The sequence below is a fragment of the Dreissena polymorpha genome, chromosome 9, assembly GCF_020536995.1.
Source record: "Dreissena polymorpha isolate Duluth1 chromosome 9, UMN_Dpol_1.0, whole genome shotgun sequence".
Lineage (NCBI taxonomy): Eukaryota > Metazoa > Mollusca > Bivalvia > Myida > Dreissenidae > Dreissena > Dreissena polymorpha.
The window spans coordinates 54046254-54118342 of NC_068363.1; the positions used below are offsets into that span (position 1 = coordinate 54046254).

General features: G+C 33.8%; 1 protein-coding gene and 1 long non-coding RNA gene across 5 annotated transcripts; one reads left to right on the forward strand and one right to left on the reverse strand.

Annotated features, from left to right (window-relative positions):
* The first annotated feature begins 10242 nt into the window (after positions 1-10242).
* Positions 10243-29927, forward strand: LOC127845833 (uncharacterized). 4 transcript variants are annotated; one of them, XM_052376992.1, is made up of 10 exons: positions 10243-10358; positions 12368-12424; positions 21241-21261; positions 21667-21747; positions 22689-22739; positions 24903-24950; positions 26735-26800; positions 27394-27465; positions 27850-27888; positions 29287-29927. In XM_052376992.1, exons 1-10 carry the CDS (start codon positions 10343-10345, stop codon positions 29295-29297), a joined length of 462 nt encoding a protein of 153 aa, XP_052232952.1. In that variant the 5' UTR covers positions 10243-10342; the 3' UTR covers positions 29298-29927. The 4 variants fall into 4 exon arrangements, with proteins under 4 accessions (XP_052232952.1, XP_052232951.1, XP_052232953.1 ...); XM_052376991.1 differs by having other exon boundaries at positions 10246-10358; positions 12344-12424; XM_052376993.1 differs by having other exon boundaries at positions 10246-10358; positions 12344-12424; positions 27394-27429.
* Positions 29928-31783: 1856 nt separating this feature from the next.
* Positions 31784-56972, reverse strand: LOC127845543 (uncharacterized). The gene is made up of 6 exons (XR_008033253.1): positions 56879-56972; positions 56212-56303; positions 40696-40933; positions 38654-38798; positions 36920-37078; positions 31784-35464 (listed from the first exon to the last, which is right to left on the reverse strand). It is a non-coding gene; the product is annotated as an uncharacterized LOC127845543 (long non-coding RNA).
* Between the last annotated feature and the right edge of the window lie 15117 nt (positions 56973-72089).

Here is a 72089-nt window from a genome sequence, read left to right on the forward strand (position 1 = left end):
TAGTTAAACAGTAAACAGTGGAATCTTTTCCAATATCTCTATCCGGAGTTAAATCAAATTATAATACCACCACGTGATAATATAATGACAAGGAATGTTTGAATTTAGACTATATTCTTTGTTAAACTTTAGGAAACTATTTCCCAAAATTAAATGCACTGATACAATCTATTATTGTAGAAATATTTTTCTGAATTCAATTTAATAAGTTGATAATGATTATTTGTTATTGCATTATAAATAAGTACTGCATTTGTGCCAATTACATATATTACAACATTTTTTGCCAATAATGCAAAGCTAATTGTTTTAATTGTTTTAATTAATGACTCATCCATAACAGATAATAGGGGAAAGATCACAGAGACTGGGCAAAAACGCGAAACTTTCTGGTTTTGTATGAAAACAAATGATGTTTTGTATAAAAACAAAACATAATCAAAATATATTTATTTTGTGGTTTTTCTAATTTGCTTATTTAGTGGAGAATCAATGTAGTACGACATTTGACGACCTATCGCGCAAGCAAGTTTATTGGAAGGCGTAGTGGTACGAAAACGTACAATGTATTAGTTTATTAATATACAAATAATAACGATCGCTATACACAACTTCACTAAATAGCAGTACAGAAGTGAATGTCAGCCGGAATAGCTCAGTTGGGAGAGCGTTAGACTGAAGTTGTTTACGCAACAGTCATCTACAGGCCCCCGGTTCAATCCCCGGTTCCGGCACAAACGGAACAGTTCGGCTGCTGACAATTGTTTCAGTCAGGTTAATAAATATAATAATGCTTTATTTTATGTAGACATTGTAATATCCATTTTACTACAATTGGACATTTTTATTAAAATTGATGGATGCAACGTGGTGACAACGTTAATTAAAATTTCTTACATCACTTAAATATCTTATAAAAAATACACGTGTTTTTATATTAACAAATACATGCAAACAACACATCTATTATCCATGTATTTTTATGGTTGTCTATCATAGGCCCTAAGTACTATTCCTACCACATATAGAGCGCGATGGGCGACACGTATTATTGATTTTAACAATGAGTTGCGATAAAGGAAGCAGTCGCTTATCAAGGAGGAGCTGTGTCCCAGCAATCCGTTTCCCTAGAGTCAAGCATTCCTCGGAGTTTTTTTTTAAGAACCACATATAGAGCGCGAAGCGCGTCACGTATATACTATCCAGGTGGTATGTGCCCTTTAGCATTATCCGACCATTACGTCCATACATAGTTATCTTCCTTAGAATTTGAGAAATTTTGAAATCCTTGTTCGAAGTCCAAAATTTTCATCCGATTGTTCCCAAACTTGCACAGGTTTTTTTTATCAATGAGGACACAACCAAACTCTATATGAGCAATATCGGACCATAAGTCCAGAATTATGTCTCTTTGAATTTAAAAATAAAAGTGAAAAACTGCTTAGTTAGGTAATTATGTCAAAATTGTTCATCAGATTCTTTCCAAACTTAGATGGTCTTCATATCAATTAGCATTTTTACCTCATTTGAAATGAGAAACATCGGGACAATAAGTCCAAAAAAAATTTCTATTAAATTTGACAAAATAAACAATTTCCACTTGTTTAAAAGATTTCACATCTTTCGTCTGAATCTTTCCAAACTTGTTAAGTGTTTTTATTTCAGTATTACCCGAACCCTATTGAAAATGATGAATATCGGAGCAATTAATCTATTATGATCTTCTACTGAATTTCAAAGTATTGTGAAATGAGGCTTCTTTATGCAATTTAAAGTTGTCATTCTTTTTTTTTTCAAACTTTTAAAGTGTTTTCATATCAATGAGTACTCAACCCCTATCGTAAATGAGCAATGTAAGAATGAGTTCAGAGTGATCTCCCCTTGAAGTTGAGAAAAATATGAAATTACGATTACAAGATGAAGCAGATTTTTTAAAACCTACACAGTTCTGTTCCGTTAATGAAAACTGCACACGGATGCCAGTTAAAAAGGAAACCAATGTAAATAAAATGAACTATAAAAAATATTTCGGGGTTACAGCACAAAATCATAGATAATGGTTATTTGGGGGTTAAAACACAACATCACAAATACTGGTGTTTTGGGGGTAATAACACAAAATCATAGATAATGGTTAAACCAGTATTTTTTTTCTATTTTGTTTAAAATAATCGGCCAATATATTAATATTTACAGTAGAAAAAAAATCGTTCCATGTAACTTCATTGAGTGCCTTTTACATTGAAATTCCCGACGCCCTTCGATGCTTTGCATCAATACTTATCTTGTATTATATTAATATACTGCTTTTAATTCTCTACTGTACAACACTACACTATAATGTATTTGTATAGCAACTACAACTTTAATAGTTCGCGGTCAGTCAATGTCAACACAACAGAAAATATTGGAAAATATCAACGACGGACATGCAATTGGAAATTTTCACAGGACAGTAGATGTTAAGACTTTCAAAGAAATATAATAAATGAGACCAAGGGAAATAAACCACTAGCCAACACAAAATAATCGACACAGGAATGCCCCCCCCCCCCTAAAAAAACAGGAATATGAAATCTGAAGTGAACTCTAATAAAAGCTGAAATAATAAATAACTGGGACTTCAAAATAGCAGCTCAATGCGTATTTAATAAATGTTAAGAGTAGAAATTATTATAAGAATTTACTGGAAAATAGAACGATTAGTAAAAAGAACCTTCACCTGAAAATTTGTATTAATGCAAACGTGAAACTATGTTAATTCTTGTTCTTACACACTTTACAATATCACACAGAAAAATAGCCAGATATTACAGAACGTCCCCCCCCCAAACTTTTCAGATGAAAGTTACACAAACTTAAAAAAGAAAACTGGTAACTGTAATATGGGTCAATCTGTTTTGAAAATTATTATACTCACAGTCAGTAGACAGGAACAATACACAATTGATTATTCTGCCACAAGAATGGTTTAAAACTGATATATAAAATCACTTAAAAGTATATATTTCTGATGTGTCAAAACCAGAAAAAAACTTTAAACTGTGATCCTGACTGAATCGTCTGAACTGAAGTGGTTGAAGTGATTGCATCCTGGTCTAATATTCGCTAGTACTTAAAAATGTCAACAGCTATTACACGAACACGACCCGCTCCTTTACACCGACTCTCTGCAGACTCGACGATTAGTCAACGAACCCGTTGTGCGCCATTTGTAATTCTATGGTTTCAAAGAACAGCGATAGTTCAGGTTTTTACGGGGGTTCTTTTATTTTGAGTTACAAGAGTATCGACTTCAAAACAATCTGTGTGATGGAAGCCTTAACAGCTATTGATTTAGGGAATCGAACACCTCTTCCTTCTCTCACTTACACATCTACATGTGCGGCTGCTTATAACAAGCGCATCTTATTTCAAACCAATGTCATTGTAGAAAGACTGAACAAAGACTGAAGACGTCTTTTCAACATTCAAAAGTTTTCTTGTGAGTGACCACCTGATCAAGTCATGTGACACAACGAAAATAAAATAAAGCACAAGAGAAAGGTAACACCTCACTATTAAAAAACGTAAAATATTGACGGGGCTACATATCGTACTTTTGACGGGGCTACATATCGTTCTTTCGTATTTTTTTCAAAAACATCGCCGTTCAAAAGAGAAAGTAGAAAAAAGTAGTCGATATGCGTGAGTGCGCATGTCAAATAGAAATCTGATCAAGACGGTCTTAACTGACGACGGCCTCCCTAAATAACGACCACAACAACTCGAAGTAACACAAAAAATTGGAACCAAAATGTTAGCAAAAAATCATTGAAGAGATCCATCCCATTGGACGATCACTATTCAACACCAAGCTCCCACATAAACATTAGAAGTATCATACTACCGATGCAACTACAACTCTGTATAGAAAGAGCCAGCCAATGCTAAATTAACCTTCAACACAATAAAAGAGAGCTACTGCTTACACATGTCCCCTTTATTAAACATACATAATTAGACAGACCACACAAATTAAGGTCAAGCGTTTATATCAATAATGTTGCGCGACAGAACATTATAAGTTAAATGATATCTTATTTATCTAAATACAATATTCAACCTGTTTTAAAGGGGCCTTTTTACGTTTTGGTAAATTGACAAAATGTAAAGTTGTTTCAGAACCGCAAATTTTCGATTTAGTTTTGATATTTGTTGGGAAACAGTAATACTGAACATTAACCATGCTCTAATATAGCAATTATATGAATCTTTTGACGATTTAAAAACCAGAAAATTATAAAGGGTTGCAACGCGAAACGATGGAATAATTTAGGGAGATCTGTTGTTGTTGTTATATTTTGTGAAACTGAAGATTACTTATATATAGCATAAAATTCCTTAGTACATTGTATGCGGAAGAATGGTAGAGGGGTCTAAGTGGTTTTTTACGCCAGGACCGCAGGGGTCAGTGGTTTTAGCCCTGTTGATTGTTACTTTTTTACTTTTTTTTTCTTTTTTTAAATTTTATTCTTGATTTTTTTAAAAAGCTTTTAGAGCAAATGTTTACATTTATCAATAGAAAGCATTTAATGACAAACTTCAAAACATGCCAAAATCTTTAAAAAGGCCCCTTTAAAGGGACTGTTAGCCACGAATTACGAACAAAAGAAAAGTTCTAAAATACCATATTTTTTTACAATTATTAGTTTATATTGATTAAAATATTGCGACTGGTGTATTATATCACTTGGAAAAAGTTCATATTTTCAGTATAATTGGTATTACAATTTCGCGATGTGAAATTGAAAGTACATCGCGAAAATAGGTGAAATAACGATATACACAATATAAATAACGCAATTAGATTGCTCATTTTATATTTTAGATATATACAATTCACTACGCATGCACAATTAGCATTCCTCGGTTTTACCACGTGACGATGATGATCAATCTACAAGCGTTATTTATAGTGACCTGGAAGTTACCTGGTAGAAATACCCAGTAAAATTTATTACAAAATATACTGAAAATATGAAAACTTTACAACTTTTTTCAAGTAATGTAATATATCAGTCATGATATTTTAATAAATGTAAACTAATAATTGTAAAAAAATCGGTATTTTACAACTTTTCTTTTCTTCGTCGTCGTGGTTGACAGTCCCTTTGGCCGCAGTTTAAATCAATGTTGAGACAGTGTCTTATGAATGTTGTTTATTTGAATTCACTATTGGATTTAAACTTGATACTGGTTTTAACCTTTTTTAGGGTTGACTACCTGACAGGAGTGCCTCAATCAGATTGGGGGAAAGTACAGAACAGAACACAACATGACGGTTTAAAGGACGATTATAATTATTTTAATTATTATTGTGATTCCAAACTCGCACATTGATATTTGTGTTTGCTGCATAAATTAGCGACTATGCGAGCATAAATTTGGACCGTCCAACCGCATTCGTTAGAAAATAACGATGCAGATATGGACCAGTCAGATGCCTGCAATGCATAAAACTTCAAGAGGCGTTAACAAACCTAAATGAATTCGTCCTCAATATGAAACGGTCTTGTAAATGGGAGCGACTGAAGGAACTTTCCAATATTTAAATGGACATCTCCGTCGGTCCTGTCATATTTTGCGGAGAATACCAACCTTGTATTATCGGAAATGAAGAATATAACATTTCAGTATTGTCCATCAAAAGCAAAAAAAACCTAAACTAAAATAATCAATAATTGTTTGATGATACCTGCGCCATTTGATGTTGAATCGTCTGACGCTTTTCGCGACGGCTGTTTAGACGCGGAACTGTTCATGATGCTGGAATTACCAGGTTTACTTTTAAGACTATTTACATCATCGTCAGACACCCGCGGTCTATTCATTACGTTACTCCAAATTCATAGATGAGCAGAGCATAATCAGCAGCCGTGGGTATCCGACGATGATTTACATCAGCTACGATTTTCATAAAAGGATTATTTTCCTCGCCAGGTTGGGCAACGTCGTCGAACTTATCTGAAGAAGAGCTTATAAGAGAGGCAAATTCTTCTTATAGTTTATTAAATAAATATGATTCGGTGTAAACCAATCACACCAAAATCAGAACCGAACTGACATAGTTTCACATTTTGCAAAAAAGATCATTTGGGCAAATAGTTACAATAAGTTTCATACATATTGAAACAGTGATTTCTACATAAAACTTGATCTAGTATGAACAGTTGTCAAAATCATCATCATCATCATCATCATCATCATCATCATCATCATCATCATCATCATCATCATCATCATCATCATCATCATCAACAACAACATCAGCAGCATCATCATCATAAACAACATCGTCAACAACAACAACAATATAAACAACAACAACATCATCATCATAATCATAAATATTATCATAATCATCATTATCTTAATCACAACAACACAAACGACAAAGTTAATAATAATCATCATTTGCACATTCGAAATCCGTGCCTTTACCATTTACTCAATTAGCAGCAACACCATCATAATGAACAATATTCGAAATAATACCCATCTTAACCAACATACATAGACAGGGTTTATTTATTTATTACCAAAGGCCCATCAAGGTGAAGGGAGAACATTTACTAACTATATACGTATGGAAATGGGGAAAGGCATACGGTATTAATCCGTGCGTATGGCAATCCCTAACACATAAGAATAGCAAAAATTGTTATTCTTAAATAAATAATAACAAGAACTTTATTTTAATTATTTCAAACATACATGAAATAGAAAGTACAACGTCCATCTAGCTGTTATTATTGCGACCCTCAATGCGATCAATATAACTCTTAAAATCTTGCCGAATGTCTATGTTTATTTGACTTTCAATGATGAGAAATAGAAGAAACAAACGAGACTTAATAATTAAGCTACATGCCCAGACACATAGGGGTTTCGCTCATTAAGGGTAAATTGCTATTGATATACAGCTATCAAAACGGACAATCGCCGTATATTGATTTCTGCTCAAAGAATAGCACCGCCTATTTACATATTTCGGCAGTTCATTAATGGCGAAAATAGTTCAACATTCATTTATCATCATATCGCATTTCCCGTTCTTTTAATTGAACTAATTCGTGCAAATTACGAAATATATGTAATATTACTCTACAATTGTCAGATTGTTAATATTACTTGCAAAATTTACCCTAACTTTTTTTATTATAGTACTCTCAATTTGGAAAAGACAATTAAGTCTGTGTAAATATGTAAGCGAGCAATATCCAAGAAAAAAAGCACTTTTGTTATTATAACGTAATGTTCCATGAACATGAAAAAGTATTTAAATTCTAAAAGTAAGAACAAATATCCAATAATATATATATATATATATATATATATATATATATATATATATATATATATATATATATATATATATATATACAATATATATATACAATATATATATACAAGTTGATTTTTCGTTATGAGTTGATGATTTTTTATCTGAAATGATGTTTTTACCAAATAATATCATAGCCACACGCTTACAACCTGTGAAAGTGATGATAACTAATGCAGTCGGGTGAATGATCAAGCTCTTGCACAACGGTTACATTGTAACATAATTACACATTGTTCGTGAATATTACACAGTCTCAAAAAAAGTTCATTTCTCTTTACATCGCGGTTTATATCTTTTTAATATTTTCTAATACAACGCTTGCTCATGTTCGTGAAATACAATTTTATAGCATGGCGTCCAATATGGCCGCCACGACAAGAAAACATGACTGCTCTAACCGATTGTCAAACTTAGACTATCTTTTTGGAAAAATCTTAAATCAAAACTGACCAAACAGGCTGTATACATTTTCTGATTAGCCATTATAAATATGTCGGTTGACCGACTCTCTTATGTTCCGATTCCATGAAGCGGTCGGCAGCTGATAGACAGAAATAATCTTATTTTACCATGTCAACGATTATTTTTAATGGCTTTTCAAGATAAGTATATTCGGACTGTGTTTCATAACTAATCTTGTTTGACACTTTTAGGTATATGCCTATAGGCAGTCAAGTTTTGATTTGCACAGTGTTAACCGTGGTACATTTTAATGTAAACTTAATTACGTTCTCTTATGATTTGGTAAATATTTAAAATAAGATTCTGTAATTTTATTTAGACCATTATTTTTTCTTTAATTAAACATCTATGACATTCTACTCTTTATAATTAAACATCTTTGTATAATCTCTGAAATTCAAGAATCCTATTTATGAAATTACCGCTGTTGTGATAAAAGATTTAATAATTTTCTACAATTATTAATTTATAAATACCATCTACCTTACACATTACGTTACAACATTAAACTCACAATATGTGTGATAGCACGGAATGACATATCTGCTGGAACATACTGTGAAACCATTAATATCTGCCAGGCATTAATTTCGTCTATTTCGTCAGTCGACCGATTGGCGAATTTGAGATCCTATCGAATAATCATCACTTGCGACTGATTGTTGGCACCGTTTTCGGATGGCAGTCGCCCCCCCCCCCAACCCTAGACGTTTCCACCCCAGGCGTTTCCCTCCTAGAGGTTTCACTCCCATTTTTGGAGTGAACTGTCTACATACTATGAGAATTTAGATTAGAAGTAGTTATTTGTAATAATGGTATATGTGATTTTTTGTATTAATCGTACCAACAAATAATAAGTTGAACTTATTTGGATCTTATTAGAGCAAATTTATACAAAATTATGCAATGGGGGTGACGTCAGTACTAGAACTAAAATGGGAGGGGGGACGTTGGGGAGGAAACGTTTTTTGAGGAAACGTCTGGGGAGGAACGTCTTGGGGGGGGGGCGTACGGAATTCACCGTTTTCGCCGGCAATTTCAAAGATCTAGGTCTCCAAATGTTTTCAATAATTTAACTTTTAAATATACCATATATACCGATTTTTTTAAATGTATAAATATTACACACACAGGCGATTTTGCAATCCCGGACACCTGATTTCATGGGTAAAAAATAAAACATTGTAAGTGTTGTTAGGTTTTTGGTTTTTTATGCTTCCGGAATAAAATCAAGAAAATCAAGATCTGAAGTGTTAACGCTTATAAAACACAAACTTTTACCAAGAGTTGTGCAGTACCTTATCAGCACATGCTCAAGAAGTCATATCGTTTTATAGTCGATGGAATGCTATGGTCACTGTTATCAGATTTTTTTTTAATAATCTGACTTCTTAAAAAATATTAGCCAAAAGTCAAGTTTATTTCTTATTTTAATTCATATTTGAAATAATACGCACACAGGTGAAATAACCGCCCCGATACCGCCTCCATCAACGCCAAGCATGTACGAAGAAATAACTCGCATGGTTTATAATTGCCCATTGAAAATAACTATTGCATGATTCATGTTGATACTTTTATTGATAGTGATCAACATTGGCGCAGTACAGCAACCAAAGAATTTCAAACATCAATGAAAGAAAGTCGGAACATAGTGTTGTAAAATAAAGTTCATTTAAATTACGAAACTTATTTGCACATGAATTTAAGAAACAATGGTTATTAAAAAACATTTTTAATGTTTAGCAAAGGGCAATGTGTCCGAATGTGTTTTCCTGGATCATGAGAATTAAACATGTTTTAATAACTTAAATATTGTAGCGTGCTACCGCGGGACGAACAGTTGTCGGCGTCGCCGTATCTAATTACAATTAAAACCAACAAATATTTCATAACATTTATTTCAACAACAAACTAGTATGAGTTAACTCAGATTCCCAAATGCGTACAGATATAATATTAATAAGTAACTTGTACAATTTAGAGGTTCTTGTTCTTAAAAAATAACCGATAAAAAAATTCTACATACTTTCAATGATATCTGGACGATGACTTGAACCTGACCTAGATGATGACAAAAAGCACCGAAAACTCAGCGCCCTTAGTATTTATAGAACGCGTCAGAGAACTTACAAAAATTATGACGTCACTACAAGTGACCAAAAACAAGAACCATGTCAGTAATTTACCAATAGGAAGCAAGCTACAAATACACTTAGTACAAAGTACACAAATCTTCCGAGTAAGAAATAACACCCTTTAAAATACCTAAGCATATCAATAGTATCCTACTATTTTATCAAACAACAATATTTAACAATGAGAACAACAATTCAGGTGCATGTTAACCTATTTCTTGTAAGGCATAGTTTTTACAATGACCAACAATAACACATAGATTATCTACTCATTGCAAATAGAAAATTAAAATAAAATGTGCAGAATAAACATACGACCAGTTACTTGATACAAAAAGGATTTATCTACGTATATATGACGCTGGTTAAAGGTATTACTCCTTGACTTTCGTTTTATATATGTAATCAACGTTTGTCACTGTTATATAAACAACAATATTACTGATGGAATTGAAATCCGCGAACCCGGAAGTAAAAGGTAAACATTAAAACAATATTATTAGGCAAACACTTGAACAATAGACCAGTTGAATGTTATTGTTTGCATTCGGGATTTTCCGCGCATGCGCACTGGCTGGTTAGCAAAAAACACTGGTTACAGTAACGTAAAACATGTATACATGTCGTTTGTTTAGTAAATAACACGATAAAAAAAAATCAGAAATAAATATTAAAACTCTTAAATAATAGTGCAAAAATATAATATTTAGTACCAAAAATGTATTTTCATAAATATAATTTCCTCTGTATAAAATACGAATTAGTTATTAACATAAGAGTAAACGTGGTCGGAAGGCTAAAAACTGGCAATCCAACAAAACAAAACAATAAATATTCTTTCCTATTCTTTGTGATTGTATGATTTTGGTAAATTATATGTCAAAGATAATAACACATACATTAATTTGATTATAATTATAAGTGGTGTAGATATTGTTATTGTTCATAAGCGAGCGATAGTGTAAGAGGGGCATTTAATCAATTATAAAACGAAGCCCTAAAAGCGGAATACATTACAATTTATAAACATTGTAGTAATTTTATTTTCCATTGAATGAATTACCGTTTCGTTTCCATCGAATGACAATATCATAAAGTTTAGCATACATATGAAAAACAAGAACTGCATATTAAGCAAATTAAATTGTCTTTGCGTGCACTCTCTATACTGGTGATAAGGAGTGATAACAATCTAACATTTTATGATAAATAAATCTATATATTAATTTATTTTACGCAAGTATGTTTTACCCTTTGGTTGTTTGCTTGTTTTCATGTTGTCATTTCGTACACTACAGAAACGTACAATCTTAACACATAATAGCCGAGTTTACATTTGCCGGTACTCGTTAAATACGTTAATTGTGTAGCAATGAAATTGCACAATATTTTTAATTTATAGTTATTAACACTCTATTATTATGATTAAACAGGCTAATATATACATACACTAATTCCTGTTAATCCATTTCCGACAAATATCTTCTAAAAGCAACTGTTTCGTATGTTCGGCTTTACAATTTTGCTTAGATGATCGCTCAATATGCCAAGAGATGACATGGAGGTATCATAAATTGTGTTTAATTACTAGACACTTGTATGCCACATGTGGTTTATGCAGGGGCCCAAGAATAGGTCCCTGGATTTATGACACCATGTGTTCTTTGTAATTGTTTGGACAGTATTCGATCATAACGAGATAATCGCTTTATGATGAACAAAGGTGCAATAAAACACCGGGTTAAAACGCTGCAACAAAGAGTGTCAAAACTGGTGTGAATAATTAAATAAAAACTATTACATTTATCAAGAGAATTTATTTAATGTGTAACAAGGCAAGTTTTTACAGGCACAAATGTTCAAATCAGTTACTATATGTTGCGTACATAAAGTCGATCTATTTGCTTTTTTTTTTTACATCCTTATTTCATTAAATTTGATTTATTCTGAAAGAATTTCAATATCAGAGAATTTCTTATCTAAAAAATGGTCGCGGAGATGTGCCAAGTAGAGATTTTTATGGTAACCGCATACCGCGCTCGTATATTGTGTTCCACTCCAGAGTTCGTTTATAGTAAAAACAAATAATAACAACAATATAATCGTTCAAAAAATGCATTTCCTTGCACGCTTATGTTTTATTCAGAAATAGTTAGTAAAATTATATTAGATATAGTGCATGATTATCATTAAAACGATGATTAGTTCAACCTTCTCTATATGCGCTTATATGAATTTCACCTCTTTTTGCCAACCAGTGGGTGGAGTCTAATATTTGCAGGTGCGCGTGACGTTACTCGTCAACTGGTCTATATTATGAAATGTGATAGCTCACATTACAATGTAATTGTTATAGGTAACTTTGAGACTTCCAATCCAGGTTTCCAGACCGATCGAATGTTCGAGAACTTTGCTGGTATGGCAAACGGAGCAGAAGGTAAACAAAAAGGCAGCAGTTAGTGAACCAGTTCCAAACCAGGACCAGTTCCGGTACACAAATATATATTTTAGGACTCATATTCAAATTTTAGTGTAGAAAGAAGAAAAAAAAAATTCAGTCATTAAGTTTGAACCTTTTTCTTCTGAAATCCGTCGATTTCCGAAATTTTGTAAACAATCGTGACGGCTGGGGGCTTGAAGTTTCAGACAAGCATTCTTCAATTCGGATGAACCGCCAGTTTCCGAAACGCATGGTCCCGAAAATAAAACTCAAATTTGGTAATCTAAATCAGGTAATGAACATTTTTTGGGGTTGATGTATGCATTTTTGTGTATTTTATCAACCTGCTTTTCAATTTACCAAAAATAATTGACAAATAATCAACAAATAGGTTATTTTTGATACCATATACATGTATCATTTTCGGCTCACTGAATACGCCTCGCAAGGGATTATTTCAAAGCATTCAGTATTGGTACAGTTTAATATTTGAGCAATCATGTTTGTTATTTATTACTTTTTTGTCAGACTATGTAATTGTTGTATTTTTTCAGTCTTCCTTGCTTAATTAAACATTTATATGAACGTGTTTTAGTGTTAAAGGGGGCTAAATTTGTTAGAATCTCTGTAAAGAAGAAATTCAAAGAAAACAATACTAAATAATATTAAAATTGTGTGTAAGGTTTTTTGTTGTCTTATGTCCCTTCAAAGCAGAAAGGTCGTTTCCACAACAGATGTTCACACTATTAAAGTGTTCCCCTGTTTAAATAACACTTTCAGTATCAATAATAATTCATTTTAGTTTAAACCTATTTATTTTAACTCAATTTCATCGAAAGCCTCAGACAAATTGAAATGCTCTCGAGTCTGTTTCCTGGGCCTAGAACCAGTACTAGGTGTCTATTGGGGACATCTTAAGAATTTCCCTTAAATGGGCATTGAACCCATGACGTCCCGGTCTCTAGGGAGACACCAATTACATAATACTATATTTCAGTTTTTTGAACAATACCCTGCCCATTACTGTCCTTATACTTGTCCTTATAATATTTTATTAACCAGTTTTTTTGAAGAAAAAAACTGGTTATTAGATTGGCGAATGTCGGCAGGCGGGCTGGCTTGCGGACGGAACAAGCTTGTCCGAGTCATAACTTAGTCGTTCATTGTCAGATTTAAAAAAATAATTGGCACATTTGTTCACCACCATTAGACGGTGTGTCGCGCGAAAGAATTACACCGATATCTCCAAGGTCAAGGTCACAATTTGAGTTTGAAGGTCAAAAATGGCCATTAATGGACTTTTTTAAACTGAAAAACTGGTTTTGTGACAATTTTGTCCCTTGTTACACTTTGATCTGAAAAAATCTTGTGATTGATTTTGAATGTAACTGCTTAGGACTAAATCCTTTTTTGTTTTCAGATGTAAGACAATTAAGTAGGCAATGACAAGGAAAATAAAGAACAAGGTCACTCCTTGCAGCCCAGCAGTAAAGGAAGCAAACCAGCTCAAAAGGGTATGTCATGAAATGTTTAAAATTAAGTATTTTGTGGGTAATTACCTAATTTTCACCCATATATGCTGACTAATATTGAGTTGTTTGGAAGCACTGGAAAATGGCTTAAAAGCATCCCAGTAGATTATCAAATTGATTAAAGTGGACCTTATTCAGAATTGAACATGTGGCTTCTATGAATGACATTTTAGCTGACCTTAGCACAATATTTCAAAGTTAAGCTTGTGGTCATGGCCTTTATCTTTCCTTTGTATAAATGCGTTGCCAACACATTAAGTAATACATGTATACCACTATTAAATCCCAATCTTCATCAATCTCAATAATTATGTAAGTGATATCTTGGAAAAAGTTCAAAATTAGGTCACTCGTGTCCAAAACTAGGTCACATGGTAAATTTGAAAAGAAATATTGTACATTTTTTTATCGAAGCCAGCATTTTTTGCCTCAATCTGCATGAAACTTGGTCAGAAATTTTGTCTGGTCAATGTCTTTGTTAAATATGAGTGATGTGACGTTAAAAAAACTAGGTCTGTCACTAGCCGACTGGGTCAAATGATATAAAACCAGTTTTAATAGTTGTAACTTTATTTTTTTCTTCAGAAATATGGGGCAGGAAGCAAATCCCCAGCCAAGAACATTCGTGTAAGACGTGCCATCTTCGATGTTGAGGGAAAGAAGTCTTCAATAAGGAAGCAGCAGAAAACCATGCGGTTTCAGTAAGTTTTCTGCGAAGGAAGTTGTCTTGGGAGGTTTTATTGGACAGCAGAAATGGGCCATCACCTGCCTTTAATAAGAAATAGGAAGAGACGATTGCCACATGGTTGAAGGAAATGGCAGAAAGGGGTTAAGGTCTAAAGCCTGGAGAGTTTCTAGACTTTGTGCAAGCGGTGGTGCTGAAAAAAAACGGAAGACACCCTTTGTTAATGGACGCCCATCATATAAGTGGTATCGAAAATTTATGGAAAGGAATAAACATATTGTTGAAATTAGAACTGAGACACCACTAGAAGCAAGTAGGGCAAAACTGACAAGTTAGGCATTTGATGATTGGTACTCTCAATATAGGGACTTCCTAGTGCAAAGTGGGTTACTACATTAACCCAGCTGTATTTACAATGCAGATGAAATAGGATTCAATATGGCTAGCGACGCTGGAAAAGTGATTGGGCCTGCAAGATGTAACCGGAACACTTCTGTCCCACATGTTTCCGGGGGACATAGTAAAGAGAGAATTACAGTTATGTTCTCTGGCTGTGCGGATGGAACCATGATACCTCAATTTTTAGTGTATCCTGAGCCAAGGCCTAGAGGCTACAATCCCTTGACAGGTGGAATTAATGGCAGTCACATAGTTTATACAAAGAAAGGCTGGATGGATTCTGTTGCTAATGAAGCATTTCTTGAGCACTTCAACAAGCATGCTTGTAAAGACATGCCAATTGTGCTCCTCTTTGACAGTGTGAGCAGCCATATAAGCAAATGGCATTCTGCGTTATAGCATACTTCCAAACGCAACTCATCTCATGCAACCTTTAGACAAGGGTGTATTTGGCCCACTAAAGCAGGGGTGGCACCAGGTTGCAAGGGTTCATACACGAAATCACCCTGGAATATCCTTAGGGAAGGAAATATTTTCGGAAAAGTTGAAAGAGGCTTTCACGATGTTCTACAAACCACTAACAGTGGTGAACAGTTTCAAATCATCTGGAATTAATCCTGTTGATAGTACTTTCATCAGAGATGAACACTTTAAGCCTGGACTGATATTCACTCACAGCGATGAAGAAACTGGAGAGAGCAGCAACTCCAAGCCAACTAAGTACTCTCAGGAGGAGTTAGAAGCTAAAGGTGCCCTAAGTGCTTTAGAAAAAACATTGTCTACACCCACAAGACAGAAGTATGAAAAGCGAATACATGAAGGGTATGATATTGCTGGCCAGTCCCAATGTTTCGATGTGTACAAAAAACTTAAGTGTGCAAGAGAAGTCCAGATTCCTTCCTTAAGATCTGAAACAGCTTCAGGATTGGATATTCTAGCCAGTGCTGCAATGACAGTAAATGAGCAAACAATCTTTTGTTCTAATCGAAATGAGAGTCCATTAACTTCTGTAGTTTCGCCAGTACTGCTTGAGGCAACTGTACTGCCAAAAGCAGCTTAACCCAAGAAGTTGCCACCAAGAAGGCTAGTACATACCCTTCCACACCATCTAACCTCATCTGACAGTGTGAGAACAATGGCTTTACGGGAGCTCTCGAAAATAAAAAAGATAGCTGAAAAAGAAAAGAGAGACAAGTGCAAATTTATGACATCTGCCGGAGGGAAATCATCAAAACACCAGGAAAAAAACAAAAAACCTGTTAAGATGTCTGCTAAAATACAAGTTATAGAACATAATGAAGAGAGTGATGAAGATAATGCTACATGCATGGGTTGTGGTTGCTCATGGAAAGAGGATGAGGAGTTAGGACTGGGAAGAACTTGGGTGAATTGAGACTTTTGCAAGAAATGGATACACACTGACTGTTGTTCAGAGGAGATATATGTCGAAATTGAAGAGCCTTCCTGCTGTCCAGAATGTACATAATTTAAGAATTTGATCCTATTGATATTTTCCTTATGAATGGTCTGCCTATGTGATAATTGGTGTTTTAAAAAATTGGTGATTTAAAACCAACAATGGTTCTGTAACAGAATCTGTTACACGTTTGTAAGGAAACAAACACTCATGTTAATAAAATTCCTGAATTGAGATTTGAACTCAAGAGGAGAATCTAGTACTATAACCAATGGCCACAATAAAGCTTTACATTTAGAAAATGGTTTACCTATTGATACATTTTGCTGAATTTATTATTGCAGCAGAAGTTATGTAAAACCATTGTGGAATAATAAAAAATATTTGTTATTTAATAAGGCAAGATGACAAAAGCAGTTTGCACTTAAAGCAGACCATGTTAAATCGTTCCGCAACATTTCAGAAGTCTTAACACATTTAATACCTTATAGACTTAAAGCATGTAAAGATTTCATATTGGCTACACTAAATATGATTTATATGAAATCTTCCCTTGACAAAATAATGTTGATTTTTTTTTTCAGGTAACAACAGAACAAGAACATCCTGTAGCAACTACTAGTACCTATGTTACAGAACAGGATGTCTGTATAAATAATTTAGAAATTAAAGGATATCATTTCTTCAAAATTAAACCCCCAAAAGTAAAGGAACCTTTACTTATAGTTGATAGGGAATATGGGAACATCCATGATCATGATTCATGTTTAGTTTGGATTCCGGATTTAGAGTGTTTTTCATCAGAACTCTATGACATGCAGACTGATGAAGCACGTTTTCTGAAGTAAAGTGATGTAGCTGGACTCCCTGTTGGGTATGTTCCAAGGGGTTAAGGTGGATGTTTTCGAAAAATACTTGATGAAAATGGTAACATTTTTGCAAAGATGACAGGAGAACCAACACAAAGTTTCCCTCCTTTGCCTGCACCCAATGAGAAAGGTGGTGGTGTCGTAATACCATGTACATATGTCATAAAAACTAACTGTGTTGAGCAAACTGTTGCACTTGTTCAATCTGCTATACAAAGCATGGAAGAACGTTATGTTATGAATATAACTGTTGAATAATGAAAGTAATAATAAATACATGTAGATCAATACACACTTGTTTCAGGTTCAGGGTATCCATTGTGAAGCATAAGACCAAAGATGTCATTAAGAGGATGATTATTGCATTAATTTTCATTAAAATATCTTACTTTTGTTGACATTTTATTGTATAATATAATCTCTGTTTGAACCATTTTATTTATATGCAGAAGTACTGCTGTTATGTTGATAATATTTACATTTATTTTGTATTATGATCGGTTTTTGCTGTTTATTTATATGCAGAGGAAATGCTGTTTTGTGGATATTTACATTTTAGATATAATATGATCTCTTTTTGCACTATTTTATTTATATGCAGAGGTACTGCTGTTTGGTGGATAATATTTAAATTTATTTTGTATTAAGATCTCTTTTTTCACTATTTTATTGCACCTTTTTTAGGCACTGCTGTTTGTGCATAATAGTTATATTTTATTTTATGTTATCTATTTTTTCAAAATTTTATAAATATGCAAACTTTGTTTTATGATAATATATTCAATGAACATGCTAGTCCATATGTCTTGTTTGTTAATTATTATATATATTTTATTTTGTTATTGTTTATGAACCTTTTAGTGCTGCAAATTGATTGGAGGACAGTATGTGGGTACCAAAAAATTTGACTGCATTTGTGTGTATGCTTATCTTGGTTCATGTTGTGTAATAAGTAAAAAATACCATTGAAAGTTTTATGTCAACAAGCAGTTGATTTGGTAGAAATTTAACTGTTAAAAATTATTGCGTTACAATGTTTTTTTATGCCACATTTAGTTACAAGGTTTCTATACCTGTTTGTATACAAACTGTCAAAAGTGACAGTCAAAAACAACTTTTAGATGACCCCCGAGAGCGCACATCTAACAATACATATGCGTGTCGGAATTGGTCGAATTGGATCGCAACTGGATAAATCGGGTGCGTTGTTCACATGTATAATTTACATACTAATACATTCTCGATTTCATTAAAGAAGCACTCAAATTGTAGATAAACAAATTATCTTTCAAAGCACTAAAATAGAGGAATGTGTCTTTCGAAATGTTTAATTTGCAGCGAAAATGCAAAAAGTGGACAGGAACTGGTTAACGAATAGTGGGTAGTCGTACGGCCCCATATGAGTAGACAAGAGGCTACCCGTACGGCCCCGTACGGGTAGACAAGAGGCTACCCGTACGGATCTGTTCGTATAGCCTTTCCTATGGAGATTGTATAGCTAGCCGTACGGCTTATAAAGTATATAATATAAAAAGTATTAGTTGCGGCATCGATATTATGAAATTCAATGGGCAGCCGTCAAAGGTTGTTCTCAGAAATTGAGTTACAAAATTAATTTAATTATCTTTGAGACAATGGATAAATACATGGTTTCATGCAAGCAATATTTATATTACCTGAAAATGGCCGTGTCTTTTACTGTTGGGGAAAAATTTAAAAAGTATCAAAGCAACATATTTTCATGAATATGAAGAAATTCTATCAATTTAATGAAACATGTTATTGATGTGTTTATTTTATTTATTTTCAAGTGATATAAATGACAAATAAATTGATAGATTTAGATTTAATATCGATGCCGCAACTAATTAAAAACAGTGTTCACGCCTAACATAGGAACATCGGCTAATTATAGAATCAAATTATAAACCGAATTAAATTATTTGTGTAGCTTAATTTCTGAGAACTACTTTTGACGGCTGCCGTCATTTTATTTCACAATATCAATAATAATATCGATGCCGCAACTCATTTAAACAGCTTTTCACACCTTAATTAGGAACGTCGACTAATTAATGAATCAAATAAGCAACCGTATTACATGAAAGGAAGCCGTAAAAGATGAAGAATTTTGTATCTTTTATGAGCCTAAACAAACTTATTAGTAAAAGCGCTGAATGAAATTTCTTTACTTTATAAGCCGTACGGCTAGCTAGACAATCTCCATAGGAAAGGCTATACAAACAGAGCCGTACGGGTAGCCTCTTGTCTACCCGTACGGGTAGCTGCTTGTCTACCCGTAAAGGGCTGTACAACTAGCCAAACAAAAATAGAGCTTGTGAAAGCATAATCCACTGATACTGTAGAAAAGATACCCATTTGTTCAAGACATATATAACATTTGGGTATTAGGCAAATTAATATACTTTTTTGATGCCCCAGAAGGAGGGCATATAGTGATCGCACTGTCCGTTTGTCCGTCACACTTTGAGTTTTGGTAGCGAAAAAATGCTCATAACTTCCATGTCGCTTCAGATGTTACATTCATATTTGGTATGCATGTGTATATGGACAAGACCTTTCCCCTTGACCTTGAATGTAGGGTCCGCGTTAAGGTTTCGAAAAATGCTTATAACAGCTCTTGTTGTTGTATATAATAGTGGAATGAATTCATTTATTTAATAATACATTTCAACAATTCAAATACTTCGATTGAAAAGCCTATGGGCTATTGGTTTTATCTTGAATAACGATCAAAATTTCAGAGTTTCAAGTTTACACAATGAATACACATTATCCATGCCTTTTACAGTTTGGGCACCGAACCAAGGACTTGTAAAATAAAGTTTCGGTTACAAAACTAGTTTGTTCATAAGAAGCAATATGTTAAAATTGTTATTAAAGTAATTTTTTAACATTTTTAGCGATGGGAAAAGTGTCTCACTGTTTTGTCATGGATTGAGAAGTAAAAATGTTTCCACGGTTTATATAATTGGACCATGCTCTGTGAAAAGGGGTAAAATGCATGTGCGTAAAGTTTCGTCCCAGATTATCAGGGAAGACTGTTTCCGCCTAACCTGGGTTTTTGCTTCGAAGAGACTGTCAACAAAAAAGCGGCCTGTTCGGATTGCACAGGCTAATCTGTGACGACACTGAAGGCACATGCATTTAACCCCTTTTTCACAAAGCACTGCAGAAGTAATAGTTCTATGTAATGTTTCGACCTCCAACCAAGCTTTCCAGACCGATAGGAGGTTCGAGGACTTTGCATATAGCAAACGGAGCAGAAGGTACAAACTAGTTTGTCAAGATGTAGTTCAATGGTACTGTAGCTTAGTTATCGAATTGTTCAATAGGTATCTAATATGGTTGCATTCAGAAAATTAAATAATGTATTCAATAGTTTTTGAAAACCAGGAGTCAAATGACCCTGTGCTTGACATTTTAAAGGGTCAAATGAACTTTTCAGGGGTCAAAAGACTGAAAACTAGATATTTTGTTTGTTGATATTATTTGATTGCTCTGAAAATATAGCTTTGTATAACTTTTAGTTAATCTTGCTTACCCATAAGTAAAAAACTACATTTTCTATAATAATTATAAAGCATATATTTTATCTTAGTTTCATGGTAACCTTTGCATCAAAATGATGCAAAGAAGATAATTTGGAAGAGTCAAAAGCGACAAAATTGCAAATGCTCGCATCAAAAAGCAGGATTCTGCTTCAATTGAAATCCCTATTGTTTGTGTATCATATTGGTATTTATTTGTTGGGTTAGTAATCATTTTCATCAATATAAATATTACGGATGCAAGTGTTACATGCTAGTGGTTTTATCCTGAATAACGATCAAAGTTTCAGAGTTCCCAGTTTAAATTATTAATACAAATCATTTATGCCTCTGTTACAGGTGGGACGCCAAACCCAGAAGGTAAATAATTCGTTTGTGTTATAATGTATTCCTGAGTCTTATGTCTTTATTGTCCCTGTAATTCATTTGTGTTATAATGTATTCCTGAGTCTTATGTCTTTATTGTCCCTGTATTTTAAAGGACATGTGATGTTGTATTTCTACATTAATTTTCTATTAATCATTAATATGGTATATTCATCGAGCGTGTGTGTATTTAGTTATTTACCGATTGATAAGAATACAAAACAATCTTTGTCTCTTGGTGTATTCTTTTTAAATGATTACATGTATAAATTTTGCTAGTTACAAATGGCCAATATTTAACTGTTGTTTCATGGCGAAAACATATTTATTTCATATTATGCAATCATGAATGCCTACATGACAATTGTGGCAATTGTTTCACATTTCTACAAAGTACAGGCGAATCTGCAAACAAGGAAACATTGGAAGAAACTGCAAAAATGTTCGCAGAAATACAGCGTTTAGGTGCAACAACCCAAAGTAAGTAACCGAACAAAACCATCAACTTTAATGGGATATTGTAAGATACACGAATAAATGTTTTATATCAACTAAAACTAAAACCTTTTTATACGCCCGTTTTTAAAAACGGGACGTATTATAGTTTCAACCTTGGCGGGCGGGCGTCGGGCGGCGTCGACAGCAGTGTCCGCTCTCTAATTCAAATAGTTTTCATCCGATCTTCACCAAACTTGGTCAGAAGTTGTATCTAGACAATATCTAGGTCAAGTTTGAATATGGGTCATGCCGGGTCAAACACTAGGTCACGGGGTCACTTAGTGCATTTCAAGCATTTAGCATGGTGTCCGCTCTAATTGAAGTAGTTTTCACCCGATCTTCATCAAATTTGGTCAGACGTTGTGTCTAGATGATATGAAGGTCAAGTTCGAATATGGGTCATACCGGATCAAAAACGAGGTCACAGTGCATTTCAAGCATTTAGCTTGATGTCCGATCTCTAATTGAAGTAGTTTTCATCTGATCTTCACCAAATTTAGTCAGATGTTGCATCTAAATGATATCTAGGTCAAGTTCAAATGTGGGTCATGCCCGGTCAATAACTAGGTCTCGATTCCACTAAGTGCATTTCAAGCATTGAGCATGGTGTCCAAAACCTTCGAATTGGCGTATCTTGTGACAGTTTGGCACTCTTGTTTATTTTCACAATCTTGAAACATATCAAATTTTCAAACTAATGATATTACAACTAAACTGTTGTGTTGGCTGTAATTGAGGTTTTCACCAATTAATACACATTCATATAAAATATAGCAAATACTTTCTAACTTTTAAATTATCATGCAAGTATTAGGTGAAGCTTGTGTCATATAGACAAAAAAACACTGGCGTAATTATCTAACTGGTCAGCATTCAGGCCAGGATTTGTTTTTAATGCATGCTTCATTTCGTTTTTATTGAAGGCGATGATACAATACCACTTCTCAAAGCCATGATTGAACCTACCTTGACAGGTGACACAAGTTGATTTCATGTTTAATTGTGTAATAAGCTGATACATATTAATCCTTTCTTACTTTATAGCAAAGTTAAAATGGCTAAATGCAAACAGCATAAAGCCAGAACAGTCTGCGAGTAACTCGCAGTCTGTTTAGGTTTTATGCTGTTTGCTTCTCATTAGTATCTAAAGTATCTAAGGGTTAGAAATGAAGCCTTTAAACATTGAATCCAGTAAGGAAGGTCTTTAATTAAATGTAACTTTATAAGGGACTACACATGCATCAAAATACGTATCTAAGTGGTAAAGGGTTAACATGTACAAGTACCCGAGTGAACATTATTTTCTATTATTCACTCTTTCTTCGTAAAATTATTATCAGCGGAATTGTATTGGTCATTAAATGCTTACTTTTATGTACACCTATACCTTTTTGACTTCTCTAAAGCTGTATCGGTGTTCTCTGTTTAATGAATGGACCTTTCTGTCTGATTTGGCTTCAATTATCCGCTTTCTTTGCTACAGTTTCAATATGCCCATTGTGTTTGAAGTATAGATGGTAGCATTAGATGAATTACAAATAGTTTAGAAATGTCATCAAAAATTGAATATTAAAGAGACCATCAACCGTATTGACTAAAAAAAAATTTCTCTAAAATACCGTTTTTTTTTACAAGTATTAGTTTTTATTGTTTTAAAATATCACGACTTGTATATTACAGTACTTGAAATAGTTGTTAAATTTTCATATTTTCAGTATATTAGGTAATACAATTTTACTGGGTATGTGTACCAGGTAACTACCAATTAACTATAAATAACGCAAGTAGATTGATCATCATCGTCACATGCTAAATCCAGGAATGCAAATTTTGCAAGCGTAGTGAATTGTATATATTATTTATATAAAATGATCAATCTACTCTCTTTTTTTAGTGCGTATATTGTTATTTCACCTATTTTGGCGATGTACTTTCGATTTCACATCGCGATATTTTATTATCAAATATACTAAAAAAATATTTTTTTAAAAGTAAAGTAATATACCAGTCGTGATATTTTAATCAATATAAACTATTAATTGTAAACAGAGACGGTATTTTAGAACTTTTCTTTGATTGTCAATCTGGTTGATGGTCCCTTTAATACCTGCAACAAATATGCCAGCAAGTATTGAATTATGCAAAACAAACGATTTTTAAGAAGTTAAGAAGCAAAAGCCATGCGTCTTAGATTTAAAAATTGACTTATTGTTGTTGTTTTGAATACAATCGTTAAATAATGTTTACAGGTAGTGAATAAAATTGTGACGCCTCTCATAAAAGTAAATATGATTTAGTCAATGACTTTCGTTTTATAAAGTGACATTTATATTTTTGTTTATATTCGCTGTTTGTATCAGTCTGGATTCAGCAATATCGGCACTTACATGTATCTTCAAAACAACGTCAGTGTACATGTCCTTAATACACATTATAACAAAGCGTTTTATTTGAAAATGAGCAAGCTTATTTATGGTTTTAACAACTTTTTTATTCCCCCGGTTCGAATGATCGGGGGTATATGGTTTTTGGTCTGTCTGTCTGTCATTGTATGTGTGTGTCTGTCCCAAAACTTTAACCTTGCTCATAAAAATGAAAACTCTTGGGTCTATGTTCTTTAAACTTTACATGTGCATGCATCTCATTGTGATCTACAAGCAAACATTGTTTTAGGTCACTAGGTCAAAGGTCAAGGTATCTGTGACATTAACAATCAAAATATAACATTGTTTCTAAAATTGCTGCCGTGCGGCTTCAAAGCGCAGTAGGGGGCTTTGTGTTTCACAAACACAGCTCTTGTTTAATTGGTATAAAGGAATATTTTTACTACATAAAACGGTGTATGAAATGTGACGCTTAACGGACACTTTCACAGTTTAGATGTTGAAAACACACATTAATTCTTAACCCGTCATATCCTATGCTTTAGGTTATTTTAATACTGTATTCTTGTAAAATAACATATGACAAGTAATGCGATAACGCCACCATTTGGAATGCATTTGTAATGTATACAAAGAAAATGACATTAGTTTAGAAAATTGTAATAGCTGAAACGTGTAAAGCTGTCTAAACTATTGTTGTGTTTATAAATTGGTTGTATGTATTATTATGATTTATACATATGTTTTTACCAGAGGAGGAAAAGCCCATCGCCCTTGAATTGTTGATGGCGAAACCTAGAGGTATAAATACTTATCAGATGTGATCAATTGATTTTTTAATTATTTTTCGCTTCATTAAGTTATACTTGTTTCAGAATAAAATGTTTATTTAATGTGTTTTTATGCCCCCGAAGGAGGGCATATAGTTGTCGCACTGCCCGTCCGTCAGTCTGTCCGTCGCACCTTGCGTTTAGGTTTCGAAAAATGCTCATAACTTCTATGTCGCTTCAAATGTAACCTTCATATTTAGTATGCATATGGACAATGCCTTTGCATACGCATACAAATTTTGACCACGTTGACCATGACCTTGAACTAAGGGTCCGAGTTTAGGGTTCGAAATCTGCGTTAAAGTTTCGAAAAATTCTTATAAGCGTTTATCGGGGGCATATGTCATCCTATGGAGACAGGTCTTGTTTTACATTGTCTGATTAAATTATGGTAAATGCAAACATTTTAAAACAATATTTATTCTTCTTATGTGATTTAAAAAAAAGAAATAAAAATTAATTTGAGTCGCGCTCAGTAAGGGGTGTTAAAAGCATGTGCGTAAAATATCGTCTCAGATTTATCAGGGACAACACTTTCCGCCTAAGTTTGCTTTTGCTGAGAAGAGACTTTCTAGAAACGGAAATTATATAAGTGGAAAGTGTCCTCCCTGATTATTCTGTGCGGACTGCACAGGCTAATAAAAGAAAGACACTTTACGAACATGCATTTTACCCTTTTTCTCAGGGCACGGCCCAAATGATCAACAGAACAAGACCTTAAATGCAACGTATAGTTGTTCAGAGGCTTACCCATTTGTTGTGTGTTAAACCACAACAATGTTGTATTAATGTTGATGTGAAACATTGTAGGAACTGAGGGTATGATTAAATTTAGAGGTACGTGTATATTGTGTATCGACAACGATGTATAACAAAGTTGTATATATTTAATAATATTTACGATCAAGTATACGCCAAAACAGTTTTCGGTAGTATTTGGTATAAGTTAATTATCGCAATCACTTTAAGATGTGTTATTTGATGACATAAAATTTTCCGATTTAATTATAGAATGACATACTACGGGTTTGTTTTCTTCAATGTCAATATTTTACCCTATTAACATCACACTTGTTTTTAACTTTAATTGTTTTTTTAGATTGACGAAGCAGAAAACATAGGAGAAAAATATGAGTGAACATACGTTCTCCAATCTAAAAGACAGATCATGTTAAAGCTTGTACATGCCTGACACAACATACATGTATGGTAAACTAAAGTAACGTTGATCTATATAGAAGGGTAAAATACAAAATTGAAGTATGTTAATCGATTTCACTTGAATGTTATTTGAGTGCGACCAATGTATTTTCTCGTTTTGTTAGTATTCGAATACAGTGTTGTTGTTTGTGTCGTACATTGTGATCCTTACATGGCCCAGTTGCAAGAATATTCACTCACTGACTATACTATAAACGTGGCATCTACATATACGTATTCTCAAAATTGTGTAAAGGTTCATATAAATAGTTGAACAATTGTGTAATCAATTTCAATATTTACAATATATGCCTGTACCGTTCATTCCTTTTTAATCTCTTAATCAATTTGTTCATTGTTTAGATTTCAATGTAGTACGAGTGTAAAATAGAACAACGCCATGTGTAGGCAACGCAATACCTTGCTCCTAAAATGCTGTGCAATAACTAAAACTATCATATATAGGCAGCATAAAACAAGTAGTGTAAGATCGGAACTAATGTAATAACGAGTGTAAGTAACCCTTTATAATAAAATATAGGAGTGTCCTTTCAGAGGAAATCCCGGACGACGACACAGGGCTAGGAGATGCTAAGCTGAGTGTTCGCTTGAAGGAAATGGGTAAATTTAGCAAGTTTTTAGTTGAATACCTATAGGTTGCTATTTTATACAATATTGTTTGTTCTTTTTTTCAAACGAGTCGGTGCACTCGCATAAACGATGCCATATAATTGGTCACTCAAAATAGGTACCCTACGCGAATGCTAAAATGTTATCTTATATATGTAACATATGCACGAGTTCATGTGTGTTTTGTAGCACGGTAATCAAGCTACGCAAATCGTATAATTTTCAAATACACACAGACCATTAAATATTCCTCTCAGCGATTTACTCCCCTATCAGTTAAACGTGTTTTGATTGTTTAGCTTGTCAACATTCCCCAGATACTTGTGGACTCGAATAGAAAAAAATTGAATGGTTTGAATTATGTCTTATGTTCATAATCGGATTTGTTCAAGCACATGTTTCATGCATTAAATGTGTAAAATTATCTTGATTTTTCTTCATAATTATTCTACTCTTTTTTCTAAATATAAGTGCATTAGAAAATATCTTGTCAGTGTGATAATGACATTTATTGGGTACTTAATATGTATAATGGTTATGCTATTAATGTATGAGGTAAACTGTTAACATTGACTGTTTAACAGAAGAAGACGCCAGAAGAGGCAGGGGTCATGCCTCGGGTGAGTTCAGACCACTGAACATTGGCAATAGGCTAGGTGAGTGAACAATAGTATATAGAGGAAAGATATTAGCTTGTATTGGCTGCGTGTTGTACATTTTCATCGAGAGCACCAGGAAAACCTGTATGACCATCGTTGCTTGAGGACTTGTTAGTTGGGATACTGTGAATACTTCAAAATATCGTTTATGAGACGACCGTGTGTCACCAAATTCACTGAACATCGGTTAAAGGTATCATCTAATGGTTTAGCGTGAGGTTGAACTTTAGACCACTGAGTTTTGTCGCCAGTATGTTGCCACAAGACCTTAATAGTTTAAAAAAATTGCTTTCAATCTTACCTTAAGTAACAATTATATACCCGGTTACCGTAAAGTAAAAATGTGTTGTAAACTTAATACAAGCCTTAATTTTTTAACAGGAGGACTAGAGGGTTCACAAGGTGGCCTGGAAGGAATAGGTTTGTATGAAAACCGGTTTCAAACAACAAAGCTTTTTTCGCTCACTACTGATAGGCAGTTAATAAATTTAAATTAGTTTTTGTGTTAAAATGCACTGTTTTAACATGTTCTTAAATCTATTAGTGTAAAATTTGTAATTTGACATCTGCGCTGTCGGAATGTTGGGAATATAAGTTAAGGATCTGATTAAGATTGGTCACCAGCATTGGTCTCTGTCACAAGAAAACTTTACAAAACCTCATGCTGTGTGGGGTGGTGTTTTCGTTCGGCTTACGTGTCGGTTACAAAACACGCAGAAGCGTTCGGTTTTCGGCGTTCAGTCTTTAACCTAGATTTATTGACATCACTAACCATCGGGCAATTTCAATAACCAAAATAATTGCGCTAATTTTCTAATCACATGAATGTATACATTCCACTTTGATTTATTGTCCGACACTACCTGTTGTATAAATTAAGGTAATAAACATAACCTTATTAATTCATTTATTAACTCAAATATATGAATTCACTTCTACTTGCTATCTGTTTATATTTCAAGTTTCAAGTAAATCCTTTCAGTAGATTTAGAGTTATGCTTAAGACTCAAATTTACTTTGAAATTATATAGAGGGAGATAATAAACAAAGTACGACCGATAGAGTTATGGTTCATGTTCATTGCACTTCTCCTAGTTGCCATCTGTTTATATTTTTAGTTTTAAGTAAATTCCTTCAGTAAATTTATGTAGAGTTATGCTCCGGACAAAAATTTACTTTGAAATTAAATAAAGGCAGATAATTCAAAAACTAAGAAAGATAGAGTTATGGTTCTTGGTCACTGCACTTCTCCTAGTTGCCATCAGTTTATATTCTAAGATTAAAGTAAATCCATTGGAGTTATGCTCTGGACAAAGTTTCGGACGGAAAGACGGACGGACAGACGGACGAACGGAGACAATTAATATATCCCCTTCCGAAATTCAATTTCGGCGGGGATAAAAATGCATTACAGTCAATAGATTTATTGATTGAAAATGTTTTCATCACTAAAAAAAGACCAATAGTGCATGTGTACAACAGATGTTTGTATGATACCAATGTAGGCCTACTTATTAAATGTTTTAACAGCATCAACATTTACTGTTTAACGTAAATATATTTCTAAAATAAACTCTTGTTTGGTTGTCGCCATAAAATGTTAATAGTATGTATAGTGAATTTCATTCACATTTCCAAAGAGATTGAATTGAAATTTCAAATATGTAATCACCATGAAGATGTGAAGGACACTCTGCATCCCCAAACATCCCTGAGGTATTTGTCCTTGAACATGACTGAGAAGTGTTAGGGTATAATTTATGTTTTACAAAGCTATTATTATTGATTATTAAAAGTATATATATTTGTCTGTTTCAGGCAGCCACTAATGAGGCTAAGGGTTTAGTTGCAGCCACCAGTAACTCAAGCACTTTCCATCAACATCAACGCATTCCAGCAACGATCATGATTGACTGTAATTCAAACTATTTAAGCATCAGTATAAAAATTATTTGTTAACCCATATCTTGCATATAGCCTAACTTACTAGGCAGCATTTTCAATAAGACATAAGTCTTTAATCATTTGAAGCTTTCAGTTTTTTCTTCAACTGAGTCATTCATGTTAAGTCATTAAATCATGCAGCATTTTTATAAGACATTACTCTTTTAAAAATGTATTATTTAAAATGGTGTAACTTTTCAAATCCGTCATTTAATGCTTTTATTTGTAACATGTACGTGTTTCAATCAGTCAGCATTTTAAATATAATTATATGATATATATTTTGTATGATCTGATGTTTTTTACATTGATATATTTGTATCATGTGATGGTATTTTAAGATCTTGTGTTTAGTTGTGTAAGTTTTGTTTTGCTTGCATATAGTTTACTGTTGTCAATGAATGAATGATGATTTATTATTAATTAATTGTGGTCCGATTGATTATACCGGTATACACATTTATGAAACTGTATGCAAATATTGTTGAGTTTTTCAATAAATCATCTCAATAGATTGTTATATTCACGTTTTTTGTGTTACACTGTTTCATATTAAATATTGAAGATAAGATATGATTAGATATCACCATGTTTTATAAGTTATCCATATCTTTTGGATATATTGAATACTTTAAACAAATAATTCAGAGTGAAACAATATATTTTTCTCTAAATTAGCTCACCTGTGGAGAAACCCACGTATGTGCTGCTTAAACAAAGTTGACCTGTTGATAATCCATTCAAAATCACATCACATAGCAAATGTTAATAATGGAATAAAACTACCATGTGTGGATAAAATGGGCCAGGTTGAAATGGTTAATGGGGTTAACCAGTGTAGTGCATACTTTGCTATGTCTATTTCCGCTTGCTTGCTTACCATACTATATAAGCCCGACATAAACACTGTTTATTAGCAAGTCAACTTTACATAATGTTTTAATCACAGCATACAAGTACAAATTTCATGTTTTGACAGTTCAAATAGCGTTTGAGACCCCCCCCCCCTGAGTGGTTTTGGTCACGTGATCCGTTATGGCTACAAGTGATCCGTTAATGTATGAATTCCGATGTGAAAAAAACGTGCCACAAATAGATATGGGAAGCGGACAACGAGCGAGGCCTGGTATAGGAGAGATAACCCTGCGTTATGGTTAGGGGTCGGGTTAAGGTTAGGGATAAGGCTAACCCAAACCCGACCCCTAACTCCCCCCCATGCGCATTACAATACCAGGCCTCGCTCGTTTTCGTTGTCCGCTTCCCAATTGATATTGTATGTATTTTAAAACATAATTGTTGCTTTAGCACGAAGCAAAGGTATTATTGTATTAAAGTGATATAAAAAAAGTATCAAAACATTTATTGTTTTTCACCTGCACAATTTTATTACGCTACTGATCTGGTAATAGTAAATCGACTATATTGCTCCAGCAGCTGGAGTTTCATTTCTTTATATTTAATGCGACTTCATTAGACATATAAAAAGCCGGGTTTTTGCTGTCAACTAATTCATTATTATTATATTACTATTATTAGTATTATTATTAGCAGTTGTTGTATTACTTAGTATTATAACAAGTCACAGTTTCTAGTGAAACTAACATATAATTGGACTAAGTGTGCATAATAATAAGCCGGGTGTTTGCTGTCAGTTTGAAATGCAAGACTTTTCATCATTTTCATCAACATCGTCATCATTATCATCATTAGCATCATCATCATCAACAACAACATCATAATCATATTAAAAGTATGATTTACATATCACCACCATCATCATCATCCTATTAAAGGGGCCTTTTCACGTTTTGGAAAATTGACAAAATAAAAAAACTGTTTCAGATTCGCAAATTTTCGTTGTAGTTATCATATTTGTGAGGAAACTGTAATACTGAACATTTATCATGCTCTAAGATATCCATTAAATGCATCTTTTAATGACTTAACAACCAGTAAATTATAAAGCGTTGCAACGCAAAACGATTGAATACTTTGGAGAGTTCTGTTGTTATATTTTGTGATACATCGAGAATTGCCAATATTAAGTATAACATACACCCCTAATTGCATGAGCATGGATGGCCGAGTGGTCTAAGCGATAGACTTTTACTTCAGGGCTGCAGGGGTCAGTTGTTCGAGCCCAGTTGAGGGTAAATTGTTTTCCTTTTTTTAATGTTATAATTGTGTTTTTTTTATCCAATGTTTACATCTATCAATATAAAGCAGTTAATGAAAAACTTCAAAACATGCCAAAATCTATGAAAAGGCCTCTTTAAAAGTATTATTCATTTTGATATCAATATTTATTGACATATTCTAAATCTATTTATGTAACAAACACATACTTTGTACAGTAAAATGATTTATTTAATAATCGATGCAGTCAATCAGTTGTTTTGAGAGTACTCCAAGGTTCTAGATACAGACAGACTATTGTGTTTTATGTCCTATAAATAGATAGATTTATTTAAGTATATAAAATACATGTAGCATGGTACACAACATAATAACAAATTTCAACATTTCATGAAATAAAAATGTAAAACATCACACATCAGCTAAAAGACTAGAACTTAAAAGCAACTTGATAGCAGTCATTTTGGTAAAAAACCCATAATTATTGCTTCTTTTTATATCATGTGTTAACATATTAAATTGGTGAATCAAATATTAATTACTCTCTTAGTGTACCAGGGCATTACTCACATACCCAGGATAGCACAAAAAAGGGAATGGGAATTATTTTACTTCCATTGTGGTCCTGGTGAATGATGACATGCCCTAGCAAGGCACAACAACTTTGTTCTTAAAGATAGTAAACTTAGCAAATGAACATTTGAATAAAAATGCACATCATTTTTATAATAATAAACATCACAGGGAGATTACAGGCTTAATTAATTAAACTACAACCTATTTAAAATATGCTTTTTTACTGCAACCTTAAATGTCTGTAAGTTGGGGGAATCTTTTATATCAATTAGTACGCTGTTCCATAAAGAACATCCCTTATATGAGAAGGAAATTTTGCCAAACCCGTTTCCTTTTGGGATACGGAAACATGACCCTTTGCTAAATCTAGTTTTATGGTTATGAACAGTACTGGCAAGCATAAAATTCTCATTAAAGTAAGTAAGAGCAGAACCTGAGTGTATTTTAAAAACATAGTAAAGAATAATCTGTTGTACTCTTTTTTCAACAGGTAACCAGCCCAACTGAAGAAAGTATTCTTTATTGATGTGACTTCTTTGATCTAGTCTGAAGATAAACCTAATGATCGTGTTCTGTGTGACCTGGAGTCTGTTTTTCAGATTCTGATAAATGCCATAATACCATATAGAACAGACATAATCAAAATGACATTGAATCAATGACATACTTAACATTTGTTTAGTATCTAATGATAAAAACCGTTGATTTCTGTATAGGAACTTAAGTCTTGCATTTGCCTTCTTAATGACCGATGTAACCATACTCAAAAACAACTTAAACATTTATCGAAAGTAGCACCCAAATATTTGACTGAGTCGGTGTGCTGTATGACTGTGCACAAAATATTAAGGTGCGGCTCCCTCTTTAACTTAGGTTTCGAGCCAAATAAAATTGATACTGTTTTACCCAGGTGTAAAGAATTGTCAACTAACCAGTTACTACCTCTTTCCAGATCCTTTGCTAATAAACACTCAATATCAAGTTTGGATTTGCCAGACACCTGCATAGCAGAATCATCAGCATATAAGAAAAGCTTACTGTTTACAACTCCTGCTATGTCATTCACATATATTAAAAATAGCAGCGACCCAAGTATTGAGCCTTGGGGCACACCACAAGTGACATTTTCCAATGATGATTGTATACCAGAATCATCAGTACATTGTTTACGAGTAGATAAGAATGATTCGAACCATCTAATAACATCCGAGGAAAACTCTATCATTTTCAGTTTATCAAAAAGTATAATATGATCAACAGTATCGAACGCATTTTGCAAATCCAGTAGAACCATGCCAACATAATTACTCTTATCTAAGTTAAAACTTATATAGTCAGATAGATGTATCAGACATGTGTCGGTTGAGAAAGATCTCCTAAAACCTGACTGAAACTCATACAATAACTTCTGCTTATTCAGATAGTTTTCTGCTTGGTCATAAACAATTCTTTCAAGTATTTTTGAAACTATACACAAAATTGATACAGGTCTGTTGTTGCCGACATCATTTTTATTACTTTTTTATACAATGGAACAACTATAACTATGGTCCAAACAAACATTAACAACAGCTGTGTAGTGCGATTTGCGAGAGACGCAAAATTTGTGACTACATTTGCACAGTTTTTTAACATATTTATTTATCATAAGGCAGATACGCTTTTACGAAAATATCAAATACTAACAAATATAATTGACATGCATGTAATCACATTTGTATTCCGTGCATGAATGCATATTCAGGAAAAATCTGCAATAAATTTACGGTTATATTTCGACTTGTTCAAAACTAGACATATCGGTTTTAAATTGAACCACTTTATGATAAATACTCTTCTGTTTATGATTAACTTCAGATTAACCATACAATTATATTATTGACAAGAATGGTAGCCGCCCACGAAAACCGACCCCAGTGGGAAGACCCCACAAATGAGAAGAGAAAAACGTGTAACCGTAGTATTGCACTTGTGTCCATTCTCCAGAGTACAGGCATAACGGGTTACATCCAAGCATGCTCGCCCCACTAAATGTATAATCGTTTACAAGCTATGAATTTAAAATTGATGTTACCATGTAGATGATCTCGCTAGAACCGATTTCAAAAACGATTTACTTCTGATCAAATGGCCACTCACAAACCAACATTAAAAACGGGTTGTTTACTCATGTCCGTCAGGAAAAAAAGTATTCCGCTATACAATGTAACGCACAGTACTTAAAAGTCCTAACTTTTTTCCAAATAAACATAAATTACAACAAAATTGTGCAATTTGCGAGAGACGCATATAGACAATGGAAAAAATAGTAGATTTAATATCACATTCAAATGCATACCTCTTTTTTAACTGTAGTTCAAAACGAATTTACAAACGCTCGCAATTTACAAGTTTGTTTTTGTAACCGCTAGTTATCTATCGAAACCACCTTTCGCTATGTCAGTTTTCACTCTACTCTGCCTCTTAAGGAAACGTTCAAAGCGTTTGACACATTAATGGCTCCACTAGTACGCAGCGAGTGCTAACCAAGCTTAAATTCACGATCAACTAGTTTCAATGTCTTAACAATACATTCTCTTGCTCTTGTGTAACTTAATTTTTTGTCTTTCTTTATCAATGATGATTAATATTTAGAATGAAAAACTGGATTGAATAATAGCTCATTTGATTAATTAGACAATTTTGTCGATAACGTATAATTTTCTAAAATGCCATACTGGAAAGATATAGTATTTCCTTTGACGATAATAATCTTCGAGCCATTCGTATACATGTAAATTATGCTATTCCGCACACTAATATCCAAATGATCAGATTTGAATTGTACTACATTACAACGACGTTCACGCGTTTCATTCATACGCATTAAACCTGTATATCCTAAAAGAACCGTTGCTTATTGGCTTAAATCAATCCCATCAGTAAAATCCATCTATATCAATCACAATTATTTTATCATCTTTGATGAACGTGTGTATTGGTTTTGAACACACACGCTTTGAAGCTTCTAATAATTGCTTAACAGGGCTATTTTTCATTGGATCATTAACATCATTTATAGAATAACACAATTTAATATTGTAAAATACAGATGAAACAATTGAGTTAGATTTACCTCGATTGATCTACTGAGTCATTAACTTTGTAGCTTACATAGGTAAAGTTTGCATGGCGACAAGTACATTTTCTTCCCAGTATAAAAAGTTCAAATAAATAATTATAGTTCATCACCGTATTGTCTGCTCTTAATAGCAATACGTATTCAGTCATTCTGTCTGCCATGTAATCTCGGTGTAGCCCTTGAAAGTCTGCTCCTTCAGAGTACCTCTCAAACCAATACCTGTCGAACAGATGTCATATACACATTCATAAATGTATCATGGTATGCATCTTAGCGCTATCATATTAAACGATTGTACATACCTTACATAGTAACAAATTTCTGCATTTTTTCATGCCATTATCACCATTGCGGGGCCATTATAAATAATCGGCCCTCACGCGAGGGCCGATTATTGATTATCGGCCCTGAGAAAGTGCGCGCGTGACGTCTACGTCACCCGTCACGTCATCACTTGACCACTATGGCCGCGACATAGAAGACTTAAGAAGCGCTCGCCAATAGAATAATGGATTTAGATTATATTATAGAGAAGAATTATAACAAGCATGTATCAGTAACCGCTGAAGACAAATACTCCTTCATAGAAAGTAAAAAGAATTAAAATACAAAAAAGAAGACGGACAGTGAGGTGAAACGTTTTAAGGACTGGCTAGGCCGTGAAGACCAAGAACAAAACTTTGAATAGAGCTTGACATGAATATAGCTCGATACTTTATGAGTGTAAAGCATGACAAGACTAATAAGGATCTTGAACCAGGGACTCTGAAAGGAATGCAGGGCAGTATTAAGAGATATCTCAGTGATAAGGACTAACCCCATGACATCATGACAGATAAATTGTTCAAGCATTCCAGGGTGATACTTAGAGCCAAAGATGTCGACCTGAAGGCGAAGGGCCTCGGTAATCGAGCGAAGAGGGCTGATCCTTTCACTAGGGATACGATACAGATACTCTACCAGAAAAAACTTCTTGGATGAGGCAAAAAGTGGAATCTTAAGTCACTTTATGATACCGATTTAATATTAGCTTATTTAACTGTCAAACAAAGGGAAGAGGACAAAGACAACGAGCGAGGCATGGTATAGGGGTGATAACCCTGGGTAATGGTTAGGGTTAAGGTTAGGGGTCGGGTTAGGGTTAAGGTAAGGGTAAAGACTAACCCTAACCCAAACCCGATCCTATGCCTCGCTCGTTGTCGTTGTCCTCTTCCCAATTAATTTGGTGTGGCATTATATGAACGTATATGGAGAAATATGCACAAGTTCTGAAGCGAAAATATTGCACGACCATACATGCAATAACCTGAATATGGAGAAATATGCACGAGTTCTTAACTTCTGAAGCGAAAATATTGCACGACCGTAGGGGTCACAATTTTTCCGCGAAAGAACGAGCCCATATATATTTTTCCATACACATTCAATAACTTATGCCATTTTTGCAATGTCTTATTTTACTGCATGTTTAAATTCTGGTTCAATGTTTCTTAAATTAAATATTTGGGATGCATGCAGCCATGCTCGCTTCAGCCCTTTGGCCCGTTTGGCTGTTTCCCCCGCATAGCCCCGAACAGGATCTTGCTTGACATGCGCATTGTAATCTCAGGGGGAACACCCAGTTAAGCATATTTTGATAATTTGAATTTATGTTTACTTAAAAAAGATACGTACTGGTTCTTCAAATATCTTTGGTTTGAACATCCTGTGATCTGTGTTGATGCCTTTCCTAGTATTTGTGGCTCCCTCCATGTAGGACACGTATCTAGTTCCATCTGCCAAGTTGCCCATCTCCAAATCACCCCACATCATATTTATACGTTCTTGGCGTCCCTTCAACACGAAATGCATGATATTATTATTGAGCCAAATAGCATTGATAAGCGATTGTGCAGAATCTGAAAATGAGGTGAAACTGAAAGTTGTAATATAACATGGATGACATACATGTACTTTGGTCTACTTGAAATCTGTATTTGCATTTCGAAGCAGATCTGATGTTTTGAGCAGTCCATTTTTAGCTCTTTGTTTGAAGTATTAGAGTGATTCCCCTTGTTGACATGGTGCGATATAGAAAATTTAGGCTACAGTCAACAGTACGATTTGTTTGAGGAAAGAGGACAACGACAACGAGCGAGGCCTGGTATTGTGATGCGCATGGGAGGGGATTAGAGGGTTAGGGTATGGGGTAGGGTTAGGGATCAGGTTTGGGTTAGGGTTAGCCTTAACCCTTACCTTAACCCTAACCAGACCCCTAACCTTAACCCTAACCCTAACCATTACCCAGGGTTATCACCCCTATACCATACCTCGCTCGTTGTCGTTGTCCTCTTCCCAAATTAATTACTTGTTGTATGGATAGCACATTTCATTTTTTTAAGGAAATACAAAATAAAGAATATTTGTATTTATGAGTTTTGAAAAAACATGAGACGTGTTTGTCAGAAACATAATGCCCCCTATTGCGCCGCTTTGAACCCATAAATTTGACCTTTGACCTTGAAGTATGACCTTGACCTTTCATCACTGAAAATGTGCAGCTCTATGAGATACACATTCATGCCAAATATCAAGTTGCTATCTTAAATATTGCACACATTTAATCAAAAGTTTAACCAAGTTAAAAGTTTGGAGACAGAATGACAGACAGACAGGCCAAAAACAATATACCATTGATCATTCGATCCGGGGGCATAAAAAGTTGCCATGATTTTTCATAGATTCTCACACAAATCCCAATATTTTTATTATTTGTTTTGCTACTTCAGGAAAAGACCATTTGAAAAACCGTTTATCGCTTGCCTCATTGTTTTTATTTTTAAAATGTAGTTTAGAAAAAATCTGTAGAACAAGTTATCAATTTGGTGTGGCCCAAAATAACGAAATTTTCAAGGCAACAACTAGAGATCGTACCAAGAACCTTGACTTTCTAAGCGGGGCCACATATACAAAACAAGTTCATAAAATTATCCTTGCCAGTTAAAAAGTTTATAAAAAATGACGAGCGAATATAGAATCTGTCTGCCACTACTCCAACCATAACCAACAATGACCCTAACCCTAACTTCTATGTAAAACCTACCCTAACCCTAAGTTATACTAACCTTAACCCTAACCCTTATCCCTAAGTAGAACATAAACCCTTACCGTTAACCCTACTGCAAGTAGTCATATACAACTATAGTGAAAGTGGCGAACAGTTTCTATATTCCATCTTTTGAAAGGTTGTAAAAAGGCAAAATTATCAAGACTCGGGCCATCAGTCTTCAAATTACTGAAATTTTCATTTGAATTTACCCTCCCGAATATTTATTTTCTAAGTTATTTACTTAATACTATCAATAAAAATAAAAAGGGAACAAATTACTCGCCCGACACAATTATTAATCTGCCCGACTCAGAACTTACCAGCCGTGACCTGTAAAAACAGCCTTCAATTTTGATCGAAAGGCTTGACCATGGTTGGAACCAGGGACCTTTGTTCACGGTGTAGAAGCTTATTGGTCGCCTTTCTGTCAAAATGCTGCCTATCTGTTCATTCTTTGCTTCCTCTCTGTCATAAAATAGAAAAATAGATGCTCGGAATTCACAAAACAGCTAAGATAATCTAAAAGTAAAACCCGTTAACAAATGTGTGCATAAAAAGAGGTGGCCCATGAGTTGAAGCATATATCCAGCTACAGGTTCACAGTATTCCGCAGGTCCAAACAAATGATGACGAGGGTGGTGGAAAAATCGTGCATACATGCCACTTTGATGACTATTTTTCCGTAATATGTCAAATATCTAGTGTCATTGATATAATTTTAAAGGAACCTTATCACGTTTTGGTAAATTTACAACATTTAAAAAAGTTGTTTCAGATTCGCAAAGTTTCGTTTAAGTTATGATATGTGTGCGGAAATAGTAATACTGAACATTTACCATGCTCTAAAATATCGATTATATGCACCTTTTGACGATTTGGAAACCTAAAAATTATAAAGCGTTGGAACGCGAAACGATTTAATTATTTGGAAAGCTCTGTTGTTGTCGTTATATCTTGTGAAACTACAAGGATTGCTTATATAAAGTAAACAAATACATCCTCTAAAAGCATGAGCACGGGTCACCGAGTGGTAAAAGCGGAAGATTTTTACTCCAGGACTCCAGGGTTCAGTGCTTCGAGCCCAGTTGAGGGTTACTTGTTTCTGTTTTTACCTCTATTCTTGTTTTTTTACTGGAGATTTTTAGGTCAAATATTTATATTAATCAATATAAAGCATTTAATGACAAACTTCAATACATAACAAAATAGGTTAAAAGGCCCCTTTAATGATCAAATCTTTACGTTCAATGTACACTTTATAGTAATTTTCATCAATTTTAATTTAAAAAATGCCTACTTTCGCTTTCGTTGTGGCACGGACACTCTCGATAGTTTCACTTTTATTACACGGGAAGCCAAGTCGTCGATTGACACTGGCATGGGGACACTCTTTATTACATAGCTTGTTAATAAACCTCCATGAATGAACAAATATTGCAAATTAGATCAAACTAAACCGCTTGATATATAAAAGGTCTCTTCTTGAGTGGATATGACTTATTATATGCTAGACTTTTAAAAAATTGAATCTTGTATGTGTGCCATTTTTTAGCTGTTAATATTTCATTTTTAAACATTTCTGCACACAATTTTGTGTTTTTGGCTATTGACGAAATTGAAAGATAATAATGCTATCAAATAAATAAATTTTGATACCAGGGCTCAGTGAACCAGGAAGCAACTAGTCCGAGTCAATGTACAGGGACGGAATGATACTTATTGACTTGTTCATCCACTAGTTAATAGCCGTTTGAAAAGGATCAACTATACATGGGTCTTTTTTATATTCTGAGCCTACCCGGCGACAAGTTATTTGACTTGCACTAGAAATTCCATGAACTCGTTGCAGTTTACCGAATATTCGGTTTTTGCATGTAGTACTGTAAACAGTATATCGCCAATATGTTTTCATTATTTATGCAATTCATCAACGCGATCTTCATTACTGACGGATTTATACATGTACATTAAGATACTTCAAATATGTAACCGATAGCGTTAGTCCAAATAATTACATTAAAAGTCTCCTTTCGCCTTTTATATTTACATCCAGTATTATGTCAGTTTAAATTTGTTCTATCAATACTTTTAACAAGTGTTAAACTCATTTAACTTAGAAAAATAAAAATGTCAAATATCGACTAAAACACACGAAAAATGTTATGGTCAATTCTTATAATAAGAACTACCTACTGGCGTAAGACTTTCCTAATTACTCCCCTTTGATTTTATTACGCCACTTGTAGTTAATATTGAAAGTAAGAAACGGCTGTACCGCTTATTTTCACAAGAATATCTAGAGTAACTTAGGTACATGTAGTATAAATCAATAGATATAACACTTAATAATATAAATAATAACTCTTTGTCGTTGTCCAAGAGTTTGTGGACCTCACGCCCTGTTCTCGGGGACTACAATAAGGATCCCGGGGACTACGTGTAGGCGTCCAGACTGTAGTCGCTCGAAGAGTATCATCTTCGTGATTAAGTGATCGGCATTTAGAATCCGTCGCCTGTACCACTTGTTTGCTGGCCATGTCCAACCTGCGTCGTTTAGGTTGATAAGCGAAAGATTTATTCTACGCTTGCGTTTTTGTGATCTGAAAAATAAATAAAAAAAAGCACTATATCCCACTGTTTGCCTCGGGAATTTCGTGTGATAAAGTATGTGTTTGTGAAACACGTAAACGCATGACTTTAAAAGAGATATATTTAAAAAAATAATATCTGAATATGTCATACTCCATTCACAATAACACTAATCTTAGGTAATGAACAGTAAGCCTATGTGTCGAAATCCTTTACAAATTGCATATTTCTTTGAACTATTGTGAAACGAACAACTCTGGTTCCAAAATATTGAAATTAAATTTAATGACAGTTTTAATAAATTTTAATAAAATCATTAATAATAAAATTAATCACTTTATCATTGCGAAAAAAACATTCCCATTGTTGCGAGGAACGGCTATACGGCCTAAAATGTAATGGAGAGTGTCCCCATGCCAGTGTCAATCGACGAATAGGCTTCCCATGCCATAAAATTAAAATTAAGCCGATCTAGAGGCTTTCCGTGCCACAACGAAAGCGAAAGTATGCATTTTTAAGTAAAAATGATGAAAATTATTATATAGCGTACATTGAACGTAAAGATTGATCGTAAAGATGACACCAATGGCACTAGATATTTGACCTATTACCGAAAAGCTATGTCATCAAAATGGCATGTATGCACGATTGTTCCATCACCCTCGCCATCATTTCATCTTCGATAGAGTTTGTGATCAGTGTTTGGACCTGCGGAATACTGTGAACCTGTAGCTGGATATATGTTTCAACCCATGGACCACATCTTTTTATGCACAAATGTGATTACGGGTTTTAATTTTAGATTTTCTTGCCTGTTTTTTGAATGCCGAATCTGGTGTAGATGACCGAACGGTCATGGGACCGTTTCGACAGTTTGGTACCTTAGATGCGAAGAACGCTGGGAACCAGTGTGCTATCCGGATTCAAGAAAGAAGAAGTTGTGCTAAACTGTTCTTGTTAATTTAATCTGTTTATATCTTGTGGACGCACCATTATTCGATGTCATTCACATCGACTGATGTGGATAGGTAATATTAGTTTATAGTTAATTCACTACACGAGCATCAATTGTTCTTGTTTATGACAGATGGAAAGCGAAGAATGAACAGATAGGCAACATTTTGACAGAAAGGCGACCGATATGCTTCTACACCGTGCTAAGTTTTGGACACGATTTACACTTTGTTTTCATTCAATTTACTACTGTCCATGGGCGCGGCCATTTTGCTTGAAAGAAGTCCGAAAACAAAATGGCGCCCACGTTATTCCAGAGGCTGGTTAATGCAATAAAAAGCCGGTTGGGTCCAGAGTGCCCCAGTGTATTTGTGGTTACAGTCAACTTATATTGTGTTTTTTTTTCTTTATTTTTTAGCTCGACTATTATATATGAAATATATATATGGAGCTATCTTACTCATCCCGCCGTCGGCGTTAGCGTGATCGTGAGCGTGAGCGTGCAAATGTTAAAGTTTGCCTACCTACCCAAATATGTCCCTTGACATATTGCTTTCATATTTTGCATACTTCTACCAACATGACCCCAACCTATAAACAAGAGCAGACAACTGTATCAAGCATTTTGTAAGAATTATGGCCCTTTTTCCACTTAGAATATGCACATTACTGATAACTCTATGTTAAAGTTTGCGTACCACCTCAAATATTTGCAATGTCCCTTGACATATCGCTTTTATATTTTGCATACTTCTTTACCAACATGACCCAACCTATACACAAGAGCAGACAACTTATCAAGCATTTTGTAGGAATAATGGCCCTTTTTTTGTCTTTGTAACTTTGAATATTTTCTTAAATTTTGTGTTTAGATCCACTTTACTTCTTAAGCATCAAGGCTATTGCTTTCAAACTTCAAATACTTTCTTACTATCATGATGTTACTGTACCTTGCACGTTGAATTTGACCTTGACCTTTCAATGACCTTGACTCTCAAGTTTAAATGAATAAATTTTGCTTAAATTGCCGTACCTTCTTTATTTAACATCAGATTTGATTCATACTTTGACAAAACAACACTTTCCTGACATACCACAATGGACTCCATCCAAACTTTCCCCCACGCCCCACCCCAGAATCCCCATCCCCCTCCATTTTTTTTTGTTTTTTGAAAGATCATCTATTAAATGACCACAAACCCACATTATACCCCCCTCTCCATGATGGCTTACGTTATACTGTCAAGCACTCGAATAGTCGAGCGCTCTGTCTTCTGACAGCTCTTGTTTTTACACTATTCGTGACAATGTGTGTCTTTCCACTGACAGCATTGTTGTTTACTTCATTTGCATTGTACGATGTTACTGACCAAGAAGAATATGGTATTTTACTTTACTTGCCTGTACTCTTATAAATGGCAGCATTCAGAGAGTTTTCACCTTTTTTTACGATAAGTCCCGTTTTACTAACATTCTTACGCAATTCTAAGTCGTGCGGAAAGAAATTTATTGAAGGTTCTTCAGTTTATTTATTGAATAAAATTGAACAATTTCTTTCTACATTTATTTTAAAATATTTGAATAGAAATAACTCTTAATATTTCTGTGTACTGATTAATAAACAAAACAATAAATTAAAATATTTAAATGAGATGCAGCATTGGAGTTGTAGAAAAGAATGTTAAACGGATGTCTGGTATCTTAGGGTTTTTTATTGTTGTAACTATGTTTGATGTGCAGTTGCTGGAACGAACTTTCTCTGATGATAAGTCCATTGAAAAATATTAAAAAATCACACAACATATATATCGTGTGTGTAATACTGCAACTAATATTTGCATAAAATATCTATGCGCGTCATTAATCACAAACAAAGCGTAAGGTTATCTGTGTGTTTACCTGAACGGGCATTCGAATATTGGAGTCTCACACGTAGCAAATTGTCGGTTACATCAGCTACCTAAATCGGTCGATACGTTTGTAAGATTGTCTTCCTACCAAACGTCCATCATGAAAATGTATTGGGCGTAAAAATTATCAGCAGTAAATGTGTCTACTTGGTTAAAACTGGTCCCTTATATGTATGGCTTAATCTGTAAAACATTAACACTTTGCTCACTTAACTTATTTAAAGCCGACGGGTTAGGTTAACACGTAATTACAATAGTGTACTTGTATTTCTTTTTAAAACACATTAAATGGAACAAAATGTGTTTTCATTAGGACCATTAAAACATAAGTTATGCATTAGACATGTAAATGGTCATACAATAACGATAAAAAAATCGTTAATATAAATTATAAATAATTTCAAATTTAGCGAAAACATTATTTTATTTAAAATAGTATTTTTCTGAACATGTTTTGAATCCAGCAGCAATATTTTTTTTCATAATAAAACGATTTCTATATCCATTAAAAATACCACTTACCCATTTTATCTTTTTCCTGCATGGCTGCCTGACTGTCTTGAGAATTACTTAATTAAAGGGCAACTTGTTCAGTTTATTCAAAACACGTCATTCATGCACCATAGCAGTTGTACGCCGCACCCGCAGGTCGCTCCCTTTTCGGACCAAAATAAAAACAACTATCTTTATGAATAAGATTAACCCTGTCAGCAATCAAGCTTGATACTAGCGAAAGGGTTTACAGTATTGCTTAGTCCTGTCGCGCAAATTTGAAAAAAAGCCATTTTAAGTTTTGGATACCCATACATTCATCAATATGATCAACGACAAATACGCAATAATTATGCATATCGTTGTATTGTTTATTAGATTTCCATTTCGTAAGCTCGATCACTAAATGTTTTTATGCATTAAAGTTCTGAATCTTGCGATTCTGCTTTCAGCATTTCTATTTTCAACTTGCTATTACAGTTTATGTACATATCTGTATGTTCACATTGGCCTATGGCCTACTGATTCTGAAATAAAATCTCCTTCTTCTTCTGTTTTAAACGGCGGCTAGTACAACTCCCAAGTTTGGATGATGTAAAGTGATTTGTGATTACTAATTGCATTATCAAAACGCATGTATTGACACTTTTATATTTCTTACAGGAAGATAACTCTGTAAACAACGCGTTAAATCTTAAGCAGAGTAACATTTCCTCAGCGAAATGTATTAATTAAAAATACAAGATAACTATTGATGCAAAGCATTAAAGGGCGTCGGGAATATCAGTGTTAAAGGCACTCAATGGCGTTACATGGAACGATTTTTTTCTACTGTAAATATTTACTGGCATCCGTGTGCAGTTTTCATTAATGGAACAGAACTGTGTAGGTTTTAAAAAATCTGCTTCATCTTGTAAGCGAAATTTCATATTTTTCTCAACTTCAAGGGGAGATGATTCTGAACTTATTCTAACGTTGCTCATTCACGATAGCGGTTCAATACTCATTGATGTGAAAACACTGTAAAAGTGTTAATGTGTTTACGAACCCCCCTCACCCTCTCACACATATATTTCATGGGCATAATAAAAACAAAAAATGATTACAATAAAACAGCATATTTATTTAAACTAAAATGTCTACATCAAAACAAAAAGTTAACATAGAACACAAATAAAATAATTTGATTTTTCTGGGGCTCGAACCTTGGGCATCTCACATGTGAAGCGAGCGTGTAACCACTACACTACGGAACCGCTTGGAAAATCACCTTCTAACTAAGATATTAATAAGTGACTGTAGTGTAACGATTATCAATAAAGCAATAAACCGTGTTATCGCTGTCGTCTTGTAGAATTGAAGAAAATACGCGTTATCAAAAACTTGAACAGCAAAAGTCTGCGCTATTGTTAAAAAAACCACAAAATAAATATATTTTGATTACGTTTTGTTTTTATACAAAACCAGAAAGTTTCACCGGTTCGCGTATTTGCCCAGTCCCTGTGATCTTTTATTATTGTCCAGTCCCTGTGATCAGTTATTAATTAAAAGAATTAGCTTTGCATTATTGGCAATAGATGTTTTAGTAAATGTAATAGGCACAAATGCAGTACTTATTTACACTAATTTACACAAAAAATCTCCACTAAGCAAGATATTCTGACAACAAAAATATATACACGTATCGATATGGGTTTAGTCTGTATGTTTATAAACTTAGATTACAAAGCAGCCTAAAAAGTAAACTTTTTCTCCTCATAATAAACTGTAAAAAGAAAATATCAATATTTTTGTGAAAAAAAGATTTTCGTCCGATGCATCCCTTATGCTATATTATAGCTTTATTATGCATAACAGGCATACGTTTTCAATCGATGAATACTTATTCGTTTTACATCAGTTTTGATTTGTTAAAGCTCGCGTCGACGATGTTAAAACTAAAGAGACCTGTCGATTAGTGCATGCCGAATACACATATAACTATTACAGAACATAATAATTAAATGCATTCTTCTTTACTTCAATGTTTCAGTTTCCATGTTTCAAACCGTATCAATGGTATTATTGTTAGGTAAAAATAAAATCTGTGTCCTCTCGTATGCTGTGCAAAAACATTTACAACTCCAAACGCAATACTTCCAGCTTCAGCACTTTATTTTATGCGTTCCATCCTCCGCGTTCTTTCCGTCAAATATTTGTCCGTCATAGTACGTCCAAAATCACGGAAATACGAGCGCCTCCTCTTTAACTTTCAAAGAGAGATGTCTTTGTTTTGTACACTAGCCTTTACACGGATCTGATTGGTCAAGATGAACGGCATTCGCATCAGATTATTGTCAACTCAATTTGCGGTTGTTGTAAAACAAAAGCAGACATACGATGGTCAGCTTCCTGCTTTCGTATTTTGTTGTTCATCATTGGGACAATATGTGCCAATGTTATTTCACTTTTTCAACTAATAACTCTCGATAAAATATCCTACATAGTTTTGGTAATTTCTTAGCTTTTATTTGTCAATTTTCAAGTCTGATAAACTTCTTCTAGCCCCGTCTATATCGAGTTTATGCTCTACATTTCTGCGAGTAACCTTTGGTATAGTACACATTGACTGCTTCAGCTGCTTTATTTCTTGTCTTGTGATATTCCTAAATATTTCATGAATCAATGTTAATTATGTATAAATCCATTGTGTCCAGTGTGGTGAGACTCTCAGCGTGTTTTGGACACATGCTGTGCTAGTTCTTTCTTACCTTTTTGACATATTGTGAATTATGTGAAAAGTGATGAGACGACAGGGAAATTCAGAATCGTTAATATACACATTGCTTAGGGGATCAAATCCAACTGATAATGTAATGCGAATACGAGTATGTTTTAAATGATGAACGTATTTCTAATAAATAATGCTAAGTATGACATACAATTCCATACTTTTTAAAACCATCTAAATTTAGGGAAAAACTAGCACAGTTTGTATGAAACACTCGCTGAAAGTGTCGCCACACTGTTCACAATTTATTGCAGAGTAAATTAAATGAATGTGTTTTTAAGAAACACTGTAAATCCTCTTTTGATATTTGTTTTTGCTACATTTCAAACATAAGCGATGACATACAGCTGTGATGGCAAAAAAATAATTTGAATGTAAACAAAAATGCGCACGAGTCTTAAAGGTCAATCCCTTTTTCATCTGCATACACTAAGATATATAGTCCGCGTAAGACTGAATTTTTTCTAATCATTTCTTACTTTGTTTAAGTCATGTGTTAAATGTTAAGGTAAAGACGGTGTATACTTAAACAGTAGAAGCAGTTTTATGTGCAACACTATGAAAATTAAATCCTACAGTAATCACACAAGTTAGTTGCAAAGTGACACATATTTGACTCTTTACAATCATGTACGAGACGGTCCGAGGCGAGCCGATTCGCGATGACCATAGTTTATAATACTTACGCCCTGGCCACTTTATTGAATAATCGTATAAGTTGTACTGTTTTTTTCGTTTTCAAAGTCGGGGTTATATTTGCAGGCTTTATAAACATTATCACCAAAGTGCTCCACGTCTGATCCACAATGGCGACAATATATATATGTAAATAACACCAATAGTCTCCGGATCTTATTGACCTTATACGCCATTATAAGAAAACGACTGTAATGAGATTGTCAGCCATTTAGGCAAGTATATTCAAATATTCGCGCCGTTATTTGTTGATTTTAGTGGATACAATAGAAGCTTCAGAAGGGAGATTAACTTCATTGATTGCAATGGCAATCTATTAGTCAATAGATTGCAATAGCTTGTCATATACACATTCTCAACGTGAGTCGCAAAAGCATTGATAGATGTTCGATAACACAGATTTGACATTTGTATTTAAAATTAATGTCGTAACAACGACTTGGTGAGCCGTTCGTACGACTTAGTGATTCGTTTCCGGGACTTATTACCCCGTGGAATGGGATAACGGGGTTAGTTCAAGTTCAAGATAAGGACATGTCCAGAATCAGTGAAGATTTGAGCTGGTTCTTTTAAGTGCCTAGTGTGAAGTACTGGCTCACGACCAGATATTATTGCATTCAAATAAAATGTTCTTCACAGAATAATGGGGTATATTAATAAAATTTATTTCTGAATTTAATGTAATAAATTGTTACATGAACGATTAAATTATATATGTATATATATATAATAAAAGTAAAAACACGTGTCTGGGATTTTAAATATATATTGATTTAGCCAACGCGTTTCGCATAGCTCATCAGGGCATAATACAATATATTACAACGTCAAAATGTCATGGAGATAACGTCATATCAATTATGACGTCATAACGTCAATAAATATTAAATGAAATTTAATTTGGGTTTAAATACATGTATAAAATGTTGTTCTTTTGCTAACCTAGCTGAAATATTGTTTGAAAATAGCTTATAAAATGGAAATATTTTAAATTTTGGTTCATTATGTGAACATTCATCTAAATGTTTACTTAAAGGCATCTGTCTTGTTGAGGGGTCTCGCATTTGTTGTTCATGGACAGATCGCCTATTTCTAAGTTTATCGCCAGTTTGGCCTATATAATATTGTTTGCATCCATTGCATACGAATACATAAATCACATTTTGTATATCACATGACATATTAGTTTTTATTTTGAACATTTTGCCATTAAAATCAAAAGAATTCCCTTCAATAATATAACCACACAGGGCGCATCTAGGGTCATTACATTTGGATACTCTTGGTTCTTGAGATGAAAAGTAAGATTTGGTTAACAGACGTTTTAAATTAGGTGGCTGTCGCTTACATTTTATTATCTTCTGATTTGAAATTATTTTCTTCATAACCGGGTCTGTTTGTAAAATGTCAATGTTGTTTTTTAATACGCCAAACAGTTCTTTATTTTTTGGATTTTGTGTTGAAATAAATGGAATTATATTACTCTTGTCTTTTTGTGTTGATTTTGAAAGTAATTCATGTTTAGGGATGGAAAGTGCTTTTTTAATACCTGTATTTATAATAGATTGTGGATATTTTCTTTGAATAAGGGAATGCTTAAGTTCATTTAAACGTTTTAGTTTAAGTTTATCATTCGAAACTATGGTGCAGATCCGTTTCGCTAAAGTGAAAGGAATATTTATCTTTGTGTGTTTATTATTACACGAGGTAAAAATTAAGATATTGTTTAGAATCGGTTTCTTTGTAATATATATCAGTATTAATTTCAGTATTGTTTTTTATAATCAATATATCAAAAAATGGTAACTCGAGTGTGCTTGTTTGCATTGTAAACTTGATATCCGAATGTAAGTTGTTTAAAATAGTATAAAAGTTTTGAAGTTCATGGGGAAATTTTGTCCAGAAAATAAAGCAATCGTCTAGAAATCTTTTTTTGAAGCCAATAATCAATAGCTTCTAAACCAAGAGATAAGGGTGGCGGAATTGTTATAATGAATACAGACTTTTATAGAAGAAAATTATTAGCAATGTTAAATGACGTTGAATATTATAAACAAATCCCTGATAATGGTAGTCAAATAACACTTTCAAAAATACGCAATTTACTAAAGGAAAATAATAAACTAACTAAACAGGAAAATGATTTCTTAGTAAAATTCGAATGGAAAACAAGTCTATTTTATGGTTTTCCAAAAATTCATAAAAGTAAAATCATTCAGGATGCAATTAAACATAGCAATTCAGAATATATAGAGTTAATGGATCCAGACGATTTAAACTTTCGCCCAATAGTCGCTGGAACTAACTGTGAAACAAGTCGTTTAAGTTCTTTATTGGATATCTTGTTAAAACCGTTTGTAAAATATGTCAATAGCAATATAACAAATAACATAGATTTCCTAAAACATATACCTTCACAAGTTCCAGAGTCAAGTACATTAGTATCATTTGATGTAATTAATTTATATTCTAATATACCGCATACTCTTGGTTTAGAAGCTATTGATTATTGGCTTCAAAAATATCCAGATTCGGTTAATGAAAGGTTTTCGCAACGGTTTATAAAAGAAGGCATAAAAATAATACTTGAAAATAATAACTTCAATTTTGATGATAAGTACTACAACCAATCAAAAGGGACTGCAATGGGTACTAAATTCGCGCCAACATACGCTACATTGGTAGTGGGATTTTTAGAACAAAAACTATATGTAAGAATTGGATCAACGTATACTGATGAATTTCTTTCTTTTATAAAAACATTTTGGAAAAGATTTCTAGACGATTGCTTTATTTTCTGGACAAAATTTCCCTATGAACTTCAAAACTTTTATACTATTTTAAATAACTTACATTCGGATATCAAGTTTACAATGCAAACAAGCACACTCGAGTTACCATTTCTTGATATATTGATTATAAAAAACAATACTGAAATTAATACTGATATATATTACAAAGAAGCCGATTCTAAACAATATCTTAATTTTACCTCGTGTCATAATAAACACACAAAGATAAATATTCCTTTCACTTTAGCGAAACGGATCTGCACCATAGTTTCGAATGATAAACTTAAACTAAAACGTTTAAATGAACTTAAGCATTCCCTTATTCAAAGAAAATATCCACAATCTATTATAAATACAGGTATTAAAAAAGCACTTTCCATCCCTAAACATGAATTACTTTCAAAATCAACACAAAAAGACAAGAGTAATATAATTCCATTTATTTCAACACAAAATCCAAAAAATAAAGAACTGTTTGGCGTATTAAAAAACAACATTGACATTTTACAAACAGACCCGGTTATGAAGAAAATAATTTCAAATCAGAAGATAATAAAATGTAAGCGACAGCCACCTAATTTAAAACGTCTGTTAACCAAATCTTACTTTTCATCTCAAGAACCAAGAGTATCCAAATGTAATGACCCTAGATGCGCCCTGTGTGGTTATATTATTGAAGGGAATTCTTTTGATTTTAATGGCAAAATGTTCAAAATAAAAACTAATATGTCATGTGATATACAAAATGTGATTTATGTATTAGTATGCAATGGATGCAAACAATATTATATAGCCCAAACTGGCGATAAACTTAGAAATAGGCGATCTGTCCATGAACAACAAATGCGAGACCCCTCAACAAGACAGATGCCTTTAAGTAAACATTTAGATGAATGTTCACATAATGAACCAAAATTTAAAATATTTCCATTTTATAAGCTATTTTCAAACAATATTTCAGCTAGGTTAGCAAAAGAACAACATTTTATACATGTATTTAAACCCAAATTAAATTTCATTTAATATTTATTGACGTTATGACGTCATAATTGATATGACGTTATCTCCATGACATTTTGACGTTGTAATATATTGTATTATGCCCTGATGAGCTATGCAAAACGCGTTGGCTAAATCAATATATATTTAAAATCCCAGACACGTGTTTTTACTTTTATTATATAATATTCACAATCTGGATTATTACATTTTACTTATATAACTATATATATATATATATATATATATATATATATATATATATATATATATATATATATATTTATGTATATGAAGTTGATTTGATTATTTTTAATTGAAGCTGATGATTTTTACTAAATAATATCACAGCTAGCCGCTAACCACCTCTGTGGTATTAATTGCATGCACGTATGTCAGTAAGTATGCATCTGGAATATAATCACGTACATATAAGAGTCATAATTTATATGTGTTCATGACACTTGGCGTAAAAAAACATGTTCTGAAAGTGAATCCTAAATACCATGATAGAAAGCTACACCTTTAAATCAGCTTGCTTCGACTGGTACCCCCTTTATGCTAAGGCAATAATTTCAGGTAAAACTATTGTGGGTATTAAATAAATGTTGCCTTTAGGGTAAACCAAAACAGCATCTGCTGGATAACAATATAAACAATACGGAGAAAACGTTAATTCATGTTCCTCAACATTTAATCCACCAAATCCAATACCTATTAGTAGACATAGCCCATATTTGTTAATGACATATGGCGATAACAAACATTTTCTGAAAGTGAATCCTTAATGCCATGATAGAAAGCTACACCTTTAAATATACTTGCATCAAGTGGTACAAATATCCATATACCTCCTTTATGTGAAGGCAATACATTAAGGTAAAACAATTGTGGTTATTTAATTAAAGTATCCTTTAAAGGTTAACCAAAATAGCATCTTCTGGGTAACAATTACAACAATACTGAGAAAACGTTAATTCCCGTTCCTTTACATTTTATCTATCCAATTCAATGGTTTAAGTGGGTGAAACTTTATACGTTTTAGTAAATAACGTGATTGCATCATTCTACATGCAAATACTTCACCACAAAGCTGTAACAAGTCCAACAAGGCAGGTTTAAATAGTACATAAGTTTTGATTGAGTTTAACATTTATATTGTACTGATCTTGTTCTGCATTATTTGCACATGATACACAAAACGACATGTATGTTTTAGTTTAGTGCAAAATAAGTTCGTATGTATACATGTATGTACAAAATATGAATACAATGAACACACCGAGGTCAGAAATACCCATATACTTCACATGTTTCTCGCGCACGCTTACATCGTCTCTTCGACAACCTTTTATATTTTAAACAAGACAATTTTAGCGTTGAAAAATACGAGAGCTATATAATAGAATCAATTTACTATATTCGGCATCAAAGTTAAAGTGATATTATGCGCATTTTTCACTGTTGAATGTAGCTAAAAAGAATTAACAGGTCAAAAGAGTAAGTTAAAATGTGGTTACTGACCAAATATCTGCAAATCATCTTGCTACCAGTTGTTTATAAAAAATATCTTTATATTCGATATTTTACATGACTGTACAGACCTCCAGGCCGAGCGGAACTGTCTTTGTATTAGGATCGGAGTTAGTATTCGTTTGTCGTATGAACGAATCTGCACTAAAACTAAAATTAGATTCACAACGTACATGCATGATCAGTTGTCAAACGAAAGTACGGTTAATATTCAAATGCATTATGTTTCTCTTTCCGTGATATTGTTTTATTATGTTGATGCTGCATTAACAAATATAAGCGTATATGAAGGGATAACACCAAAAATAAACAACGGTTGCAATATACACCTATAAACATAGCATATACTGTTAGATACGCATAATTTCACTTTAATATTTTAGCCGTCGATAAGATAAGCCGTCTTCAATATGTGTGGTAATTAAATTGTAAAAGTGATGTTAAGCTATTACGCCCGGTCATATAGGTTTGTTGATTATAAAAATTAAATAGGGCGTTATTCTTATATTAAAATGAAGGTACATGACATATTTTCATTTCAACTACGTCAATGAAACGCACGCGTGTATGTACATGTACTTTGTTAAACGATGGCTTAAGTGTAGACAAACATGAATAATTAAAGGTCAAATGCCGCGCTTTTTAAAACGCGTCAAACCCTTTATTTATCGACAAACTATTTCGCACCTCACTTCGATTCAATAACGGAGTAATTAGCGAGAACGAATATGACAAAGTCGCAATTTTTCACACATTCCGATCTACTCGCCATTTTCATTCAAACCGGAAGAGACGTCATTTTTACACATTTTCATGCTCTCAATAACGAACCTGCGCTATGTTGCTTTAAATGTCTCGCAACTTTAGTTAGACAAATAAATGAAAATGGAAGATGATAGTGATTATGATGAGTTTTCCGTTGAACCGTACATGTATGAGTTATAATTGAGTGACAGTCAGTCAGATGTGTCAGATGTGTCAGATTCTGAATCGGACTGCGAGGGATATTTTGCCGTTGCTCAAGATGACCATCGTGTTGGAAATACGGATTCGCCTTTGAACGGAGCGAAATAAAAATATCCATATACAGACCTTACAGTATAATATATATACATAATAGCTATCTTATTTATTATATTCTGTTCCCGAAACAGGAATTAAGAAATTAATCTAGATAGTAACATAATTTTAAGCTTTTTTCAGTTGATTGTTTCGGGTAAAGGTAAGACTTGCGTGCGAGAACTGCAGAGCTGTTGCCATTGATACACATTTCAAGCAAACTTACCAACAACTGTACAGGTTGCAGCGTTGACTGCTGCGTCTTGGAAGGCTGTAAGTCCTTGACTAACCTGAGTGTGACGACTTTAGTGGCTGCGGTGTCTTGGCACGCTTTCAGTTCTTGACTTACTTGGGATTATGACCGGTACACGATGTTGCGTCTTCAAACGCTCTCAATCCTTGACTTACCTGAGAGTGCCAACTTTACACGCTGCTGCGTTTGGAAACTCTCAGTCATTAACAGGGCTCGAATTACCTTTTTTATCAACTCGCAAAAAATTGTGAGGTGTTAAAATTTAGACTTGCATGCTTTCTTTCCGAATCGCAATGCAAGTTTTAAAACAATGCATCGTTTGGTAGATCTTAACTTTAAAAATGAAGCCCTTAACTTTTTAGTGATACTGTGGTAACAGATACACAAATTTAAAACTGGTAACATTCCGTTTATTTTAACTTAAAATGTTTAAAACGCAACAACAGTGCAAATTACACTATTTAATGGTTTACTATGATTAAGGTCAGCAACTCATTCAGCCCTTGTGACACCTTGTCGAGTATTTTTGTTTTTAAATAAAGTATACACTGATTGCACAGCTAAAAATGAACTGTCTGATCAACAGCCCGACGTTTTAACATTTATTTTTGGCGAAAAAATATTTCCGAATATAGTACACATCTGAAAAATCGGTTGGGGTTACATCATGCTTTTTTTAAAACACAAAACATATAGCAATCTTAGATTGGTTGCTATTTTAAAATTATGAAGTTTATCGGATGCGCACACATCGCCCTGTGTTGGTTTCGCATGTTCAATGGGAATATGCTGTATAACGTGTGTTTCCTCGTGCTATTAACGCGCACCTGGCACTTTCGACTAATGGCGACCGGTTGTGTTTATTCAATTCTGAAACAAAATTTTCGTTTATTCTCGGTCTGCATTTGTGTTAAAATATTTAAGTGCTGGATTGAAAAATTATCCGGGATAATCAGGAAATATATGCAATATGGGATAATCTTTTTTTCTCCAACTCGCAAAAAAATGCGAGTACCTATCGTGTGCACTATTTTGTTCAGAGGAACAAACTGTACGCATAAAACCTGTTCCTTCTGTTAGGATAAATATTAAAATACTATGTAGGTGAAATTCGGTAAATAATTTGGAAGTTGTACTGAGACTCACATTCAATGCACCAAAATACAATTTATTACATCATGAAAATGCATGTTTGGTATGATATAAAATGTTCTATATATATACATGGATTCTGGTTAGGTTACATAAGGTTGAACTCCTTCCGTTCGTGAACAAACAATTATTCCAGACAGTCATATAAGGAGATATACGGCGATATAAGACAGTACCGGTAAGTTGATTATTTGTGACAATGGACGAGTTTCGTGTGAGAACGTAAGAACTGATCAAATCAATACACACATACATATCCGGCTGCTGTGTGTTTGACTTACCGGATGATGTTGACTGTACAGTATGCTGTCTTTGAAAACATTTAAGCCCATTACATACACGTGCGCAACGACCGTACGTGGTGCAGTGTCAGGAAACGCTCTATGTTTCCTATATAGCCCAGAGTTACGAATGTACAGGCCGCTGTATCTGAAAACGCTTTCAGTCTCTGAATTACTAGACAGTAATGAAAGTTCATGGTGATTTGTCTAGAAATTATTTCATTTCCCTACTTACAAGAGACTTACACATGTACAGGCCTTTGTGTCTGGGAACGCTGTCAGTTCCCGACTTGGCGATGGGTGACGACTGTTCCGTAACACGTTCCATCTGTGACTAACCTTTGTTTTATGAATGTTCAGAATTCGTTGTCTGGGGACGTTTTCTTTCTCAGACTTACCACCTGGGAGTGACGACTGTGCAAGCTGCGTTCAGTTTCTGACATGTAACGATCGGCGCCTCCTTCCGCCATGTTCAGTCGGTTGCTTGCAACTAATTTTATTCAAAAATTTAAATATTTTGATATTAGAAGACAGTTACAATGTTATCCCGAATGTTCAAAGTCGTACGAGATAACCACGAACCCAAACCCATTCAGATTAACATCGGTCCTGTGCAATCCTAATAATCTGTAATAGGATCCAATTATTCTCAAATTTAATTTAGTTGATATGGCATTTCTATTGCTTTCAATGCATCAACTTTACAACACGATTTCGCAATAAATACATGACATTACCTATGCACTATTATTAAATTGTATGCGTGTCCATACTTTTATTCAAATGTTTCATGATTGTGATATATACATTGTATATTTACAAACTTAAGCATACATGTATATGTCTGAATACACGCAGAAATTGAAAAGTGACAATCGTTATTAAATACATGTACTTTTTACAAATTAGTCAGTAATTTCCATTTCAAAATTATTTAATAATAATAAAAAAATATGATTGTTCATGAACAAATATTTGCAAGATATACAAATACATTTTTGTCATAAAAGACAACTAACTTAATTAAAATCTATTTAAATTAGCGTTCAATTAGAACGAACTTACCGTCAGTGTAATCACGCGATAAACTTCGAACAGAAGTTTAAACTAATGCTTTACGTACATTCTATTAAATTCCTCTGTAGTTTTGATCCGATTTTTATCAGCCTGTTGTATGGAACGCCATAGCTGTCTTACGTTGTTTCATTTCTTTCTGTCTTCTTTAGAAGGTGTCTTATTATGTCAATCGTGATATCTTGTCCATATGTGTTGTTGTCTTGTCAAAACACAGTCGTATTATGTCAAACCGTCTTGTTATCTTGTCTGAATGTGGTGCTGACTTGTCTAAATACAGTATTAGTATGTCAACCCGTCGTTTTATCTTGTCAAAATGTGGTGTTGACTTGTGAAAACACAGTCTTATTATGTCAAACCGTCGTGTTATATTTTCCAAATGTGATGTTGACTTGTCAAAACACAGTCTACGTATGTCAAACAGTTACCTTCTCCAAATGTGATGTTGTCTTGTCAAAACACAGTTCTATTGTGTCAAACGGTCGTGTTATCTTGTCCAAATCTGGTGCTGACTTATCAAAATACAGTTTTATTATGTCGAACCGTTGTGTTATCTTGTCCAAATGTGATGTTGACTTGTCAAAATACAGTTTTATTATGTCCAACAGTCGTGTTATCTTGTCCAAATCCGGTATTGACTTGTCAAAATACAGTCTTATTATGTCCAACAGTCGTGTTATCTTGTCCAAATCTGGTGCTGACTTGTCAAAATACAGTCCTATTATGTCGAACCGTCGTGTTATCTTTTCCAAATGTGATATTGACTTGTCAAAACACAGTCCTATTATGTCTAACAGACGTGTTATATTGTCCAAATGTTTGACATAATAAGACTGTGTTATGGCAAATCAACACCACATGTGGACAAGTGTACATGACGGTTTGACAAGTCACGCCACATTTGGACAAGATAACACGATGGTTTGACATAATAATACTGTATTTTGACAAGTCAACATCAAATTTAGACAAGATAATACGACGGTTTGACCTAATAGGACAGTATTTTGACAAGTCAATACCACATTTGAACATAATAACACGACTGTTTGACATAACAAGACTGTATTTTGACAAGTCAACACCACATATTGACAACATATAATGACGGTTTGACATAAAAAGACACCTTCTAAAGAAGACAGAAAGAAATGTAACAACGTAAGACAGCTTTGCGTTCCCTATTTTTGTGTCTAAAGTGTGCAAGAATTACGGTATCGTATGTATAAACCTACCTGAATAGCCTAAAAACAATCGTTTAAGGAGGCATTTTATCATCAAACGACCTTTTTTAAATTACGACATCCATATCCAACTATGTGTTTTTAACGAAATAATTTCGGCGTGGTCTTATGCTGTGTGTGTTTGAGAGGAGACCTGAACAAAGCCCACGTGCCCGCATGCTTCCATGAACGGGCAGTGAACCCGGGACGCCTAGTTGAAAAGCGAATGTACAAACCAGCCCTGTACCATAAATATGTGTATTTAAAAACGTATGGTGCACTTCCTCACCTGAGGATGCATTATGTGTGTCCCTGGAATGTGTCCCAGCTTTCCTACCTAATTAATTTACTATATTCACGAACGTTGTGACAAATGTTGCATTATAGCTGCAATATTAGCTATATAATTATATTGTACTAAACATAATTTCGATATGGTCTTGTGCTGGGCGGGCGGGAATCCCGCCTGTGAGGTATTTATATCACCAACCAAACTCATGTTCTTCCGGGAACTGGTCGCCTCGGTGACCTAGATTCCTAGATCAACGTAAGTTGGGACGAACTTTGAATTATATCTTAAATATATAGCGTTGTAGATATTACTAAAAAAATCTATTTGTGTGAGGAAACCCCACCTGTGCGTTATTATGGCCACCAACCTGTCTTACATGCTTCCGGTAACGGGTCACCGAGTCACGTAGGTGAGATGCGGGTGTAACAACCACTGCGCTAACGGACAGCCCCTTTACCATAAAGATTTGTGTGTGCGTGCGCGTGTGTGAGTGTTTACAACTTATTAAGGTCCCTCCGCGCCTGAGGCTGCATTATGGTAGGACCCGGTGTGACCTAGCACTTATACCATATTTACTTACGAGACTCGAAATTTGGGAAGAATTTAGAAATTTACATGCAATTTCCAGCTATAAGTACTGACAGATATTCTTTTTAGTGTGATATTGTGCTCTGGGTGGATGCCGGAGTACCCAGAAGAGCCTCACCTGTCCAGAATGGTGACTAGCAACCAAATTCGCAAACAAACAAAAAGTTTAATTTCAAATTTGCTATTGCGAGCAGGGTTAAGAAAAGAAGCTAGATGGAATTCAGTCGCTGGATAAGAAAGTAACAGATTTTGAAAAAGAAATTAGAAAAGTGTGGATAGCGATTGAGGATCGTGCGAAGGCTACGGAGGAGCGGGTTATTCGACTGGAGGACAGGGTAGAGCTGGTTGATATGGGTTCTACCCTGATGTCAACTAGGGTCAGCGATCTGGAGAGGCAGCGCGACGAGCTGCATGGAGAGGTAACATATCTCCAATCGCAGTCCATGAGGAACAACCTCATCTTCACCAACATCCCCGAAGATAATTCCACCGGTAACGAGCCAGCGGAAGTGTCCGAACGGAAGCTGAGGGAGCATATTCAGTCAGCCCTTAAGCTTTCGAGGGACATGGTGGACTCGATCAGGTTTGAACGTGTTCACCGGTCACCAGGCCAACCGATACCCGGAAAAATTAGAAATGTGGTCGCCAAATTTACCTTTTTCCAAGATCGCGAGCGTGTTCGTCGGGAATGGAAAGAACTCAAGGGTACCAACTTTTCCATGTTTGAACAATTTCCCAAGGCTGTATCTGATAAGCGCCGGAAACTAGTAAGGCAGATGAAGGACGCGAGAGAACAAGGCAAACGTGCTTGGCTGGTGTACGATACGCTCTATGTGGACGGTAAACCGGTAAGGGACTAGGGGGACGCCGAGGGTGAGCTCTCAGTCCTCTCATGGAACGTTCATGGACTTTCTAAAGAGAAACAACAATCGCATGACTTTGTTAACATTTTAGCTACTTCTGACATTTTCTTTTTGTATGAATCATGGACTAACTCTAAAAGCGTAATTTCTTTAAATGGTTATAAATCACACAATTTTTATAGAAAATTTCAAAACCGTAGAGCTAGAAGAAATAGCGGAGGCATTATTTTGTTGTATAAAGATCATCTGAAAGATGGCATTAACATAATTAAAAATCACCATGACACTATTATTTGGATAAAATTAGATCACCTTTTTTTTTAATACTGCTGAAGATGTTTATTTATGCGGTGCATATATTTGGGGTGAGGAATCGCCGGCCAATAATTGTGTTGATATTGATTTGTTTGATACAATTGAACATGATATTTCTGTATTTAATTCGCTTGGATGTGTAGTTTTATGTGGTGATTTAAATAGTAGGATTGGTAATAAATGCGATTTTATCCCTTTTGATTGTATAAATAATATATTAGATGATCCTGACTATGATCCCGATTGTACCCCTGTACGGGCCTCGGTTGATATGTTCAAAATAGCAACGGTATTAAATTGATAGATCTGTGTAAATCTACGTCACTGCGTATTGCGAACGGGCGTATATTTAATACTAGTAACTACACGTTTTGTTCGAATAACGGTTGTTCTGTTATTGATTACCTTTTAATGAATGAACGGCATTTTTCACTTATCAATGGTTTTACTATTGATCCATTTAATGAATGGAGTGACCACGCTCCGTTGCGTTTTTCATTAGCATGCCCAAAATCTGTTCAGAACGATAATCCACAGTACGAAATTAAATGCAAGTGGAGTGATGAAAACAAGGAGCTCTTTCGTTCAGGCATTATTGGACACTTACCACGTTTTAACAATATTGTTCAAAATATCGATGTATCATGTAGAGATTCTATTGATAAAACGGTTGAAGATTTTTCTGAAATTGTTAGATCCGTGGCTAATCCATTGTTTTCTAGGTGCTATTTTGTTAATAATAAGCCTTTTTTCCACAAAAATACTGTTTTAAAAAACGCAGATTGGTTTAATGATGCCTGTAACTCTGCGAGAGAATCGTATTTGCAAGCACTACGCCTTTTCAATTCAGACCAAAATAACGCAAATAGGGTACTCTTAATGGAACGCAAATCTACTTATAAAAAAAACACAAGGAAATGTAAAAATAACAGTTATAGGGCAAAAATGAAAAATATTGAACGTCTGAAAAAATGTAAACCAAAAGAATTTTGGAAATATTTTAAAAGTAAACCAATATCTGACAATGCTGGCATTTCTATTAATACATTTAAAGAATACTTTGCAAATTTAAGTAACGATTTATCTAATTGTTACAACGAAGAAGCAGAATATTTTTGTAGACAACATGATTTTAATAATTTATCTAGTTTTAACACTGAACTTGACCAGCCTATTACCGTAAGTGAAATACGCTGTGCAGTTAAATCGCTCAAGCGTAATAAAACCCCGGGCAATGATCAATTATTAAACGAGTATTTCGTGGAATGTATTGATATTCTAGCCAGTCATTTATGTGATATTTTTAACGGTATTTTAAATTCAGGTTACTACCCAGCAAGCTGGATGGAAGGCTTGATAATACCACTACATAAAAAAGGCGACAAAAGCGAGGTTAATAATTATCGTGGTATTACACTTTTAAGTTGTTTGTCAAAACTATTTACTACAGTCCTAAATAAACGCATTGAAAAGTTTTGTACGGACAATAACAGTATTTCGGATGCGCAGTTCGGATTTCGTAAAGGGCGTTCCACAGTAGATCCAATTTTTATTTTACATTCTCTTGTTCAGAAATACCTCAATGAAAATAAGAGGCTCTATGTCATTTACGTTGACATGATGAAGTGTTTGGATTCCATTTATAGAAATGCACTGTGGTTAAAAATGTTTAAAACTGGTATTGATGGAAAATTACTTAGAATTGTTAAAGATATGTACCAAAAAGTTAAATCGTGTGTTAAGGTATGCTCTTCTTATTCTGAATATTTCAATTATGCTGTTGGCTTACGACAAGGCGAGGTGATGTCACCTCTTTTGTTTTCACTATTTGTTGAAGATCTAGAGTTATATTTGCAGTGTGACATTGATGCCGGCTTAAGTATTGATGATTTAACTTTGATTTTGTTGTTGTTTGCTGATGATATGGCTATTATAGGTAAAACTCCTGAGGAAACCCAGCGACATTTAGATCTTTTGTTTTCATATTGTAACACATGGGGTCTTACTGTAAATACATCAAAAACTAAAATAATGGTTTTCCGAAAACGTGGGGCGTTATTAGCAAACGAAAAATGGACCTATAATAGCCAACCAATAGAAGTAGTCGATGATTTCAACTACCTTGGTACTGTTTTGAATTACACAGGAAACGTCTGTAAAAACATTGAACATCTCAATGGAAAGGCCTTGAAAGCTTTAAATGTTTTATTTTGCAAATGCGACGACTTTGATCTTTCGCCAAAAACCCTTTGTAACTATTTGATGCATTTGTAACACCAATACTTAACTATTCGTGCGAAGTTTGGGGTTACACCAAATCTAAGGAACTAGAAAGGATTCACCTTAAATTTTGTAAAAGATTACTAAGAGTAAAAAGCAATTCGTGTTCTGCTGCAGTATATGGTGAACTGGGCAGATATCCTCTATATATACACAGATACATTAGAATAATTAAATATTGGTTTAAAATTAAAGACAGTGATAATATTATACTAAGTGTTGTTTATAATGAGGCTCTTAAAGATTGCATTAATGGCAAGAAAAATTGGGTATCAAATGTGAAAAAGCTGCTCAAAGATTACGGGTTCGCTTACGTGTTTGAAATTTGTCACTATGTTAACACAAACACATTTCTAACTGAATTTAAATGTAGAGTCTTAGATTGCTTTAAACAACACTGGTTTCAAACACTTGAAAGTCCAGTTTTAATATTGTACAAAGAATTTAAATTATCGTTCGAGTATGAAAAATACTTAGATGTCTTACCTAAAAGCCTCAGATTTTATTTCTGTAGATTAAGAATGTCATGCCATCCATTAAGAATTCAAACGTGTAGGTACATTAATAATCGCATAGCAAGGGAAGAAAGGTATTGCAGTTGTTGTAACTCACGTGATATAGAAGATGAATACCACTTTATGTTAATCTGCCCTTGTTATAACGATATCAGGAAAAAATATATAAAATCATATTATTACCAGCGACCATCAGTATATAAATTCCTAAGCCTTATGAGAACATGTTCTAAAAAAGACGTTATTAAGTTATCCGTTTTGTGAAAGAAGCTCTTTTTGCTAGAAAGTCCTTATAGAATGTTGTACATAATACGACCAGCTGTTTTTTTCTTCTGTTCCGCGGGTTCGCTTCTTTGATTGTTTATGTGATTGTTTGTTATTTTGTGTATGTATGTAATCCTATCAATCAGATAGCTATTCGTTACTTAATAGTATTACTGTGAGCATACTGAATCATATGTTATATGTTACATGCCCAACTTTTGTTCAATACAAAAAAGTATTACTTTTTTCTTTCTTTTTTTTTACATACAGATGTAAAACAGACGTGTCTGATTGTTTAATTTGATGCCTTATGGAAACTATGTAATATATGCAAAATATGTGTGTTATGTCTTACTATTATTATTAACATAATAATACACATTTTATGCGCAAGATAATCAAATTCTAATTTAGTATATTTCCGTAAATGTTGATAACTAGATAGCCACCCTGCCACATAAATAGTTTGTAAAAATGCTATTTTCTTTTTCCTCAAACTACTTGCATGCATTACGTTAGATTGAATGTATATTACTTATAACTGTATGATCACTTCCTATTCACATGACCTGTTGATGTATGTATAATTACAAGGTTAAGACTGACGATGTACTATGTACAAGTCGTAATAAACTTATGTTCTGTTCTGTTCTGTTCTGTTAACATAACATTGCCTGGACTGGGCGAGTAATACAGAGGCGTGTCTATGGGGAAAAATTACATTTCAAATAGTTAATATACAAAGTGTTTAGCTGCTTGGGCAAATTTGTATTTCTGACTGTGGATTATCAAGGGCTTTATTCTGACACATAGTTTTTTTGTGATCAAAACAGACAACCTTAAACATGTCATTTTTTGCAGCCCTTCACATGTCTTATCAATGCAATTTCCCGATTTAATGACGCACACATGCAATTGATCAATGGTTTAAGTAAACACTTATGGATTGAAACACTTAGGGGGCACTCAACAAACCTTCAACATATTTACATAAGACGATAGAAGAATTAATAAACTAGGCAACCCACACGAACTTTATACGAAACAAATATCCAAAGGATATTTGACAATATTAACACAAACTGTTGTTTATTTCATTGTGTTAAAGAATATTTCGATGTTTTCATGTGAACATATTTACATGAAACATTTGCTTAAAATAAAGTTTAATCTAAACTGGCTTGAAAAGGATAGCTACCAATATTGCCCTTGTTTAAATTTCAATAGCGGTCGTTTATGTATCATTGTTATTGTACAGATTGTTCAGTACTTAAGAGATGTGTGAGGAACAAGTGCTGACGTCAACTGCACCGATAGTTATTGGTATTTTTCGAAACCTATCTATGTTTATAGGAGGGGCAAACAAAACCATTTTTTTCAAAGCTCGTCGTAAACTGTTAAATCCACTTGTGAAGTCCAGCTTGTGCCGTAAAACTGAGTTTGTTCTGACCAAAAACTATTCGTTTCCTTACCTTAAAATGTATCTTAATATACTAAATATGTACGTTTTCAGTAGTTTACAAACATATATAAAGCAAATCACTACTAGAAGAAAGTATCCTTATTTTGTATTTTAATTGTCAATATAATTCACACAAACCAATACTGAAAAATGAAAGACTTCGTAAACTGTCAATTTATTCTATTATATATTACAATAATGCTACAATTCATATTTTAGCTGACAAATAGTGTGCATATCAAAGATATTTATTCACAACAAAAAATATTACTCACAATAAGGGTCAACTGTAAACAATCTATAAACCAGTGCCATCAACTTTGAATCATAAATTTGGCGTCTAGAATGAAAATATTTGTTTTTCTTATATTTGACATGTGATCTTATTTTTAAAAACGCGTGAACAAGATTCAAACTCAGCCTAGACATTATCGCGATGAATAAAGTTGCATAGAGATTGATTCATAAATATGACATTTCGAGTAATCGATTTGTTTTTCGGAAATTGTAATTGGTTATCTAGCCTGTGGACGTACTGGGCCTTGGTATCCTTAACATAAACATTTTGACCAAGTTTAATTAAATTGACTCATACATTAGGCGTCTAAAATGTTAAGAGCTAAAAGGGACCCCGTATGGTTTCTCGGAACAATAGCCCAGGGAGGTTATGGAAACCAGACAAAAGCTAATTCCAATTATGAAGAAGGAGGCCTACCTGATGGTGGATAAACTATTCATCGACGGCCGAGAGTACAAGCCGAATGCCTAGGAGGAATGTGGGAGTGTTGTGAAATGTCTAACCTGGAGCGTAGAAGGACACACAGCAGACAAGATTTCATCACCGGAATTTGTGAAATTACTTTCACAAGATGACATAATTTGTTTAACCGAAACATGGGCTACTTCAAAATTTTATATTAAACTGTCTGGATTTAGTGATCCAATACATTCATATTAGACGCTATCAAAATATGCGTGCGAAACTTGCAAGCGGTTGAATTATTGTGTTTAATAGAGATGGTGTACGAAAAGGAGTATGGGTTGCAAAAAATGTAATAGATTGTCTACTATGGATTAAACATGATACAAATTATTTTAAAACCGAAAATGACATGTATATTGCGGTAACGTAAATAGCACCCGAAAGTTCACCTGTTCACGCTCGATTTGATGGAGAAACAAATGTATTTAAAGAATTCGTTGAACACTTTTAAAACCTGGCGAAAAATGAAGGTAGTTTAAATAGATAGATAGATAGACTTTTATTTTCCTCCATTCACGGAGAGCATAACATATAATACAAGCAAGGAAGTACAATAAAGTATATACACACACATGAGATCATAAATGAAACAACTCAATACATTCAGTTAGATTATTTACAAAGATAAGTATAACTAACTATGTAGATGATAAATAATTGTTAATTCCTAATGAGAATAATCACATTGAAATAATAATTAAAATCATATTTTGTTCAATGAGAAAAGCGTACATTTTGTTCGCAATTTTGACAGCAACCATAAATCTGACAGCTCCTTCCCGGAAGTCGATAAACCCATATCACTGGAAGATATTGTCATGGCCACGAAACGATTAGGCAATAATAAGGCGTTTTCTTCGGACAATATTATATACGAATATTTTAAAGAAAGTGTCCATGTAATAGGTAACGCATTTGAATTGTTATTTAATCATATTCTTAAGTCTGGGAAATTCCAACACAGCTGGTAAACGGGTCTGATTATTCCCCTCTATTAAAAAGGCGATCCGTCTATATCCAATACTTATCGACGTATTACACTTGTGAGTTGTTTTGCTAAATTTTTCACGAATATATTAAACGAACGCTTACAAAATTGGGCTACTGCTAATGACATTTTAACAGACGCGCAGTTCGGTTTAAAACTGTAAGGTAGACGCAATATTTGTCCTTTAAGCACTGAACGAAAGTCATATAAACAATAACAAAAACTATTTTGCAGTTTTGACGATTATTTAAAAGCATATGACTTAACGGATCGTATGCATCTCTGGTTTAAGCTCAGTTAGTCTGGTATTGATGGTTAATTGTTGTCCGTTTTTGATCTTTGTATAATCAAATAATATGAATAGTATTTCAGAATTTTTTGAATCCGACCTATGTTTATTACAAGGTGAGATATGTTCGCCGATAATGTTTTCACTATTCTTAAATGATATTGAGTTGCACTTACAAGCTGATATAAATGGGGGCATTACTATTGAATAGCCATTTATCTATCTTCTATTATTCGCCGACGACGCAGTATTAATCTCAAAATCCGCTGATGGATTACAATCTTCCTTGAACAATTTCCTTGAGTGTTGCTCAATATAATATTACTGTCAATGTCGACAAGACAAAAATTGTTATCTTTGATAAAGGCAGATTAAAAAAGGAATATAATTTGGTTTATAACAACAATGCTCTTGAAGTCATGAAGAATTTTAATTATCTAGGAATAGTTATGTCAAGCAGTGGCTCATTTATACAAGCCACAAATACTTTGTCTGCCAAAGCGCTTAGGGCGATGTACTCAATATTTACGATGACAAAAACTTTGAATGTCCCTGTTAAAATCATGTTTAATCTGTTTGATACCTTTGTTGCATCGATTCTTAATTATGATGGAGATTTACTTAAGCTTGAAATATTGAGCGAGTCCAACGCAAATTCTGCAAATGGCTATTAAATGTGAAAGCTTCTACAAATTCAAATGCTTTGAATGCCGGATAGGTAGATACCCGATGTATATATTTCGATTTTTATGACTAGTTAAATATTTCTTAAAATTGTTCAACGAAAAATCGTCCAACTGTATTTTAAGCAATATCATTCGCAGACAATGTAAAGATGCATGTGATTACCCTCAAAACAAATCAAGTTAACAGATTTATTGCAATGTTTCGCCATAGATTACAGGATCTGTTTACTAGTATTTCAAAATGGCGCACTGATGTTAATGACACTTCCTCACTATTTCTTTACAAGGCATTGAAACCCATTTTTGAAAGATCCATCTTCTTGGACAAAATAGAAAATTCTAAATTTAGGAACGTAATAGCTAAATTAAGATTCTCATGTCCTATTTATAGAAACTGGTAGGCTCCAAAACATTCCAAGAAACGAAAGAATCTGTAAATTGTATACAATTAATGTAATTTAAGATGAATACCATTTTGTTTTGATATGTCTTTTATATGATTATTTTAGAAATACACTTATACCTGATGTTAACAGAAGAAGACTTGTATTCTCCGCATCATACAAATTTCAGTGTATATGAGTGTGTTTAAACTACATTTAACTATGGTATTTATTCAGTGATCAGATGTCATAGGTCCTATGTGTTGCTCACTTCGTTCACTAGATTTTCTGAAAGCTCTTCTATACGTACCTTATTCTTATTCACACTTACAATATTAAGGATATTTAGACATAATTGTTCTTTAAAAAATAATCCATGTTACTTAGATATATAATAGATAAACAACAGTTTTTTAAATAAAGTTTAAGGTCATTTTTGAACATTATATGTACTTAAGCCAATATTTGGCACCTCACTTTCATGAGCGTCTAAATCCCACCCTGCACAAATGGATCTTATATGACAGTAAAAGATTGTATGTGTTTGTTATTGTAATAATACATCTATGTACCTACTTTTGGTTAAATATAACATTCTATAACTTTTTTTCCACATGACCCGATTTTACTTTGGTGTTTGGGAACACATATTTATCTTGGTTGAACATGTCCTTAATTTTCATACGGCTACTATTTATTTTACGTAAGTTTATACATGTATTGTTTGTATTAACATCGTATAGTTGTTGTTGTTATGCCCATGGATGCCGACAAAACTGTTTAAAAGTATTAAATATACGTTACATAAAATAATGAACATAATTTGTGTATTTTTCTAGTACGATGATATGTCGGCTGGAGAATATGTTATCATTACGCTGTTTCATTACGCGTTAAAAGTTCTTCAAATTTGCAAAAGCTATGTATTAATGGAATTAGATTATAATGAGAACACAAATAACCCAATTGTGATTTCTTACCCTTAGTCCCCTACCTCATTAATAGCATCTCAAATTATGTGCACATACTGGGTTGATTATATGTTGTCGTAAACAAAGTGCACATACATAATCATATGCGCCCTCAAAAATTCTAAAATTAATTAGCGACGCACTAGCTTATCGGCGTCCGATGGTTCCATCGCCAAACGGATGTCTTTATATCTCGTATTTCGCATGATACGTAATACGTAATCGCTCTTGCAAAACTGGACTAAATGCATGTGCCGTCAATTATTAACATGTGCAGTCCGCACAGACTTATCAGAGACGACACTTTCCGTTTTTATGGAACTTTTCATTTCAAAGACATCTCTTCCTAGCTGAAATTTCAGTTAAGGCGGAACGTCTCGCCCATGATCAGCACTGCACAGGCTAAACAGAGACGACACTTTACGAGCATGCATTAAGCCCCATTTTCCAATAGCGTCGCACTGGGTAAAACATATCTTAGGCTCAGTTCCCTCTTGTTAGCTTTAGCAGATGCGAGTAAATATGTGAACCCTCATTATGAACACAGAAAGCGATATGTTCATACTGAAATCATAGGTCGAATTAATCTTCCGGATGATCTCTGATAAGCTGTTGGCAAAGTTTTGCTCATAATTATTCTTATGTTCATGAAGATGATTGTAGAAAGAAATGGGCGGGGCGGCGAAGTTCGGTTATTCTTTAGTAAAATTATGTTTGCTAAGCTGCCGTTTTTATTTTTTACAACACATTGTACTTATCTTCTCATTTTCAGCTAGTGAAGAGTTTCTGCATAACTAGGCGATTTAAATTATTGTAAACCCGTGTAATTAATAGTAACACGTTTTTAACTTAAGAAAACTCGTGTTTCCTGACGTGTTTACCTTAGTTTTATACTGTTTAATACAACAAAATAAATAACTGAAGGTAATATAATATAATATAATTATAATTATATGATATATTGATATATTTGCAAGTGTTACTGATTGACGGCGGCTGAACTTCAAATAGAAATTTATAAAAGATGCATCCATCAAATCAGTTACAATTTTAACTCAGATAAACGGATTATGAATGTTGCTCAACCGTGCATGATTTTGTCACTTCAAAAATTGATCCTTGTTCTGGGAAAATGGGGTCTAATACATGTGCGTAAAATGTCGACACAGATGAGCCTGTGCAGTACACACATGCTCTTCAGAGATGACACTTTCCTGTTTTATAAATTTTCGTTTAAAGAAAGTATATTCTAAGTGAAAATCCAATCGAGGCGGTAAGCGTAATCCTTGATTAGCATGTGTACACTGCACAGTCTACTCTGGGACGACATTCGATGCGCATACATTAGGTCCGGTTATCCAAGAGAGGGGATTAATCGTATAAAGCATTCACGTATAAGCCAACCCGAGAGAATGAGCGTTTAAAAGCATATATTAGACTACAATTCCTTTACAGACTTAATTGTTATTTAAATGAAATAGTTTGTGTATGAGGCTTGAGTAAGTTAATCAAATATATTTGCATATAATCAGCGAACGTGACCGCCGATGGCGAAGGCGTTTACACAAATATATATCTGTCTTAAACAGTGGAGATGGTTTGTAAAAGGTTTCATTCGTTTTCAATACTAAAGCACACTTTTAACAGTTAAAACACATTTATATCTCCTTGTAAACAACGAATACAAAATACCAAAAATGAAGAAAACATACAATATTTACTATCATAATATTAAGTAATACGATTCTGATTTATTTACATTCATCAACAATTAAACATAAGTGTTTAAAACCCTCATTGAATAAATAAATATAAGGAATACTTCAAATTTGGATAACAACTGTACACCAGATAATTACAAACTACCGGTAGTAGTTTTGAACCTGTTAAAATACGTATAATCATCTGAACACTTTGCAAATAAAGGAGATAATTAATTACAAGTCAACAAGTATAGACAATTAATTGCATTACCACACGCAATGTAGATAATACTTTGACATACGATCATTGAAATAGGTATACTGGTTTCTTAAAAGGAAAATAAGACTCATAGCCAATAAAATGTCAAAAGGCCGATCGTGTAGGTCACATGAGCTTGTAAATTAAAAAGTTTCCGTACGATATCTGGAGGACGCCTTTGAATAAGTAAATTCAAGTTGGTATCCTGATTATTCGGGAGAAAAGGAAGGCACAAGTCTACTTTGAGGTCAACAAATCAAAGGTCAAGGTCACGGGGGCTTCAATCATGCACACTGATTTGTCCATAGACAGGTCAGTGTTTGAAAGATATCTGGAGAACACTTGCCCGTGAGAGCATGAATGTAATTATTCTGGTAATTCGGAATTAAAGGGACTGTTTTGTTAGTCATCGCCATATTTTCATTATAAACTAGAATAATCGGGACATTGCGGCTATTTTCGTTCATTCGTCCAAACCTTCGTGAGTCTAGTAGTTAATTAGGTAAACTCCGGGCTCATACATAATGTAGCCTCCGGCCCGAAAGGGTCTAATAAACTTCGAAATACACATTAACAACTGAGAAGATTAAGTTGACGATAATAAAAAATAATTTCACACATTGACGACTTGATTCGATACTGAATCAACATGAGTGTGTTTGTTTGCCGCACGGGCTTTAAATCGAGATGAGTCAATCTGATTAATGTGTGTTTAAAGTGTTTACCCTTCAAGTTTGTTTGTATATATATTTAATGCAAAAATGCACTAAAATCTTTTTTTTTCACCCAATTGAACAGGAGGCAAACTTATCTTTAATTGATTGTGCATTTAAACTTCTTAGATATATACATATAAATAATTACGTCATCGTCGCAAACTGTGAAACCGAGAAACAATCAAGTGCTATTGTACGCTTAGGCATCTACATGCATGTTTTTTTTCTAATTTATAATGGGTTAATTAAGAAAGCCTGTGCGGTTGTTATCGTACTATGCATCGCATATTTCAACAAACGTGCATGTCATATAAAATATTACACCTGGCATCTGTCAGTGACGTTTTCAAAGGCGTTATTTGAGTAAACCTCGGCGCGTTTTTTTCACATAGAATCTGTAGCATATTTCAACAAATGTGCCTTGTCATATAAAATACAATATGATATTATGATAAGAGTGTTGGCATTAATCAACAATATTGTATTCTAATAAATAGTGCTTATTAAAATCTTTATATAAAATATCATATTCACTGTCGGTGACAAACATATTGTTGTATTTACGCGTGTACTATTTCTTCTTTGTAATTGTGTAGAGCGTATTTCTCCGTTTTGAAGCAGGATAAACACCTTGTTGAATTT

What these genes read in the sequence shown, in the direction of transcription:
- LOC127845833 (XM_052376991.1), top strand. An exon ending in GATTGAACCTACCTTGACAG is followed by an intron (nt 22,740 to 24,902) that starts GTGACACAAGTT and finishes TGTTTTTACCAG; the next exon opens with AGGAGGAAAAGCCCATCGCC. An exon ending in GAACATTGGCAATAGGCTAG is followed by an intron (nt 27,466 to 27,849) that starts GTGAGTGAACAA and finishes ATTTTTTAACAG; the next exon opens with GAGGACTAGAGGGTTCACAA.